At 38.9% G+C, this 51,225-nt stretch overlaps 1 protein-coding gene and 2 long non-coding RNA genes across 7 annotated transcripts; 2 read left to right on the forward strand and 1 right to left on the reverse strand.

The window, feature by feature from the left end:
- Positions 1-18,589: 18,589 nt before the first annotated feature.
- LOC117141009 lies at positions 18,590-24,614 on the reverse strand. 5 transcript variants are annotated; one of them, XR_004459447.1, is made up of 6 exons: positions 24,495-24,614; positions 24,042-24,437; positions 23,657-23,968; positions 22,253-22,437; positions 19,286-19,747; positions 18,590-19,042 (listed from the first exon to the last, which is right to left on the reverse strand). It is a non-coding gene; the product is annotated as an uncharacterized LOC117141009 (long non-coding RNA). The 5 variants fall into 5 exon arrangements; XR_004459445.1 differs by having other exon boundaries at positions 22,253-23,530; XR_004459448.1 differs by having other exon boundaries at positions 22,253-23,968; positions 24,042-24,426.
- A 9,688-nt stretch (positions 24,615-34,302) lies between these two features.
- On the forward strand, positions 34,303-35,155 carry LOC117140242. The gene is made up of 2 exons (XR_004459409.1): positions 34,303-34,936; positions 35,004-35,155. It is a non-coding gene; the product is annotated as an uncharacterized LOC117140242 (long non-coding RNA).
- An 8,312-nt stretch (positions 35,156-43,467) lies between these two features.
- LOC117140740 lies at positions 43,468-44,238 on the forward strand. The gene is made up of 2 exons (XM_033303816.1): positions 43,468-43,520; positions 43,580-44,238. Exons 1-2 carry the CDS (start codon positions 43,470-43,472, stop codon positions 44,081-44,083), a joined length of 555 nt encoding a protein of 184 aa, XP_033159707.1. The 5' UTR covers positions 43,468-43,469; the 3' UTR covers positions 44,084-44,238.
- Positions 44,239-51,225: the final 6,987 nt, after the last annotated feature.

The raw sequence follows: 51,225 nt of genomic DNA on the forward strand, positions 1-51,225 counted from the left end.
ACAATTTATTGACAGCTTCACTAATTGCGGAGGAAAATCTATCACATAATCGAAAGTATTCTGGGTTTCAAATAGTAAGTATATAACTGATCAATCAAATAATTTTGGTTTCATAAGTTAAGTGCGGTATATGAAACCAAAAGTGTACAGATGTATTTAGATTTGTTGTTGTTATTTTTCGAGAAAGAAATTCAGAAAGAAAACAAGACGAAATTAATGATGTTGCATAATTTATCTTGTGAATGATATTGTTGTGAAACTCAATTAAATTCATGATTTCAACCATCACAAGGACCGTTTTATATTGAATATTTATGCATGCCCAGACGTTACATAAACAATTTTATACTAGTATAAAATTAATAAAAGTCTACAAAAATACGAAATAGCAGCAAATTGCCTTTTGGAAGAGGTTTTGCAATATTTCCCAGCCTGCACGGGAACGCCTCTTCTTTGAATGTTGTGATTTGCATCATGGCAAACATTTCACACCTCCAATTCATTGAAAGGGAATATTCCACACGAGAGTTTTGCATAAAATGTGCTGCAGCACAAACGAACTGGAAAAATATTGCTAAAAATAAAGTATCCATCGAATGCGCAAATTTAATTTGACAGCCAGCAGATATGTTTAGAAAATGCAATAGCACCATGAATCTATCAGCATCAGTGCAATAAATAGCTAGAAATAGCAAATGAAGGTGCCTTTGAATATTATCAGCTGTTTTTGAATTTAATAACACTGAATAATTAACTTTCATAAAAATAATTGTTTAACTTAACCAAAAAAATAAATTGAGTGGGATGACTGGTAAATCAGTTAAATGTCTACTAAAAATTACCTTTCTTAGTATCTGTTTATGGGTAAACTGATTTATTTATTTACTACATCCCTATTTGCTTTATTTAACTTTTATACAAGGTGTTCAAAATGCAAAACCTCATGAAACTATAATGCAGGATACTTTAAGAGTGAGACTAGTTAAGAATCGAACTGTTTGTCTGAGGCAATTTTAGTCTCATAAAAGTGTCAAGGGTTCCGTGCTAATAATATAAACGGCTTTATAGACTTATAATTCTCGCTTCACACCAGTTTAATTAAGAAATTTAGCAACTTCTGAGCCCATTTCAGCCCTGATTGCTCTCATAATTTGTGTTTTTTCTGACTAAATCGCCTCTGCTGAGTCGCAATCGCAACAAAAGAAGCCAGCAGAAACACAAGTTTCGCATTAAACCGAAAGAAGTATCCCAGATCCCAGATCCATGGTCGTGTAAGAAAAGCCCAGAGGAGATTGTGGGATGGGATGTGTGTTTTCAACTGGTGCGATCTGCGATGAATCATACTCTGTATAGTATAGACTCTCCAGACTTCGGCACGATCCGCTAAAAAGTTGGGCTTTGTATGGATTGAGCATCTTGGGAGCTTTCGGGGACAGACTACACAGACTCGCGATCTAACTACCTGAACGTGGCCAGCGATCTTTGAGGGACTTGCTAATCATATCCAGCCACGAATTGTTGATCATTTAACTGTGGGCCAAACTGCAAGATTCGCTTGGATGACTCATCCACTGCAGGTAGTTGGCCTTTTGCTCCAGACTAGACCCAGTTGGAGCCCATCTCTTTGCGAATACCCTGACTAAGAAGAGTCTCTCAGCTTTGTAAGAGAAGAAACAATACAATTGAATACGTTTAAATATCTATTCATTTATGGATTAACATAAATTTAAATATGTATCCAGTAAATCATATCTAGTCTATAGTTATAAGATATAAATCTATCTTAGCTATTTGAGACTCAATTAATTTTCTATAATATTTAGGGTACTTTAGTTGGCGACCAATCGGTTAGAGCTTTTCTTTTTGTATTAGATGTTGCAGAGAAGAGGGCCTGTTCAGGTAGATTTACTGTATAAACAAAGCCAAATGGGCAAATAAGCGAAAAGCCAGGAAGACGGTCGAAATCGACGAGGCGGCAAGTGAAGGGGGGACTAAAAATTATTTATATTTAAGCTTATTTATGGGTTTGGGTTTCGGGTTCGGCGCGTTCTTGACTTGACCGCTCGATGAGTCACAGCCGCCGACCTGATCCACATGTGCGGAAACTGAACTCCTTTTGCAGCAGCACTTTATTGTTACCCGTTTATGTTTTTATTTTTTATTAAAAGTTGATTGATTTTATAGGCGCGATAAGTTCATTGTAGTCGATTGGCTATGTCTGTCTGCCTCTCACAGATGACTAATGTTCGGTCGTTGGGGTTCAGGCCTTTGGTAATGAATTTTCGCTCCACTCTGGCGATCTCTTTGTTGTGCAAAATGGTGGACTTGCTGTTGAAAAGATAGTTATAAACACTTTGAACTGGTCGTTGACACTTGGATTGACTTCTCAGTGTGCCTTGGAAGGGCTTAAGCTGAAGATTTTATTTCAGATTCTGATCTCGAAACCAATCAGAACAATTAACTAGGAATTTAAAAGGGAAGCAAATTAGTTTGGCTTATATGCTTAAAATTGAAGTCTTGTTAATATTTAGGCATACTGGGAATAAGGACTTTAGGCCCATATTCGTGAACCTTCTGCATCCCTTCCACAACCATCACCCACAACCGAAGCTCAACACAAGCAAAGACCTTGTGTTTGTTTCCAAAACACCGAATTGCTTTATGGATACAATGTTCGCTTATTGCTTTGTTTAATTAATTTAACAGGCGAATGGCAAATGGGGACCATAAATAAGGCCCGCAACTAATTGCTGACACAGTTAGCGAGACAAGCCAAAGACAAAGACATGGGGATCTATTGGCGTGGGTGCTGCTGACAGTCAAAGATCAGAACGTGGCCAAGAAAATTGTGTGGAACAACACCTGTGAGCCACAACATGCAACACGTGCTGGCTGTGCTCCCAAATATCCAATTTCCAGGGAAATCAAATTCAACGTTACCAATTTCCAGTAGCAGCCATCAGTGATAAATCCCAGTTTTCAGATGCTGTCGAGATACTACAGAATCGAGACTGAAGTTCAGGTTAAAGCTTCTCTAGCAGTAGACAGTTGGCACGAGCCATAAATATTCCAGACAGCCCGAATCAGCTGAATCATCATCTTCAACACAATGATCCACAATTACAATGTCTGCCCAAGAAGAAGCTGTAACTCCCATTTTCACCGTCTTCACAAGACTACGCCCACTTTATGCACCTTCGAAATCGTGGGCACGAGCCGAAGTAGCTGGGCTATTTTGTTTCTAGCTGTTTTTTAATTAAAAACGCTGCGCACAAAATCTGTCTGAAGACCCTAAATAAAATAAATGACTTTTACCCTAGAGATCCAAAAGCTTCTTCAACGCACAATCGACGAGTCATGCCCCGAGTTGTACTTTGATTCTTTGGGTTAGATGATATGTGATGGTATAGGAAAATCTAGATGCTCTATAAATTTTGGGTTTTTAAAAGCTCTTCAATTTAGAATCTTTTTTGATATTAAGCATGCATTAGTATACTCAAATCAGATTTATAATAATTGTATGATTTGACTACTGTAATGTACTTATACTTAGCAATATAAGTACAATAAATACATTTTGTGTTCATTTTTTGGTTGCAAAGTTTCCTCATTAATTAATTTCCACATCAAGTTTATTAACTTTATTGAAAGGGCAACTAGAAAATGGACTAACCAATCTGGCTCAGAAGCTCGAGTCTGGGCGTTTTCCCAACAAGACGCCTGGCCAGCGGTTACAACGAAGTACAACTGTTCCACAACTGTTTTGGGCATCGTCATCGTCGTTGTCTTGCGAGTCCGACTTTTTGTCCAACTCGGAATAGGAGTCTGCGCCTGCGCAAAAGCTGCGCCGCCTTGGCACGTGCGCAGCAGCAAAACCCCGAGACCAAAGCGCACTGCAGGCCTAATTTGGGATACCCAGTACTCGCAGAATACGAGGGTATAACTATGATCTGTTCATCCTATTATAATACTTTAATACACTTTTGTAATAAATGATTTTGCAATATATTCTATTCTTAAAAATATCCATTTCAAAAGTATGTGATTAAGTTTAATAGTAGTCGAATGGTAGCACTACTCGGGCTTTTTGGCTTACAATGGGTAATAGGCTGTCGAATAATGTAATGCGCCCACTTGCTTTAATTCGTTTCGTTTGGTTTGGTTTCTTTTCATTTCTGGTTTTGAAAAATGACATACAATGGGCTTGGGTTGAGCTTGGATTGGAGCGATGCGGAGTTTTGGTGGAGTGGGCTGGGTTTTGGGGGCATTTGGGCTGGAAAATCAACTTGTTTGTGTACGGCTGTGTTTTGGAGCTCAGGTGTTGGCCGATGGTTTGGATTGGATTGGAGTGGAGTGGAGTGGATGGAGCCACTGCCACCGTTTGATGACTCTGTTTCGACTCGGTCCCACTTCGGAGCTTGATTAATTTACGACCTAAGGTCAGACGACTGTGTACAAAGGGTTTAACTTGTCGCTAATCGGTCAAGGCTTCTATTGTCGATTTCAAAACAGAACCAACGAAACCACAGGCCATCAAATCCCAACTGCGTCTGCATTTGGCCTGTATCCAAGATTACAGTTAGCAGATGGCAGAGCCAGATTAACAATCTTAGAGCTCCCCCAGCCAGACTTCTTTTCACTCTTGTAATGCTTCTGGTCATGGCAAATTTAAAATTTACCAGCCGCACGCCAACTACTCTCGACACCTGCTCTCAGAATGGACCTGGTTAGAATTGTCTTAATCAAAACATTAAACCCTTTTGGCATGCCTGCAAATTGCAAGGAACCGTGCCCCTAATGAGGCTCCAATCCTCGGTAATGAACTGCAATTGCTTATGAAGAAACGAGACATGATCTCGACTGCATCTAATGAGTCGGAATGGGGTTTCCGTAATTGATTGGTCAGAGGATGTTGCGCCTGGTGAATCCGGTCGGCAACAAACTTCCACAATCAGCTACGAGTTTGCAAAGATATTTTGTTAAGAAATGAAACAATATTAAAAGGGCATGCAATTTGATAAAGTTTTTTTACTATCATTAATAAAATACCCTATATTCGAACTAAGATATTGTTTTGTCATATTAAAAGATTCCTTAATTGTATAAATGTATACTGGTAGGCTAATTTTATAGTAGTAAATTTTGAGAACACTTCAATGCTCTTTTTGACCGCGATCTTAAGAGATTATAGCTTAAGATACCATACAATCGTTTCCTACTTAACATAAATGCGCTCCACCTCGAGTGAGCTCTTTCCTAATAAGATCGACAAAAGCCAAGTATTAAACGAGATTATTTGACTACCAGTGTTGAATCCATTGTGGTCATGGTTGACTCAACTCCGAACAGCAAACACGGCAGGCACAATTTATGGCCCTTAGAACTGTTTTTCAGACACGACGACAGGCCAGAGGTCCAGAATCCGAGTCCGAATCGCGCAACCCGATGGACAGGAACTGGTTCCTGGATACTGGATGTTGGCTGCTCAGTTTGGGTACTGGTTGCCGGCCTAGGGAAGTGCTACCGTCTTACACAGATACACACGCACACCCGGCCCGACTGTCAACCACACCTCAGCCAACCCCAGATCACCATCGCCATCACCCCAACAGGCTGGCGTAACCCATAATTTTAACACCAACAATAAAAAGAGAAACAACAACGGCGACGAGGTGCAGGTGTGCATCAAGTCCAAGTCGCAGTAGCGAACTCGGTCCGTGTATCTTGACATCTCTCGGATACTCGGATACTCAGATACTCTGATACTCCGATACAGATACAGCTCGCACTGGATCATAAATTTACGTTTCGAATTGTTTGAAACCGAAAAACCAGTTCTCGCCCAAAGTTACAGAAAGGTTTTTCCATCGGCCCCACTGTAGTTTGAATCCCTCGTTCTATACATCCGCTAAAAATGCATTAGAAGCCATTTTTATTAATTTAATTGATAAATTTTTGTTATACAAGTGTAACTTGACTTTAATTGACTCCATGAAGGGAAGTTGGTTATTACCAAGAAAAGGTGTAAGAACGGAAGATGTCAGTTAGAAATTAGAAAAGTATACACAATGTGTATTTAAGCAAAGTATTAAAAACCAAATTAAAATCTATTGAATATGAAGGGGGTTAACTATAAATGATCAATACCACTATTATTATTATATTAATATTTACATAAGCATAACATAACGAGATAAATAAATCTGTAGAAAGTCGTTGTTTAATTTTTAAGACAGTTTAAACCTTTGACTAAGCATATATTTTTTAATTTTAAAACGACTTGTCAGTTTTGTCCCTTATAAAATTAAAGCTGACCCACTTTTGTCACCACTTCAGTTTTGTTTTTTGCTTTGACCCAATTTTTGCGAATTCCCGAAACACGCAGCAACTGTAAAATTCTGACAGTTCAGTTAGCTGATTTAAAGTCAGCTGCCCAACATCCAATAAAAGTCCGTCGAACGTCATTCCCAGTCGGACAGTCAGCAAGATTAATTATCGCATTAATTAACTGGCCCGAAAAGCGAAAGTTTTGCAACAAAAATTACTCATAAGCAGCAACAGGAATTTGAATTCGAACGAAAGTGCTGACAATCCGATAATTGCAATCCTACGAGCGTTAAAAATGACATCCCATTTTTAATGGTGATTTTAAAACATTTGCATAGGTTAATAATAAATAAAAAATATAGTGAATTTGGCCTTCAGCTTCAGCTTATAAAAATGTAATTACATTTATTATTAGATTATGGTTATCGTGGACTAAGTAATTTGGAATTTAGTTATATATTTGTAATTTTGTGGATGTGTGATTTGAAAGAAAAGCTAAAAGGCTGCGTTCTTAAATATAATATTCATTGGTTAATTATAGTAAACACTTAGTAAACAGCTTGTTTTATTTTTGGGAATAATGTTAGCACACAAAAATAGTATTTGTTAGAAATTTTATTATTACAATATACAATATAGATTTTATCTAAATAGATTACTTTACAGTAGTTCAAAGTTCTTCGGCCACAAAAGTAATGGGTTCTAAGAAACTGACTCACCATGTAGCTATGTCAGTCAATTTCCGCTGGACATTACCGATCCGTTCCAGGACATCGTAAAAATTGGAGATGCCAAATACATCAATTGACTTTATGGCTAGAAATACCTCCAGGAATAGACGCTTATGCGTTTCGGTATGAAACTCACAATTAAAAGTTAATAGCCAAACGACACGGTTAATCAGCGAGAAAATTGCACTGGGCCACGACAGAAGCCAAATGGAATTGGCCGAATACGAATGCATTGTGGAACAATGCCGCAGGCCACAAATATTAATCATGTGAGCACTTAATTTGACACTTGGCCATAATGGAAAGCACTCGTACCGTGGAGTGCCGTGGACCACGGCGGAGGGGTGAGCCGGAGAACCGTCTCTAATCACCAACGGGAACAACTTTAAAGTGGCCTGTCTGTGACCGTGTCTTATTCGCCTCATCGGCAGAAAGGCAGCAGCAACTGCCACCTGCCTTACGCAATTAAGCCGAAGACAGCGCTGGACGGAGTCACTGAAAAAAATTGGAGCCACTTCTAGCTTTCTTCGCAAGAATCTGTAATATGTAGAACAGCTTAAAAAGCAAGCTCCTTGCAAATCTTGTTTAAATATCTGTCAGATTGCATTGTAATTCTAGAAGTTCTCTAATGTGCACGTTATTAGTTGGTGTAATTTCTCAGGAAGTCTGGTTTTAACTTTAGTCACAATGGGTGGACCATCTTAGTTAATACACCTTTGTTTTCCGTGTAGACACGCACTGGCACGACAAAAGGTTCAGTCTGGGTTCTACTCGGTAATTACTCAATGCCTCGAACTGGTTCTCCTGCTCTGCGTGTGTAAGTCAAGTAGCTCGGCTCAGCCAGATTACAAAAGACAAACGGACAACGGAGACTGGACAGAAAGCCAAAGAAACGATCAAAGCTTTTGCTATGGCCACGGAAACCCTTTTCAGTAATAACTTCAACTTGGGAAGGGGGCGGACTGGCACTGGGGTTTCCGATAAATATTTATGTGTCATTAGCTGGATGCCCGGGCAGTCATCAGGTGGATGTATTGAAATGCCTTTTCGTTGTTGTTAGGGGGTAATTTATTACGAGAAAGGTGAGGAGGATAAAACTTAAGCTGATCTCGGGAGTTGTTCAGAAGGCGGACTAACTAAAGACTGTTAAAGTAGGAATACCTAAATCAACTCCAAATACCTAAATCAACTGCAGTACACAATTGTAAGGTCAGAAAGAACTAGGATTGAGCTGAGTTTTCAGTATCTAAGACATTATTCTACTCAACTTGCTAAATGGGTTGTGCCATGCCCACTATAGTTATTTAAAACTTTATTATCAGAAGTGGTCATTATATTAAAGTTAATTAAGGATTAAATCAGGAATGTTCTAATGGGATTCACATATTTGATAAATTCTACTGCCACCTGCTGTGGTGAAATGCCGAGACCAACGGATTGATCTGCGTGACATATGCCAAATCGAAAACCCCCAAACGGTCCGGAATTCGTAGCCTAAATAGCCGGCAATCCGAGGGCTATGCCTCAAGTGGGTATTTATGTGGCACGGACCAAGGAACCAGAAAAAGAAACCTGGAGACGGCGACGTCTCGTGTGTCAGAGGCCGAGAAAAGTGAAAAGTGAGAGGATGACACATGCCTGCGGATTGCTAAGTACTCTTAGGGCAGATTAACTTAACTGTGCATAAAATGCAGCACACTCAAAACAAAATAAAAAAGGGAAAAGGAAAAACTGCAGGAATGTCTCGGCGAGACCGTGAAACAAAAGTATAAACTGTCCAACTATGCTGGAGTGGCTGTCAGGGGAAATATTGCCGGAATGTGTAAAAAGTCATGCATAAAATTAGTTTCGACTTGGGTGACGATGCCCGCTGTTCCCGCCCCTCTGCCTGCCCTGATTTATTTCCACAAATGCATTTTTAACACTTGGGCAACACGTGCGTTCCCGGAATATTTAGACTCTCAAGTGCCCAACACACCCCGCCCCGAAATTCCCATTTCAGATGTTGCTGCTTGCCGCTCAAAACCCATAAAATGCGCTGGAAAATATGATGAATATGACATGTTGAAGTGCATTTATCTGAGAAATTCGATACGAATAATATGCAGATACACTTTACTTGTAGGCTTTATTACATTTTTAATCGTACACGAACAATCTTTACAACACTATGCTTACGATTCGATTGGTATAAGTATTTAGTTCATAAAACCATAAAAATAAACAGATCAGATTTATAAGAACTATCTTCAACTTCAACTATCTAAACTCCATTACAAGCGACAGAATAAAAGTATTTAAATGATTTCTTAATGAGTGTTTATAATTGCTTACTGGTTCCACATGATCGAGTTTCCTAATTAATAAGATAGTGTACTACACGAAAATTCCCACGCAGTGTTAAGCACTCATATATGTATATTCTTAGTGTGTAAAAGGTACAAGTTTTTCAAGTTACTTCGCATAAATTTGATGATCACCGAAGCTCGACCAGTGTGCAATGGTGCAGAAACTCATTGAGAACTCTTAGCTTCCAGTTAAGAAGTTATAAGATCTTACAAGAAATCATATCTTAACCGAAGCCAAAACTCTGTGGTTAAACACACCCAAAACAACTAAATGAAAGGAGCAACCTGCGCCTGCGCACTGTTCCATGGCAAAATCAAATTAATTTGTTTGATGGACTCTTCGTTACTTCTTTTTTTGTATCTCGAAAGCCCTCTTGTGCATTCGATTGTTAAATGGGAATAATGCCCACCAACTACAAGCGTTTTCACGCCATTCTGAGCACTTGTGGGGGAGTTGGGAACCCCGATTTTCGACATCTTTAAGAGGGGACGCTCCCAGGTGAGGTTTCGTCGTTTTGTTTATTTAAGAAAATGTGGAAAAATCAGCAAAGTGTGAGAATTAAATTGCTTAACAAATTATACAAATATCATTTCTTGCTACTCTCACGTATTAATCGATTTTCCAACTGGAGGGGGACAAGACATTTAGTCTATGAGAATTGATCGTTGTTTCGAATATCTTCCGGTCATTAAAATCAAGGGTTACTCTGGATTGACGTCTTCTGACCTCGTCAACCATCCCGTTCTATTACAAGCACTGTACAAAAATGATCTCGGATTGCACTATTATTATAATATATTTTAACTATTATTTATCGTATATACATTATTTCAATCAATCTGATCATTTCAACTGTTATCACTTAAAGTTATGTATGTGTTTAAATGGTTTTGTCTCCATCAATGCCTTATAATCGTCTAAGGACAATTGTTACCCAGCAAGTGCACAAAAATCAAAGCTTAGAAAAACATTGAAAAGAGTCCAATATTTCGCCAACAATGATCAGGTAAGCACGCATTTGATAAAGAGCCCTACACGTATGTGAATTCCTGCTTTGTTTTGCCTCCGGAGCAACCAAGATGAGGGAAAAATCGCTCCAGCCAGGCGTTTGACCCATTTAAGAGACTTTCCCTTTTCGGTGTTGTTAATCGCACGACCGCAGAATATGGCAGGCTGTATGCTGGATGCTTAAGTGATTAACACCCGACATCCTCGAGGGATCATTAAGCAATACATAATCCAATTAGCGCACACAGGCGGCGGAAAGGAGACGGGACGAGAGACGATCCTCCACCTGTTGGCAAGCCAAACAAAAGGATTTCATATTTTGTTAATTCAACGAACCAGAAACATTTCGATGACGCTGAGATGAACCTGCTAAGAACTTAAACAAACAAGTGATCCCGATCTGTGCAAGGGGCCTGGTTGATCCCAACTGGCAATTGCTGATATGGATCAACAACATTTACTTTTACTCTCAATTGTTGCTGCCCTTGGACCTTTTCTGATATCTGATATCTGATCTGATGTGCTCGCAGATAAAAGAAATGCCAATTCTACTTAGAAAATGACACGCAAATGGCACAAAAAAAAGAATCCAAACTCTGGAAAATGGAAACCCAAAGGGGATGGGAAAAGGTCCCGGGGATTATCCCCAGTTCGGAGCCTCATCAATATGTCTGCAATTAAGTTGGGCACGAATTCGTTATTAGGGGTCAGGCAATTGATAGCGATGCTCGGCATTATTCAGCGCACAAATTGCGTGCGGCACAAAGCAGATCCGAATGCGATCAACCACGATCATTACATGCACAGGATAACCTGTACAAATCGCTCCTTCTCCGTTTTTCCCGCCTATGCAGATCGGATCGAGGGAATTGGAGGCGGGGGAGGCTCTGTGGAAATGATCTCCCTCACAAAATGGTTGCATATGCATGAGTTCGGTTCTGATCGTTTGCAGCTCACTGAGAGAAAACAGGGTCCTGTGGTAGGGATTTAAAGGAAACTCAAATATCATAAATGATAAGGCAATGATAATGTACACTAATTAACTAAATATGAGTTTAAAGACTTAATAATAAATAAAATTAATAATTGAGGCAGTATTCCACAAACTAACGAACAATTAATGTTTTTCCACTTTTAATTATTATTTTTGGTACAGTCTTAGTATGTAATCATTAAGATTTATATTTTTCCAGTTTTTTCTCTTAATTATTAAAATTTTGACCGGTGCAAGATTAGTCTGATAAAGTATGTATCTACATATATATTGATTATATGTGCAGACATGCATACATACATACATTGCACAAAGAAAAAGGAAAAATCGCTTAGCGATCGTGGAGCTATATATGTATATATGTACAATATATAAGGTGTATATATATAAGGGCCGGGGCTTAACCCTTTGCTGTCATTGTCATTGAACGGCTGACAGTTGCACGAATGTAATTGGCAGTAGGCGCGAAAGCAGAACGCATGAAAAATAGAGGCGTGTGAAAATGATCCACTCCTATCACTTCGACATCCCTCCACTTCAGCCGCTCCCAAAATCGTGAGAATTTCCATTTAAATCTCGGGAGCAGGAGGTGAAAGGGTCAAAAAGAACGGCAACATTTGCCAATGCAAAAGGGTCTATTCCCTGGGGTGAGCAACGCTGCGTAAAATTAGATTAGATCGCGTCGCTATTTAAAACCTGCTGAATACAATCGATGAAAGGTCCAATTTCAGCTGACAGTGTCGACATATGCACGCACATATAAAATGTGTAAATATATTTATTTTTATTCGGTAGAATAAACAACTAAGTAAAGAAGAAGGGGTCATATGGATGGGAAGTAACCAGCTGAATATAACTTACAATGTAATCAGTTTTGAGGATAGTTCGATGAAGGGTGGTCTAGAATTTTGTCGATTGTGCACCTTCCGTTTCCAGAATCGTGTGCTGTAAGGTAAAATCTTAAGTTAGTTGGATTTACTAAAAAGTGAAACTAAGAATACGCCCAAACAAAATCAATCAGAAGCACTTTTTATTTTGCAAAATATATTTTTGTATTTAGTCAATGATTTAAAGCAATGCCTTACTTCAAAATGTATATAAACTAAATATTTACTGGAGTTTTAGAATTATCATACGAAACTAAAACATATAGTACACATTTTCGGATCTGTGTTATGGCAGTATTATCATTATTATTATTAAAAGTCAAGGGTGCCCTTGCATAGGTTATTATTTAAGAAACATTTACCATGTAGTGATGAATTCATCCCAATTAGGTATCAACAGTCGAGTCGATCTAGCCTTGTTCATCCGTCATCTGTTTCTGGGCAGACTAATATCTAAGCTTTAAGCTTTAAATTGAGTTTTACAAAGAATTGGAAATTAAATCCCAAAAAAATTCGGAGAAAAAGGTTTTACTGGCCTATACATATGTACATATGTCATGAATATAACCAATACATAAATACAATAAATTCGAGCTTACCTAATGTCCTTCTTTGGCCTTAAATTTGACATATAAAGACAGCTAAATATTTTGGTAAATTCGTAAATGTTGTTCTCTACACAAATGTATCGGGAAAGTAGCTGCTTTGGTAGCACTGCTCAGAAATTGGAAGAGTGATCGGGTAGAGGGGCAAGATGAGAGGCCATGGCAGACACGCCAGACAAACTGGCGACGCCTTGTGAAATTTTCCTTCGTCTTCTCTGCGCACATAATAATAAAGAAAATAAATATAAAAAATACTGCCCAGCCACACAAACTCGCGCAGAAAGGGAAGTGGAAGAACTACAACGAAATAAGACCATAAATGCATTTTAACAAAAGGCAAACCCCAAGGAGCCAATGAACCTAAAGCGAAAAAAAGAAATAAAAACGAAAAAGAATAAACGAAAGAAAACCAACAGAGAAAATAAAGAACCTAAGCCCCAAACCAAAGGCCATAAATAAGCCGACTTCGGCTTCGTTGCGCATGCGCCGCAGCATTTCGGGCTGCACTTCAACTTGAGTCTGTGCCTGCAGCCTCTTCTGGCTGAGATTCCCTATCTCTCCTCCACCATCTACCATCTGGTGAGCCATTTAGGAGGTACGGAGCCAGATACAGAGGAGTGCGGAGCAGACTCAAAACTCGGCTTTGGCTTGAATATTCGAGCACTACTGAAATTTCGAAACTATATTTAAATAACATCTTATTAGTCATTACTCACAAAGAAAAAAGTGCATACACACGCATTTTTAAAAATATGAAATAAGGCAAGAAAAAATTGCACCATTAATTTGTTCACTTTTATAACTATAGATACTGTAAACAGAGCTTAAATAATTTGTTAAGACTTTTAAAATATTTTTATTTTTCATTGTAAATTATCTGTTTCCCATAAAACATCTTTATTTTCACTGATCAATCAAAAATTAAACATTTGCGCATTTATTTATGTCTTATTAAGCGAATGGTAGTGCATTGGCCAGTCGCTGCCCAAAGACTTTAAAGTTTAAACTCATTTTTGCGACTGGAGCAGGCCGACTTATGCCAATGGAATTTCTTCACCTCGGTCACACTTTTCTAGTGTAATTTTTCACTAGTGATGACTAATTCACTTGTTGGCGGTCTCGAATGATTCACGCATCTACCGGGAGGTGCGAAATCCAAACGCAGGTGGCCGCCCAGTCAAAGATACAAAAAACAGTTGCAGCTGTCGCCGTAGGCCCATGTAAACATTATTTTCCTGTCACCATTTGTTTAACCCTATTTTCATATGAGCACCGAAGTGGAATGCGTATGCACATTTTTCCCAAGCCGACTGATAAGCTCGACTTACAATAAAAATCCAATTAAAAGTTATCAGTAAAAGTTCCAAGACCAAGTCACAGTTCAACAGACAATTAAACAGATTATTTGTATGCTGGCTTAATCACCGATTTTCTAGCATGTGGCGCAGTTTCGGCTGTTAATGTGAAAATTAGATAATTAGGCCCGCGAGAATCTTGAAAATCGAAACGCACACAAAACACTTGACCCAAAAAAAAGGCTGAAGCCCACACTGAAAATTTGGACATTTAATAGCTATACATTTGTTTTCATCGTACATATACATATAGTAGCATATATATTATAGTGCACCATCCATATCTCTAATACACTTGCTGTTCCAGTACATTCCCAAATTATATGGTTTAGACCAGCAGCGACTGGTGGAACTTTTGCATAACGATTTAATTAAAGTTTGCTCACAGAAAAACCACAAAAACTAGTCAAAAAGCTGCGAAAACTTAAAGCGCAAAATCAAATCATAGGGGCTTGGATCGAGCCGAGTAGCAGCCCACAAACGTTGGCTTATTAAATAAATAAACTATAATTAAGCATAATGCATGAGTTAGTTAGTAGTCGCTGTGGCTGTTGGTTGAAATCAAATTGCCGAGCCTACAAATACCTTAGAATATCCAATTTTTTTTAAAAATATGGTAGATGTGGAACTTAAATGAAAGGCAAGGAATATTCCATTGTGTACATTTGTTTAAGGGTTTTTTATAAACTAATCTTGACCTGCATAATGGGTACAATAAGGAGTAAGCCCCCAACAATTTATTGCCTATGTTGAAGTAGTCATCTGACTGAGTCGATTTGTCCACGAGCTTGGCCAGTCTCGAGCTGCATCCACGCATTGTCTTGGTCCAAATGGAAGCCGCCAGGCAGTCTAAGACCAGTAGTAGGCCAACACAAACCCAGTAACCAGGCAACTTGCCGATCCGAACCAAACCCAGTTGAAACCAGGCCCCAAAGCAGTTGACTTTTTGGCGTATGTTGCAAACAGATCCTCGCCATAATTGGAAGCAGTCGCGCGGAACTTGTTGAGCTGAAGTCAGCGGCAGTAAGAAATTATAAGTGCACTGGCCAAAAAATGTGGTCAGTTACCTACTGAAAATATAAATATCCCTAAAATTATAGTTTTTATTTGGGAACTTACTTTACGTTACTACTTTCACTTAGCACCAGTGGATAGTTTAAATTGTTTTAGATATTAATTCCTTTTTTTGCAAACGAACTAATTTATTTTCCCAGTGCAACCAGGTCTCCTCCTCGACGACTTCTGGTTTCTATTGACCCAGTCGATACATCCGTCAGTTACAAAGTCGAGTTGCTGGGAATGTAAATATGGCAAATGGAGTAAGTCTGGTCATCGGTAGAGACAGGATCACTTTTACTTTTGCCGGCGTTTTGCTGGCCACCTTTGGATTTCTTGTTAATGTGCCATTCTGCCAATCGTTTAGCATTTCCCCTGCCATACGGAATCTTTCAAGATGCTCTTATTGGCCCGGCCAATTGACACCTGAATGTTAATGGTCCATTGGTACTGCGACGATCGTTTGGCTTAATGCTTAAATCATGTCTGCGCAAATTATCTCCGCAGTTAAATGATAAACTACAAACAGTTGTCCAGGCAGCAGATACACAGTATCTGCAAATGAGCGGTATGATCTTTTGGATTCCCATAAAAGGTTAAATGCAATTTGTGCGACAAAATGATTTTCCTTTTACTGGGACTGAAAAAAACGAAAAGGCCTTGCTGGAAATACACTGTGTCGTTTATTTAAATTATTTCTTGTGGCCTCAGGTTTGAGATTTTTTGCTACAGCTTTATTTCGTTGCTTAAATATTCACCCTGAATCTTAAACTACGCAGCCCAATGGTTCTAATCCGTTTCATTTTCCCTCTCATTAGCCATGGGTCACATCTGAATGCTCGATGAAAGTTTCAGATGGCAGGTGTTCGGCTCGCCAATGATTCATAACTTCTTTGGTAGCAGGGACAGTTCGTAAAACTAGCTCCAGTCCAAAAAAAATCATTTTATGGAGATATTAAACACCAACGGAGACAAAGGGCGAACTGGTCTCCATAAAAGGGAGCTGCGAATCCACCGGAGCCAACCAAATAGGTGACAATCGAGGGATGAGTACAATGATGGGTCGTAAAACTGAAGACAGCGCGATAAATGCCCCGTCCACGCAAAGGGAAATTAACATGAAATTGTGAGACGAGACACGATCGCAGTCACCCATAATTGCCGAAGAAATTGCCCTCGGTCCCTGGCCCCTGAACCTTCCCCGCCCCATGCCATCCACTCGGGGTCCCTAGGCTCTCTGCACTTGTGCTCAGCACACTCTGCAAGTGTGTCCCGGGTTCACTGAGCCCAATCCAAAACCATCTCTGCTGAACTAAACCGATCCGAACTGAACTCAACTGATCTGAGCTCAGCTATATGATCCCTTTTACAGTGCCTTTGTTTTCACTGTGCGATAAGACGTTGAGTTCCCAAAAAGATGGGCTTCCAAAATGTGACCCATGCGCAAATAGAGGATACCCTGGACAATGTTGGGGGATAATATAATAAATGTTAATATATTTGTGATTTTGGTTGTACTACAGATATATAATCTTATATCCAATATCGTGTAACCATTAATTACTGAAAATTTTCTACATAACCACAGTATCTTAATGTTGTGATGTATAAGATCATATCATATCTTTGCTTAAGTTCCCATTTCTTATATTAATATTTAGTATAACCAAGCCCCTACTTTGAAAATAAGTTACATTGAATATAATTTAAACTTGGAATAATGCTATCAAATAGAAGAAACAATATAAGCGCAGTTTTAGCACTTTTTTGAAATAAAAGTAAAATACCAAAACCTCAATTAGTTTTGTAGGATATTTCGAATTCGATCCCTACTGTTTTCATTACTTCCCTGTTTTTCACCCAGGCTCTAGTCTCTGTCCCTCCATTCAGTTTGTTTATTTGTTTGTTTGTTTGTTGGCGTAGGACTTGCGACGCCGACCCTTTTTGCTGGCCTATACATGAACTCCTACCCCTGGGCCGATTTCACCATCCCAACCTATTCCACTCCGACTCCTACTCCTGCTCCGATTCCGATCCCGACCCGCACTGACTGACAAGTTTCACCTGTCTGCATTTGTCCATGGGGTGATCTATCATGGACTGGCCAGACAGACCTGTCCAGTGGCTGTTTTTATATTTTTCCATTCTGGCATAGCCATTGGGTTCCTGCGCCTCAGCTGGGACTCTTCCTTTTGCAGAGGGTTGACGTTTCTATTGCTCGCCAGATTTGCTGGGGAACATTTGTTTGACTAGATAATGGGGCAAACGCAAACACTCGGATGCATGTGTGCATTTAGAACGTTGTGATGTAGTAATCTAATAGGGTTCCCCAAACATTTCTTTTCCGAGGGCCAGCCCCCGACTGACCCCTGGCTATGCCTAGATTACGGATCGATTACACCGTAACCATAAAGATCTTAAAAGGGATTTAAGCCTTTGCTTTCTTTCGAACTTTATAACACCAGTAATTCACATTCTTCTAAACTATTTCAAAGTAAATATCTAAGCCGTAATATGCAATAAGGCTCTATTAATTTGTAAAGTGAAATGATTTGTACTTCAGAATTGTGTAAGATTTCATAAGATATTCCATATTCTATAAAGTTCTACAGTCCATGTTATTTCTCGCCGTGCAGATGGTAAACTGATATCCCGAGGGGCACCAAAGCCGGCCTCATAACCCCAATCTCTTTTCGCTGCGCAACCCAGGCATTGAAAGTGAAATCATCTGGGGTCTCCGATCGGTTTGGTTTTGGCTGGGTTTCACGTTCATGACCGCACACACCGGTCGCAGCTTAGAGGGACATACAAAACTTGGAGGAACGTGCAAACTGCGTGCGCGGCAACTTGACATGGCGATAATGATTGACCCAAAAAGCGAGTTCTCCCCGAAAAGTGAATGTCATTAGAAACATTTCGAGGCGGGCTAACAACAGATAAAAAGCCCCACAGAAATGACGAAAATAAAGAGTAAAGCACACTGCAACAGCTGTCAATCAAAGTGCAGCAGCAGCCATCAGAAAACAAAACCAGAAACTATCAGATGAATACACTTTTTTCTAAAAAATTGGGCAAGGAAATTAAGTAAGTTTCTCTAGGAACTAAAGAAGTCATTTTAGTTTAATAAATAAAATATGGCTGCACTATCTTAAGCATAAGTTATATTCAATGAAGTTGTTACATTTTATAATGATAATAATAATAAATATCTAATATAAAATAATATAATAGAATTTACTAAATTATGTAAATATTATTTTCCCAATATTATATATTGATATTGATATACATTATAACAGAAATATTGCAATATATTAATGATAAAGCTTAGCCACCAGACTATCTGAACATTGCGCTATCACTTAATGATTGATGAGGGCATTGCTAGTTCGTTCTGCTTAGTTGACTTTTCCCAATACTTTTCCTTTTTTGCCCACAGAGTAATTTTCCTAGCTGCCTCTTTGTGGTGCGTCGTTGCTCGATCGTTTGCTCCACAGCCTGCTTATGCAAGCACACAGATTCTAACGCACACTCGGACATCCAGAAGCCGAATCCAAAAGGGCCCCCAGCTTGGTTGCCCCAGATTCAGTGCCTCTTTTTCAGCTGCTTTTGGGATCCGAAGCTTGGCAGCAAATGCTTTCGATCGCCGTTCGAGATGATAGAACAAAAGTTTTGTTTACATTTTGTTTTGTAAACAAAGGGAACTCAACATACATAAAAAATATGGGCACTGAAAGGAAAAATCAATCACTTAATTATTTGAATAAAAGGTTCTTACTTCTTGGGATAAGCCAAAAAATATATATAATATTAAATGTATTTTTAATTTAAATAGTTTGTTTTATATTTAGTTTTTAAATATTTTAAGATATTGTATCTTTTCTAATACGTACTTTCTGTTATAATTGTAAGTAAAATAATATTTTAAGATATTGTATCTTTTCTAAATACGTATTCAGCAGTTTAAACTTACTATAATACGTGTAGAGACCAGCTAAAATGTGTACGTCTATATAGATGGTTGGATATATGGCTGCGATGCATATCTGTGTTTTGAGCAATCGAACACGACCACGACGACATGTTGCATTCTAATGGCCCAGCCACAACTCATCTGCTTCTGGATCCACTTCTGCCTCCTTTTTCCGCCTCCGTTCATGTTCATTAATTAATGATCAGTCGTCGTCTGTTGTTGCATTCGGATCTTTATTGTGGTCCATGTATATGTATGTATTCATTTTATGATGACCAAGCGTTGTGCTCTGTTTTGAGCGTATAATTTATGACATTTTATTGTGTGGCAAAAGCGAATGTGCATCCCCTTCCACCAGGATGATCGCATGGCTATTGGTTCTTTTTGGCCCAGAACAAGGGTCATTGAATTACCCTATTGAAGGATACACGCCGCTACACTTGGTAATCTTTTTGTTGGACGCTGTTTAATAAAGATAAAGATTTTTCAATACCAATGTTTATGTCTTTTATATAGATGTAACTGTTGATAAGGTGTTTCTTTACTTGCAAATATGGTGTTTACCTATCAAAACATTTATAGCATCGAATTTTTATGAGCTAAAATTTAAATACTTACAGGAGTAATCCTTGATTAATGTGTACTAAATTCGATGTCATTATAACTCTAAACCTCTTTAATATCGTTGTTATGCTATGACATCTTCTTTATATTAGTGTTGCTAATTGCTTACTAAACATATAGCTCATCTTAAGTTTAAGGCATAAGTTTCAAAAGTTTCAGAAACTTAAGAATATAATAATATATTCTTAAGCTTTTATCCCAGGTCGCCCCCGCTCCCCGTAGCCACCTGGCGCAAAACCCATAGATCACAATAAAGATCTCGGTAACTGTCATGGATTACCATACAGTAGTAGATGTTGAATCTTCGTCGCTGTTCGCCACATTCAACCTCAAAAGTAGACAACAAATATAATAAAAAAACGAAATTGATTGTTGTTGTTGCTTGTGGTGGTAGTGGTGCACTCAAAAGATAGATTGCTCATAGATTTTCGAGGTAGAAAAGGGAAAATAAAAGCGTGTTTCAGCCACACCAGCGATGCGGGTTACCAAATGGGCAACGAAACCGAAGAAAACGAAGTTGGGTAAAGAAAGAGGAGGAAAACTGTTGTAAAACGCATTTTGACTGACAGGTACCCATAGGTCTTGAGCGGACGGATCCGGACCACGGACGGACCATCGGGCCCAGCTGAAACTCCTCCATTTGATTGCACGAGTCGGAAAAGACGAGGATAGAGATAACCGGACGGAGATGGCTAGAGCTGTCTTTTTATCTATTTTTTTTTTACAAATATATAGGAAAGATAAGAAACGTAGTTGTAGTAATATGTTTAATTAGTTGGGGACGAGAGTTAAAGACTTTTTTCAGAAAATTTGGTTTAGCCCTTGCGATAACTAGAAATTCGTTTTAATGTATCTTTAATTCCGTAAATATAATAAGAATATTATAACAATAATATAAGAAAACAATTTTTTTTTCCAATTCAATAAAATCTTCTTTTAGTTCTGGAAATTACAATGCTTAGTTCCACTTCAAAATTTTCAAAAATTATATTTAATTTGCACGAATTCTGCTTTTAAAGAGTATCATAATTTCTTGAGAAATAGCCAAGTTGGCAGCTCCAAGAGAAACCGAAAGAGCCGTAGTGCTGAGAAGTTGCCTCAATTTGAAAATCGACAAAACGTGCAACTCACATGTCATACACGCTTACGACGTCCGACTGAGCGACAGCGATCCCCCCACCATTTCCCAGTCCCCGCCCGATTTCCCTTCTTCATCCTCGGATTTTCACTCCCTTCCAAAGGGGACAACAGCTGGACGACTGTGCTGCTACAAGGTGTGTGTGCCTGCAGTATCTGTGTGTTTTGGAAACCTCAGCTGTGGGACTCTACTTCTACCCTCCCCCCTCCGGCATTCTGTATCGGAATAGGGTCTAAACAGCTCTTTTTCATCCACACACTCTGGCTGACACCCCAGCAAAGATACATTTAGAGGGAGCAGGAATTGTGTTGCCAAAAGTGGAAAATCTTATGAAACAGAGATAAAAAAGGAGTCTAAATGCATGCAAACAAAAATTGCATTGTATATCTTTTTAACTGGAAATATAGCAATTCTAAGCATTAAAAAAAGCAAGTTAATTAACACGTTTTTTAACTAACTAAAAAAAAAATGATTAAAATAGGGTTTTTCTTTAGCAAAATAATGAGCTTACTTTAGCTTAAATTAATTGAGCTTACACGGCATTAAAAATTTGTGCATAAACTTGATTGTATGTATACCTAAATATAAAATAAATTAAATACATAATATATATAAACAAACGCACTACAACGAATTTTTAGACAATATTTAAAGTTAAAGAGAATATACAATTTAAGGTCGCAATTCCACTTTGAGCTTGAGCGTGCCACTTTTTTTTGCATTTTTCCAGAGCAAAGATTTGTTAACAAAATTGTGTTGGTTTCGTTTGTTATTTTTTATAGTCTTTTTTTGCCTTTGTGGGTTTCCGTTAATATTGAACACCTGTACCATTATAATTTTTCACAGATAGTGACAATACCAATAAACATAATGTATGTAAATAGTTTAGACCTCTTGGTTTTTTTTTTTGTAAAAGAATAGACTACAGATTTTTCGAAGCTAATTGAGACAATGCAATAATAAATCAATCCTAAATAGCTTAGTGAATTGTTAAACTCACTAAATACATAATAAATTAGTTTATCTATAGTATTCTATTTGATATATTTAAAGTGTATAAAAAAACCTGCCAACCCTGGTGGAAATACATTAATTAGGCCTCAATATCGATTTGAGCTGTCATTTTAAGACTCCAGTTAGTTTGCTTTTAGCTTCAGTATTGTTAAAGAAAATTGGCTTGAGCATTTAAAAAGAAAATTATTTACCGTGATCTAAGTTTTCCATTCAAATTGCCATCGCGAAACCAGCTTGTGATCATTTTGGGCTAGCAAATAATTTCCTTTCGGTCTAGACTCTGCCGCTATTAAGCTTGATTTAAAGAAAATCCTGGCTGTGCACCAGAGGCTGAGCATCCGATGGATTGGAACAGTGGGGACTACCTTTGGACGGACTAAAAGAGAATAAAATAAAGACGGCACGAGCGCATCAAATTAAGCAGGAAGGAGAAGACAACTGGGGTTGGGGACAGAAGACACAGGACGGCAGCGACGACAAGAGCAAACAGCAAGTAAAATACATACTAAAAACCCCTAACCAATGTAATTTGATACCGAAAATCATTATGCACCAACATAGTGCCTACCTCGATATGTATATATGTATAAATGAACAAGCTGAGTTCCCTCGCCGAGCCACAGAGTCAGATAAAGAACGAACCAAAAGACGACGACTAATTGCCATCAATTTTTTGCATAAATCTTGGCAATATTATGCATGCAGGCCCACAGGAGTGGGGGGATTTTGGGGCTTTTCAGGAGAGGATCTACATGGCTACATGTGGCACAGTTAAATGCCCCCGACTGCACCGCACCCCACTTCAGGATTGCCCACAGAACTGCTCCACGTAGAGTCGTGTATGGTTAACCAATCAAAAGGTTCTTCAACCCATCCCAGGGGTCTGGCTTTCGGCCCGATCTACGTAGCTTAGCCATTGCTAAAGTGGCACGATCACCAACATCATTATCATATGTATATATATATATATATATGCACCCATACCCGTGCCTTTTTGGATATATCCCCATGCAAACGACAATGGGCCGTAAAGGCAGCGTGTTGCCAAATCAAATAGAAAACCAGAAAGAACGGGTGCCTTTTCTAAGCGAATCTCCGAATGCACTGGGAAATTAAATCATGGTGTTTCACCTTTTGAATTCGTTTTTAATATTTACGTTATCTGAACATTTTATATCCATCGAAAATGTTAGAAAGTGGGACAACCTGCTAATCGACAGGTCTTTTTGCACTAACATCTTAGGAGGTTTTGATAAAGTTCTAGTTCTACCATTTGATAATATATTAGAAATCTTTAATGAATATGTTAATAATAGGTTAATATACCCTCTTCAAGAGTAGTTTTAACTCATCCAGCTAGATCCCAGCTCAGTGGCAAGAGATGGGCTCCACGATCTCAGGAGGCGCAAACACGATTTGAGAATTGCGTACGCAGTACGTACGAGCCCCAAAACCCAAGTTCATTATGTCTACGAAGGAGTCGGATTAGAAGTTGGAGAAGTGGGATTCAGAGTGCGGTTCTGTGTGGTACTGGTACAGCTGGGGACAAAGCCACTGCTCTGTGTGTGCCACGAACCACGCTCATCATGACGTACCATACTAGTGGCCGAAGACAATCATGACAATCCCAGTGCTGATATCGTGGTAGAGCCGCAGTCGCAGCCAGAGTCACTCCAGTCCCCAGGACAAGTTCAATGACTCTGGGCTAGAAGTTCACTGCAATCGTAGTTGGAACCACAACCACATGGGTCTGGCCGCCTCCCCTCCGGGCGATGGTGATCCTCCCGCCCGGTCGTCCACAGTCGTTTGCTTGGCTTCAAGAGCGTGTGTTGCACACTTTCTGTTTTATGCCAGGGACAGAAACAGAGACACGTCCCAGGTCGAGTCCCCAAGCCACTGACAGTCGCCTGCACAGAGAGAAAAACTTAGTGAGGCATCTAGTAAGTTGTGAACTGGAGGAAGACAATAGACCTTACTTACCATTGGATATATTAAATATATTGTAGCACAGTTTTTTACGCATTGATATGGTCCTTCAAACCCACATAATAAATATGGTAGGTACATAATAAATATATAAAAATAGGTACATTTAAAAATCGTTTAAAGTGTATTCTTTAGTGTAGTGTTGTTGAATTTTGAAAAGTTCTGGATTTCTAGCGGTGTATATTATGTTCTCCCCACTTTTCAGCCTTTTCGTATTCCTCCATACACTTGTCCTAGAGTTCTCTCCTTTGTGTTATTTGCTAGGATTAAAGGCATTAAAAGGCACGAAGTGGAGGATCATGAGGAAAGACTGTGGCAGGGTAAACAGAAGATTGCTCGCTCCTCGGATTGCTCCATCCCTCCTGTACTCCTTTTGTGCCTGTGTGTGTGCTGTGGCAAATAAAACATCTGTGCCGTAAAATCAAAACACAGAGGAACAAGGCTTACCTACTACAAACCCGGTCCGCAAAATGTTGCGCACTTTGCGAGGGTCCATTGAACTCTTCATGGCGATTGGAAGGATTGATTTCCATAACGGTATTTATAACGATTCAAACTAGTTCAGATAACTATTAAAGACATAGCGATTCTACACTTTAACCTTCTTTGTTTGAAAAAAGATTAAATTATATATTTTTTTTCTTGCTACGCACTACGTAGTTTCTAAAGTTTTGTGAAATCCTAAAAGAAGTACATATCTTTGTTGCTTTGTCGACTGTCCCCATGTACTATAATATTTCAAAAATATTTCATAATATTTCAAAAGGGCATTAAGGACCTTCAAACTATTCCCATCACCGAGTACCTTTCGATCGACCCTCTCTGCTGCGAATCAGAGGGTTCCTCGCAGTTGCAGCCTGAGTTTCTGTGGCTCCAAGAAGAACTTGCAAATTGACGTCGTGGGGCGATCGTGTGGACCCTTCAAGAAACAAGTAACGTTGCCTGGTTTTCTTCTCGTTCTCCTCCTTTCGGCTATTCCCTTCTTCGTCGGCCTTCTCCTTTCCGCTTCTGCTGTGAAATTAATTCAGCCAGAAAGAGACACGGAGCGAAAGAGAAAGGGAGACGGATCGAGGGTCCGTTTGGGGTTATTACACTCTCCCAGTGGAAACGCAGCCTTTTCTTTATTCCACCTTGTCCGCACGCCGCTCAGTCCTTTTTCAGGTTTTATGGCACCCAGCATAGGAAGGACTATAAATCCCCAGTAGGAGCATCATTTTGGCGCGCTTTTTTCTCGTTGACAAAAAAAAAGGGGAGAAACGACAAAATGAAAAAACCGGTAGGGAGACTCTGATCGCCTCAATTGCGGAAAATTGTGGCCGTGCTAAAGGTTCCTCCACCAAAGTTCCTTATCAACTGACACATGTGTTGAAGGTACTTAATTGACCATTAATTAAGGGTTCCTTAATTGCCCGAACGCGGATAGTTGTTGAAGGTTCGTGAAATCGATCAGGCAATATTTTTATTATCCAACACTTGCATTCAAATAACGGATATTTGTATAAATTGCTTGTTATACCTTACCTAAAGATTATGCTTATATTTTTAATTTTTAAATGTCTTCTAATATGTATCTAGTCTTAGTTCTTGATAAACCTAAGTTAAGATCTTCCTAGGTATATTTATGTATTTAAATATTTCCAAGATAAATAATTCTAAAGCCAAGTTCCTCGTGATAGCACTATTTCGTGGCAGCTTGAAATTTGTTTTGATATCTGGCTCTCTGATTATCCACATGCTGCACGGCAACACTGGTCGCCCAGTCTCTTTGCTGCTCTTTGCGTCTCTTCGTCGATGTAAAACTGCATTTCGGTGAAAATGCCGCGCTCTTTGGAGATCTGTGAGCAGCAAATCTTCTGGATTCTCCGCTCTTTGATTAAGTTGACCAGTTTTCTTTTTGATTTTGTTGTTCTTCTCGATCTTCTACACACGCCACACCACCACCAGCACAGTGACTACGCCTACTACAGGCTCCTCCTCCGGTTTTATCGGTTTGTTTTGTTCAACTGATTCTCGCCGATCCAGCGGTACAGTAGTCTCCCGCCAAAATTCAGTGGCGCGCTCTTTTTGTGCGTTGATCTTTTACGTTTTTGTTTTGATTTCAAAATTCTTGTAGTAAGTTGTGGGGCCCGTCTGGTGGGTTTCCACCGATTTCGGATTTCCACTGACCGAACGAACCGCTCCAACCGAACCGGACCGACCGAGGAACCAAGCAGGCGATCATGACTGCGGATCGGATCATATCGCATCGGAGATCGCATGAAGGTGCTCTCTTTGGGTTCTTTCGATTCTCTGGCTCTCTGCATTTTCGTTTTCAATTAGGCTTAATCAAGCAAACGATCGATCATATTGACTTGTTTTGGGGGACTTGAGGTGTGCGTTTTGGCTTTTCTTCATCTTTTTTTTTGCCTGCCTGGGTTATTGCTCGCTTTTCATTTCCCTGTTCTGGTTTCTGATCTTTTTTTGTGGTGTGTGCTTTAGTAGTTTTGCATAAAAACTGTTGATTAACTGCCGCCTGAGGGACTCAGCTGCTGGTTTTGCTTACCACTTCGCTTCGCGACTTTTTTCGCTGGTTTCATTTCAGTTCCGATCCACTTCGAGTGCCCCAAGGGTTAAATCAAGGTTTTCGTAGGGCCTGCTTCGTTGGGCGTTGCTTATATCGGTTTAATTTGTGCCCCGGTTTTGGCAATATTTCTTGAAAATCGTTGGGTATTATGATTTGATTTATCCAGCGGAATGGATATACTAGAGTTTATGGGATTGCGCAATAATATAATAAGAAGTACAGTACGGACTGCAAGAAGTATTGGACAACAAAAAAGTAAAATAATATTATTACTGCTCGGTAAATGCATATCATTCATTTTGAACTTGATTTAAGTTTTCAATTTAAATAAAGATGTTTTTTTTTTCTTCCGATTTAAAAGGCAGTACATTAAAGTTTAGAGTCAGCTTCAACGTCTTCGCAATAGTAGTCTTAAATATAGGTTTTCACCAATTAGAGTGCCTACTGTATTAAGCCGCTCCCATTATTCGTAGTCCAGAACATTAGACCCACTTCCTACCCTTTTTACAAACGCCAGATGGCTTTTACTTTTAAGCGAACTTCGGCTGATGACCGCCAGAGGGCTTTCCATTCGATCACGTTCGCTTATGGTTTTACCCACAACCCAGGAAAAACAAACGGAATCAGTTAGCAGTTATTGGATGTGGGTTCTACCAAAGTGTGTCATTTCTTCGGCTCTAAGACCGAAGTGCCAGCCCCTTTGGCCCCCTCCCAAAAAAAAAAAAACCGTTGAGCCGCAGTGTAAGTGTAAATTACATCCACGGTAGCTGCAGAAGGCAGCCAAACCACTCGGACAGCGGCGGGCATTATCATTATGTTTATTACACACGCAGACAGGCACCAACTCCTCGGCAGCAGGCCTACACTTCAAAAAACTACCCATGATTATGATTAAAAATTAAATCTTTTCTGTCATGTTGAAGTGCTTTTTCGAGGAAATATCATGGTAAAAAATAAGAAAGTGTCAAAAAGTGCATTGTTGCTAGTTGTAGTTTAGTGTTGACCTAATGTGCGTCATATTTGTAGGGAATCAGGATAGAAGGTGACTTCTCTCAGTGCATTAGCACCGGGAGCAGCTCATATAGCGCACCACTCCGATCCGATCATAATCAGGCAGTCAGGCACTTGAGTCCGTCCAAGGGTATGGGGGCGAGTCTCGACAAGTTGCTGCCTGCACGGCTTGATCGCGACTTGGGTTTGGCTTTACTATATCCCCACCACACACCCCTGCCCCCATGAGTTCCCCCTCACCATTCCTTCGATCGCATCACGTTTGGATGCTGCTCGGCCCGCATTTAAAGGTTGCTTGCCATCTCGCTCCTGCCACACCTGCGGTCAAGATGATAGAGCAAGGTGAATTAAATGAATTAACTGTGCAATTTGCTTAACATATAATGTGTAGCAGTAATAGTTCAATATATTTTTATAATATAATAACAAATAATTTCAATTTGAAATTAAAAACTAGAATAGAAAATACCCTGGAAAGCTACAATGCTGATTTGTAGAGACTTGAAAACTCTCTTTATAAATATATATAAAATTGATAAAATGGAACAGCTTTTTTGTGCGTTTTGGGATGAGTTACTGCGACAGGAGGACTTGCCTGCATTCCCTAATATCTTGACCGCAATCGTATATATTTTCAGCCGTTGGGGCTGCTCAAGTGCCGTCGACGTCGTTGAATCTTTGAAACTTGATTTTAAGTTTGTTGTGTGTTTTTTTCTGCTGGTTTTTTATGTGCATGGCTGCTGCAGCGGCAACTGAACACCTGTGCTGGGTTCTATAGACAATATTATTATTTTTTCTCCTCTTCGGCTGCTTCTTCTTCTCCGCTGCTTAACCTCATGCAATTTAATGTCATGTTTTTCGTCTTAGTTGCTGTTGTTGGTTTTTTTTTATGACTTAAGTGCGTGTTTAGGTTTAAAGGTTTATGTTGGCTATATGTGTGCGAGCTGCTCGGCTCCTCAGCTTTTTATGTCCAGTAAATTTAGCATCTTAACCTATTTATAATGAAATGCATGCTGAGGTGTGGACTGCAGATGGAATCGGGATTATTGCTCGTGTCATAATGTCCCACAATTTATGGGGCACATTAAAGCACAGTTAGTGGGTTTGGGGCCTGGATAATTGCGCCCACCATAAAAAGGGGGCCTCAAATCAGAGCCTATATCAAAGCAAAAGTCAACGCGGCCAATAAACTAACGCCTCGAGATGATTTACCGATCCACACACAAATTAACACAAAAGCCAAATTGATACAATATTATGGTAAATTTATGCCCAAAGCGATCACCTGAAAATAAAGCAATACACACTAGCTACAATACTCTGAGCTGAAATTAAGTGTAGATCGAAGATTTCGAAATAATGAATGGGTTCCCATGGCACACAGAGTTCTTATCTCTCATTTAAAAATGATATTGTTGCAAATGCTGACGGGTTTTCAACAACATAATTATAACAATCAAAGATATTGTATTCAAATTATAGTCAACGCAATAATCTTTTAATCTGAAATATACGTACATATATCAAACTTCTTGCCAAATTCATTAAACCGATATTGACATTTGATCATATCCCATTCAACAAGGTGTAATAATCATTTTTTGTGTATAATAATGCAAGCTTGAGATAAAGTTAATAGGTAAAAAGTTAAGTTAGTTATCAATTTAAAAATTTATAAAATTAGCATAATAATATTATTCCTTTCTGTCGTGTAAGTTTGGAGCTTGACTATTTATTTATTTTTTTATTTGTTTCTTTAAGAGTTACTCCTAAGCTAATGGACCGCGTTCCCTTTAGAGTATCAACATAATTTATCAAAAACACACACGAGTCACGAAACAAACATGAGTTGGCATGGCCTGTAAGACAAGTTGTAACCAGAGACAAGTCAAAATTTATGCGTAATGGCTGTGACTATGGTTAACATGCGGCTACCGATTCGACTCTGGGTCGATGAATTCGATAGCTGATCAGCATAGCTAATTTGTTTAACTGGAAATACAGAAGACGAAAATCGGGCAAATGGCCAAATGACAAAGGAATCGCTGAAACGGTAATTAATAAATATGAAGACGGCTCTGCGGTTGCCAACAAACTGAATATTGTGGGTTAATGCAGCTGAAATAAAATTTAATAGCTTCCATATCTGGTGGCAACTTTGTGTGGTTAACAGTACACTGAGCAAAGAAAGTGTTAGGATCAGCGTAAACATTAACTGAATAAGTTAGTAAGGAAATTAGTACTCGTCGCTTGTTTAACAATTTCATGCAGCCTAGAACGCATTCGAGTGAAAAGCCACTAATTTGGCTAAAACCCATCTCACAAAATGGTATTAAGTTATTCAATATTTTCATAAGCCCGCTAACTAATCACAGTAAATGAACAAAAACCAACAAAAGGGTCCCCAAACTAACAAAGCGCATTCAATCAACATAGCGCAAACAAAACATAAAAAACTGAGGAAAGGCAGCGCACAGTTGCAAGTCATAACAAAAACTACAACAGAACCCACAACCCAAAACAAATACAATGGGATGGGTAGGTACACTACTAAAAAATCAATTAATTAGGCACTATATAATAATGGTGAAATAGCTTAAAATCCTAAGGCACAACATATCGTTTTAAGATATTAAGTTTGAAGATTTCAACTGACAGAGTATCTAGATTCGGCAATATATCTTTAAGCAAACTTAACAACATTCTACTACTTATCTTTTTTTCTTATGTATATTTAGGCAAACTTAAAAACATTATACTACTTATAGTAAGAGAACTTATATGGAATTTGCATATTTTTGCACATCTTAAAAAGAACACAATGCTAATCATATAATTTCTTTCGTATCTAATATCTTTTCCCCCAGTGTAGCTGCAAAAACACTTCTCAGCCCAGCAGCAGCTACTGGGCATACGCCAAAAAGGAGGCGACCAACGACCACGCCCCTAAGCAAATAGACCGCAGAGAGTCCCAATATGACAAAGCTTTTCCGTCTTCGTCTCGAGATCTTTAGCTGGCTGATCTTCAACTCCTGCCCAGCATCATCATGATCATGATCGTTATGATCTTCAAGTCAACTTCACGCCGCAAGTCAAAATGCAATTAAGCGCGGCTACTGGACGAACTGCGATAGGTTGATATATGGGGAGGGGGTCTATGAGGCGGGCGGGAGGCTGACGATGACTACGTTGTAACTATCAAACCAGCAGATTGTCAGAGACACATAAAGAAAGAGATGGCGGCGGAGGGAGGGAGTGGAATGGAGAATGGGAAATGGGAAATGGCAGGCCGGGGCCCAATGCACTTGGGGCGTTGATGGTTCGGGCGGAGTTGCGCACACACAGATGGATAGAAAAATATATGGACAAAAGATACATTTGTATGTACGAGCACAAGTATCTCGTACTACGTGCACAACAAAACTCGATTTCAGTTTAAGACGCAGTAAAAAGTTGTAATGCAGCTTAAGACGGCAGCGCAGTCGCCTTAAACATAGAGGAAGGAAAAGAACCGAACGAAACGGAAAATACAACAACAACAACAACTGATACACCAACACTACGGAACTCGAAATACACAAACAACAAGAACCAGCAAAGATACAACAGGAACAACAACAATCTCAACAACAACATACACCACAACAAAATATACAACGAGCATACAAAATAAAAGCTTTTGTACTGGAAGTGGCAATTACACGCAACAAAATTAGGGGCTCTTGGTCCGAGGCCATAATTTGATATATGAAATTTAACGATTAACAAAGGGGAGTGAGTCGGTGGGTCAGGCCAACTAGTGGCTAGTTGGTTATTATAAAGGCCAAAAGAGAAATTGGTGTAGATCAATCCCCAGGTAAACAAATGGAAATTGGGCTGGGCAAAAAAATTATTTGCAGTCTGCGAAGGATGGCCAAAAACTATTTGTTAGCATAGGGGGAAATCAGGGGTCTAGTCAACCTTCCGGTTTGAACATACGCTAAAAATTATATTTTCGGATTTAAGGATTAAAATTAAGATTAAGATTATCTGCAAATGATTAAAAGCTTGCCAAATTAGATGAACATTTAGATTACTAAGATAATATTCCTTACAAAATATATATTTTATAGTAGAAGAATTTCCTTAATCTTTAAAGAATGATTTGTATTTAGCATAAAAACATTAGTTCTGAAAAATATTTAAAGTAAGTAAAAGTAAATTTAACGTAATTGTACAGGCTTAACTGATTTCATTCGCGTTGAAAATAATTAATTTCCTAATAAAAACGAATTGTTTGTTTCAAATAGTTTTTTGGTAAAAAATGCCCATTCATAAGCTGTAAATCAAACCGAAAGATAAATTGAATAGCTCATTAGAAGCAGTATGCATTTCTCTCAGTGCACTGCGCTGCCAGCCGCAACAAAGAAGGTTCTAAAAAAGCTTTATGCCTCGTCGTCGACGATGTCTCCTCCGTCCCGATCGGTCCGATCCGTCCCATCCGTCCGAACTGTCCGAAGAGCAAACCGGTTAACCAGGGGCCTACGCTCCGATATCGGAGGAGTCCAGTGTGTGCCGTTGATTTGTGGCGCGTCGATGTTGCGCTGCACGGTGCGCTGCAGTGTACACCCTGCAGCGTTGCAGCTGCACTCCACAGTCTGCACTCCGCGGACGGACAGTGGGACAGTGGGACGGACGGGCGGCACAGTGGGACCTGCAGTAGGCGGTGCGCTCGATGCAGGGTGAAGGGGAGCCCTGGTCCGGGGGAGGGGGACTCGAACATCTTGTTGCTGCTGTTATTATGACGCTCGAGCAGCTACTGTGCACTGCTTAACGATCTTTTGCCCGATCATGCTGCAACAAACAAACCAAATCCAAAAGCTCTGGCAAACGGGCACGTTTTCTTTAGATACCCTGTAATGGACGGCAAATATATGATGTCTTCTAAGGTCGAAAGTCTAAAACGATGGATGTACATAGACTTTGTTTGGTACATAACCAAAATATATAATATAATATATAATATATTTCAGAATCCTAAATCTTAAGCTATATCTGAGATAGCCAAATCTGAATTGCAGTCCCAAAACCTTAAAATATGATAGATGATCTTAGGTTTCTAACTAAAAATCTAGTATGTATACTAATTATCCTTTAAGGATAGTGAATTTATAGTACAAAATTAGTTTTATAATAGATAAAGCCAGGTAAATGGTATCGAAAAGTCTTTATGGTTCAGACTACACGTTTCCCTGCTTTTGTTTGGTGCATTGTTTTTTGTTATTGCTGGCTGGCTACCGTTTGTGGATCGCTTTGGAAACGCTTTTTGGCTCATTGTCAATGTCGCTGCCTCTGGGGCACACGAGTTGGAGTTAAGCTCCGATCGGGCAGATCGGAGATTGGGGGCCGGGTGTGGGGGATCTATATAAAGAAGAGATCGCAGCATGATTCATTTGTCGTGCTTTTGACGTTCATAACATTGATTCGAGCAATTGCGAATGCAAATCACCACTTGGCCGTGATTATGGTTTAGTATGGTCTGATCCAAAAGGTTTTCAGTTCTGAGTTCTCGCTTGCACATGAAGAAATAAAGGCAATGTGTTGCTAGTTAAAATATTTGATAAAAAATGCATTTTTAAATTTATTAAAATATGGTTATTAGTAGAAGCGATAAGTTACAACTTAATGCTACAGTTTTCAAAAATAAAAATCGATTAATTGAAAGTCATGTGCTGATTACATTTTTTGCCTTGTGTGGCATTAATAGAACCCATAGTTATTTGTCTTGTATCAAGAGTTTCCACCCACTTGGAGGTTAATCTATGTAAAATGAGGGGTGATTATAAGCTTAAGCCATATACATTTGCACGCGGTCAATCTTTGCTTAAACTTTGACTTGACGGGTGCAATTCTTATTGGCCCCCCAGGGGTGTGCCCCATTACGATTCCACTCCGATTTCAAGGATGCCGCCGCTAATGAACAATTGCGGGAAAAAACTGAAAAACCAATTGACCCTGGAACGCTGTAGCATCGCCAGATAATCGCAATTATGTGGATTGGTCAAGGTTGGGCCGCGACATCTGGGCTTCGCAGCCAGCACACTCGATTCCATTTATTGACTCTGGGAAATTTAAGTAGCCAAACAGAGGCAAATGTTCTGGGCAAATAGTGCAGGCAGATATCAGTTTTTCGTTCGGTTCTGGGCAAATAGAAAGGCACTTTACACTGAAAGTGCTTATCTTGAGTAAACTCTGGGAAAAGAAAGAAGACTTCATGGATGGCCCCTCTTTACACATGGCTTAAAGGTGATGGATGGGAGTGATCGACAATGGAAATGAGGCAGGTGTGATAACCTACGAAAATTATGATTTTAAGTGAAGAAAAGTACTTTATTAATTATGTTTACATACTTCAATAACGTACAACAACCTTTATGTATTTCAAATTAAACGATTGCCTTCTGCTCTATAAATCTCATATTTGCAAAAGTATTTCATAAATATATTTTATGCTTGAGCTGCGTTCTATCGTATTTATAAATGTAAATTAAGTACATATATATTTCCTCTTAGGTTTTGAATGTCATTGTTTAGAGACATGCTTTAAAACATGCTATAAATGCTATAAACTAAAACCCTCAATTCAGCTTAGTCTTAGTCTAGCTGTTTAATGTCAATACTAATTCCCTGTATTAAGAAACAATAACTAACCATTATGAACATTTTATGGTATCTATACCCTGCTCACTTATGATTACGTGCCCCATAAAAGCCGTGTCCCCTTTGTCACGCCTCCAGTTTGATTGATCATATCCACGCGATCCCTATAAATAGACGCTGGTCCTCTAGACCTAGGCTCGTACTGTACCGAATAATAAAGCGTATGTACATAGGTACTCTACAATCGCCAGCCGGGCAGAGGAGCAGCGCAACCAGAACCAGATTAAACCGCAGATGCGCTGTCAAAGTGACAGGGCCACGAGGAACGACTTGATTGCCCATGTGACCATGCCCAGGATCGGATCCGAGCCAAGGAACCCCCCGAACCTGGCAACCCCGGACAAACCAGAGGAGGGACCGGAAGGTGGAACCGACAACGACAACCACGTTCAACGTTCTAATGAACCCAAAAAGATTTTACGCGCCAAAGACTTTTCACGTTGCCCAAGCATCCACGAGATGCTCGTAGGCTCATGGTACAATTGCAAAAACGACAATAAGATAGGGGAATATTTTTCAAGATCGAAGTTGGAAATACCCATGGCCAATGAGCATAGTTACTTGAATCCCAAATTAAAAAAAAAGATTTATAAAATATATATTTAAAATAAAAGACGTAAAGTATTAGTACATTGAGTTACGATTTTTTAAAAATAATAATAAAATCTTTTTCCCTTTCCTAGGGTATCAAATAAGCTCGACTTATCATGTAATGCCCCTAGAGCCGCGCGTGTGCCTGCCTTTTCTCTGTTTTGATACGTTATAAAATTAAAGACCTAATGAAGTGGAGGCAGCGACAACGCAGAGATAAATATGCACACAAAAAAAAAAAAAACGGAAAAAATCAACAACAACAGAACTTGTTTGACCAGTAACCGCCAGTTGTTTGGGGCAAGAATCATCATAATTTTTACTATCAACTTGTAACATTGGGACACATGCGAACGTCCGTCGATTCCTCCGATTGCGTGTGCCCCGCTCTACCGCGCCCCCTCTCCACCCACGCCCCCCTTGGCGAGAACGAGACAAAACAACAACAAAGCCCGGACAGCACACAAACATATAGAAATGATATGAAAACAGGTCATTGCCTTAATGGATCTCGACTCGCCTCCGCCACACTTCCAGATACAGATACAAATGTATCTGGGCGTACGCCTGTGTGGATATGGCTGTGGATGCAAACGAAGACTGCGAAAGGAACGAAACGAATCGAAACGAACCGAGAAACGCTGCCTGCATACAAAACTAAAGAAGAAAAAAACTGAAAACTAAAAACGGAGAAGGCACACACAGATACTCGCACACCGGGAAATCAACGATAAAGATTTAAGCAAATAATCAAATGCATAAACAAGAAAGGGGTAAAGCTACCACATTTACTAAGGCGACTTTAATATACTCTTTTCTTTTTGCAAAATATAAAAATATAATTTAATTTGTAATCAAAGGCGATAGAGCTTATTTAAATGAACCACATTAGTAATTGGCTTAGTAATTATTTTCTTAAAATTAATATATGAATATACACATCTAAAGTTTAATATTATATTTATTATCTTTACTCTATAATTACTTACATATTCTTGTAAGGAAAACTGATAAAATGTCAATTTATCAAGAAATACGTAGATGTGCGAAGATCCATACAATAGCTAAAAACTATTTATGTTAATTGTTATCCGAAACGTATTCCACCTAACAAGACTAAATTCCCCAGTATACCCTATCGTTTATGAAAACCGATGCACTCCATGGGCTTCTGCGACACTTGAGCAAAGATTGAAGTGCGATCGACCAGGAGGAGAATAGAAAGAGACTGAAAAGAAGGGCTCCATATGTACCCCAAATATCGCTCACAATTCAGATTTATAGTTAAGGCTGTGGACAACAACTGGCGGGAATCTGCGAGGAGCCAAGAGTAAATTGGGTTAAAAGTACAATTGTCATTTACACTCTAATTGGAGGCGTGTGCGGACCAGTCCGCTGATTGGATTTAAGTCCCCTAGCTCTGTCGCTTGGCCACAGGCCACAAACAAATCAATTCCAATCCACAAACTAACGTATATATAACTCCTGCTCGATGGGCTACTGTTTTCATTTTGGCCAGCTTCTCTAATTGCACGCGAAAAAATGCAATAAAAAAGTGCAATTTTTAGATCAATGAGCATTAAGATCAATGGTAGTTGAAATCCCAAATTTAAATATTTTCAATTGGCAGAGACAGTTTATGTATAAATCAACAAATTTATATTTCTCTGAGCAGACAATTTAAAGTAAGTTTACTCATTAATAAAGTTATTGAACATCGTTTAAACAAAATTGTAAATGATTAAATTACATTACATTTTCGTAAATATATTTTTTATTAAACTTTGTAATGAAAAACATTTATAATAATTTAATATGTGCTCTAATTCCCTGATTTTTCTAATTTCATAATTTAATTTTAATGTTGTTCCTAATGATTTTTATACTTTGACTAGTGTTTCAAGTTGTTTTTTATTTGTGTACTTCTGACCAACTCTCAGCTTGACGCGTGCCCGCCTGGAGCTTCTCCTCCTGACGAAGCAGGATCTGTGGATCTAGCATTCGCCATCCAGTACAGTGCCGCAGTCTTTTGCCAGCTGTCGAGGCTTCTGCCCCGCCGCGCTCCCCTTTTTTTTTGGTTTTGTAGCTGGTGATCTTGTGCCACTTGATCTGCTCCTTGCTTCGCCAGCAGCCAATACTCGTGGATAGATAAGCTCCCAACTGCTTTTTTTCGCATCCCAGCTCGCTTATGTAATACTAGACGAAGACGACTCCTCCTCGGCAGCGAATCTTGCTTTTCGCCGGAGGGCCTTTCGACTGGTTGGGGCAGCTTGTTGCTTTCTTAGTTTCCATGGCGTGCTGCCTTTTGATAAATTGTATTCGGCCAGGAGCGGACTACCATATGCAAGGGGATTGGGATCGCGGAGCCGAATATTCAGATTTGGGCAAAGTCACAAATCTTAGTATCGAATAAATAACTTTTGTCTATGCAAATAATCAATTAAGGTGCAGATTATTAAATGTAATATAATTTTAAACAAGGAATTAAAATTGTTTGAAATGAATTATGATAGAATTGGTATCATAAAATGTTACTTTATAAACAATTATATACATATTTTAATTATGATCTACAAACAGAGATTCGTAGTTTAAAGCAATGCTTTCATTTAAGTTATAACAATAACTAACATTAGATTTTATACGTTCTTGGCAATATATGTTTTACATAAGGCTATGATATGGATTCCAAAAAAACGCCCCCCTTTTTCGTTTTTCAAACGCTCCACGGCTTACGCAACAGCTGTCAGCAATAGGTTCAATTGTATTTTTAGCATTGCGCCTCGGTTAAGTATGCATTTTGCCTGATAGAGGGGCAGTGGCGTAGGGGAGGGGCAATGTGCAAAGGGGGCTGGCACAAGTGCACGGGGCAATAATTTATTTGCAGAACAGCCTTTTGATGGAGCAGCAGCGGCACAAGAGCCACAACTAGAAAAGCAGCAAGTGGCGGACACTGGGGGCAAGAATAAAAAAGTTGTGCTAGGAAATAATAAATTATGGATATTAGGCAAAGGAGTCGACTATTTGATATCTGCTAGGCAATGTTCAAACAAAATGTTAAAAGCCAGGGAAGCAGGTACGAAGTAAATATAACGATTTAATTAGAAATAGTAATCATGTCTGAGTGCAGATTCAGTAATTTAATCTAAGTGAAATATACAAATAATAATGTATTTGATTTGTTTAAAAACAAAAAATATAATTTAAATCCTTGTACTTAAGTTTGGATAAACAAATCTAAAAACATATTGAGAACACTTATGAATTTTTCAATTTATGTATTTCTTAAATCCAAAAGGTTTAAGTAAATAAAATAAATGTTTAAGCCGTTAAATGTGAAAGCTTAATAGGTTTATATAACATAGAACATAACATAGAACCCATTCCATATTTCCATATTAAAAATCCCTAATAAATCTATTAGCTAAAACTGTATATGATATGTACAACTAACACACTATTATATACCCAAAGCCACCCAGCAGGGTGTCCATACATTGTCACTAAAGTTGGGGCGTTTCTGGGGCTGCCTTGGGGTTGTGGAAAATGGAGGAGCGACAAGTGCAGCGATGCAAGATTACACACATTTGAGTGGCGTGCTGGAAAATCTTCTGCAGCCCAACTCCCTCTTTCAGGAAAAGAATTACATTTAATGTGGCCCCAGGGCAGCTGGCCAAGCGTTCTCTGGACTCTGGGACGACTTCCATTCATATTCGGGGGCAATTTGCCTGTACAACGGACAATCCCGGCCCATCCTTAGTGTCCGTCCGTATCTGAGTCCCTTGTCCGTTGTCCGTGAGTGCGTGCGGCGCGTGAACCGAAATTATCTAATTTGCAAAAGTTATTGCGATTAATTGGGCGTAATTATTGCGTGTCGTTAGCCGAGGCTAAATGGCGCCTTTTATGCAGCCATCGTAATTATTTTTCTCCTTTCTGTGTTCTCCGGGTTTTCCCCTGTACTCTGCTGACCACTTGTCAATTTTAATTGATTGTTAATCTGGGAGGAAGCCTGATCTTGACTCCTTGGCAATTCCCCCTTTTCAATGGGGTTAATCTTATAACGTAGCCAGTTAATTGTATTAAATACGCTCCACGGCATTGTTGTCTTTTTTTGCAGACTTCTGGCGGAGTTAATGAACCACTGATGATCAAGGATAAGCACCAGTATTGTGGACATGACAATTAGTTTGAGTTGGCTTCGCTTTTTGTTATTCCGATCTCTTTATTGTGGCGGTATCTAAATATAGAGACGACGAGGGCCCATAAAAATCTGTATGGGTTTATACAGATACATATGGCAAGTCGAAGCTGCCGACATAAACCAATTTATTGCTAATAATTGCGAAAGCTACAAGGGAATTAATGATTTCCTAAGAACGTTTATTTTGCCAATGGGTTGGATTAATAATTTTAAATATTAGAAAAGGATTCATACGCATCGTTTTGAGTCTTTAAGTAATCAATATTTATAAGTTAAAGGGTTTTGCAACACTACGTAACTACTGTTATTAATTTTGATAAAGCATTCACTATTCCGAAGACTCTAACTCAATTCAATTCAATTCAAGCTTTCCGCATCCACCTGCTCAAAAAAAGATAATCCAACATTCAGGAAACGGCTACAACTGTGTATCTAGGATACCAGTTTGGTAACAACAATCCAGTGTGGGAGTAGCCCAAGGTTCAACCTCCTTGTCACTCAGCTGGCTTGCCTTACATTTGCCTCGGACCTCTCTTGTGATTGTTATTAATGATGGACATAAATCAATTGGCTGGCAGGGGAACTTCGACGAGGTGGAGCAGCGCAATATGGCAGCCGAAAAGTTCTCCCACCTCACGTATCTGACCAGACAGTCAGTTGGGGCCAGTCAATTATGCCAATTGCTGGCCCCAAAAACATATCTACGCGCACATGTGCATTTGAGTCCGTATGTTCATGTGCAACGGTTATTCGGTGCTGCGCATGCGCACCACATGAGGTCTAATAAAAATTAAGCGCGTGTTGCATTTGTTATTGTCAATGTTGTTGTTGCAGCTCACTTGACCAACAAACAACACGTACAAACTGTGACGCGTGACGTGGTGGAAAAACAACACTGTTAAACAACAACAAATTATGCATTAAATAGGGGACTTTGATTTTCAGATTCTAGGAGTCATGCAAATTATGACTGTGCTGACTTATTTGAAAAATTGCGAAAATTTAATTAATGTTTCAAAAATATGTGAAATAGGATCTAAGAGGGAAAACTTTTATGATATCATCACAAGACTTCCATTAATTAATGATGTACGTTAGTTATTCGTTCGCAAAATATCCAGAAATAATTGAAATTTAAACACAACATTTGTAAGCCAGTGTGGTTTGGCACTGCCACTTGTGGCACGATCACAGTTACAGCACACTAACACAAGGGCAACAACTTTCGCATTAGGCCAAATCAACAACATCAGCAACAAAAACGTTGTTACCTGCCACGGAAGCCTTCTCAACTTGGCCTGCAACGTAGGAAGCCAAGCCATGAGGGAGTCGTACACTGAGACAAAAGTAGTCCACACATTAAACTTATACGTAACAACCTCACGCGCAACTGAAAAGTATTTTCCTCCCTGTAGTCAAAATAGGCAAAAAGATAAAAGCCGATGCAGGCCTTGTGGCGAGCCTTTAACATTTGTTAAAGCCACGAGTGCCATTCGGCCTCTTTGGGCTCTGTGCATACTGCAGGTAATTTTCGCAACGACGCAATTGAGTTTTCCATCGCCCACGCCACGCCCTCCGCCCCCTTCGATCCAGCCGCAGCTGGTTTATGACGACTTTAGTTGCGGTTTAAGTTGCCACTGCCGCCTTATCACCTGCTGCTCCGACTGGGTCAGCTGTTTGGAATACGGCGACTTTTAACCAAAATCATTTCAATTTGATTTCGATTGGATTTTCCTCAGAAGATTCGCATCACGGCTTCCCATTTGTTTCGTTTCATTTGATGTATTTCATTTTAGCACCTATTAACTTAATCAATAATGGCTTTAATTATCGTAAACTGCTTTTTACTTTTCTGGGAATTTTACTAGCTAAGCCTTGTTTAAAACATAATTAAATGCAAATTTCCTAAAGAGTATGCCTAATTCTGCGTTTAAAGAGTAAAACTTTTATTGCTGGCTTGGTTTAATATTGTATTTTACTCGCCGATTTTTGGCGCGCAAAACTTCAGGTTTCGTAATGTTTTTGTTTTTCAGTTTTCAGGCGCTTTTCTCGATTTTAGTTTTGGTTTGTGCCTAGGCGTTGTTCGCTAGTTGGTTTCTTCTGGGCTGTTCTGCGTCTGGGCAACGACGCCAATCAAGCTGCATTAAATTAATTGAAATACGTTACATTAATTACACTGTAATTAAATGTATGATTTATACTGCTAAAAAACGTTGCCAGCTCCACATCCCATCGTCGTCGTGTAGGTGTTCATTAATGGTTGACCGACCTGTCCGCTCTGCTCGCTTCGATCTCAGCGATTTCTGCGATTTCTGCGATTCATGCTAATGCCTGTCACCTGCTTGACCACTTGGCTATCGCGGAGCCAGCGGACTGTCCATTAATCTGGGTTAGGAAAGCCGGCGAATAGGCTAACTTCGTGGACGGACGGCTTAATGGTTTCTTAACTCGTTGTCTTTGATATTTCGTCATATCTTTGGCTAAAGGTACGCAGACAATGTACATGGTGTGTATGACTGCGTTCTTAAATCTGGTATATATATAATATAATATAATATATAATAATCTGGTATATAAGAAATATAAATAGAAGAATACAAAAAAATTACATAAAATATAAATTGTAAGAATATTCACTATAAAAAATATTGTCTCATACAGTTTGTGAGCCTCGACTAGGTATATTTTTGTTTCCCAAGTTCATTCCAAACTAATATTTTTGATTGACAGTGCTGCTGGAGCTCGGAATCTTTGGCCCCCTTGTTCTGTTGGGGTTTTGGGGCGCTGATCCGAGTCCAGGCATCATCTAATGTCATGCCTCGCCGAGGACAGCGAACTGTCACTTGACGTTACGGCCGTGTGCTGCTCCATTTGACAATAGGAAAAACTAAGAACTGTCGACTCCTTGGCAGTTTCCCGTTTCCATTTTGGCACGGGGCGCAGGCGCAGAAGCACACTTTTCCCCATTTTCTAGTTGGGCCGTAGAACATGTGTTGCATATTACTTGGAAAATGCCTCGAATTGTTTGCGGCTTGCAGATGGCTGTCTGTTTCGATGGCACTTACACGTGGGGTATATGCGTTTGTTTGATAATTGGAAAAGAAGAATCTCACTTCATGGAACCAAATTCTTAAAATGAATATAAATTATCAGAGATAATATAAATTATAGAGCGTCGAGGAAAATGTATTAAAATCATACCAGGTATCTGACATTCTTTACCTTTCTTCTCCATTTATTTGGGGAGCAATGGGTGGATAGAGCCATGGCGGACCCCTTGTGCAGCAATGCCAAGTTGAAGTGACGTTTCATTTTTCGGAAAATCCCCTCTCATTTGACTTTTCCTATTTATAGGCTGTGTGGCAGGCGCGGGCGCGTGGTGTCCCCCATTTCAGTGTCTCCTGCCCCCAAAAAAATGGAGCCGCTTTCCCCCTTGTTGGATCTTGAATGAATTTGTTATAAATATAAACTATCTCGCCCTCTGCTCTGGCACACACTTTCTGGGGAAATCCATCCGTGAAAATGTAAAATATCTCCTGCTGAGTTTAGTTTTTCAGGCATTGCGCACTTTTTGTGTTAGTTGTTTTGTATTTCGTGTCTTTTGTCTACACATTCTCGAGTCGCTGCTGTCTTTTGTTTATAACTTTTCAATTAATGCTTTATTATCGCTCTTTTTTGGGGGATTTTCCCCCAAATTTCGATTATGTGTTGATGGGACTTCGGTGGAATTTTCGGGGCCAGCATCTGGCGGGGGAAGGTGAACTTAAGGCGATTCCAAAAAATTAAATTGTTTTACTTGGTCTTTCAACGCGTCATATGAATAGGGAACTAGGACTAGGAAACTGATTGATTACCGCTTTACTAATAAAATAATTAAGCATCGATATATACTTAAAGGCGTTAAAAACATGATGCCATTTCTGGTTGAATAGCATATATGTATTTGTTCATACTAAAAATATATAATAAAATTTCACGATTTTGCAATCCCGTATTTTTCGCATAGCGTGCTATTAAATAACCCTCAATTTATATAGAACAACAATGTCTATTAACGTAATATATGTTATTAAGTTTAAAAAATGATTTCCGTCATTACAAACTTTAATGCTCTAGAATATAGCCATATATTATCTATTTATAGCTGTAAATAAGGCCGCCTTGCATTAAATCAATTAAATCTTAACAAGTATATTGTTCGAATATAGAGATCAGGATCAGCGAATACATTGTAACCTTCGGACCAACAAGGTCGTTAATGAATTCGTGCCTATGTAAAACATGAATTTCGCGTGCCAAAAAGCAAGTTCCAATCTAATAAATTAGATGACTAGCTGGAGGCATCCAACAGTTCAAAATGAAATGGCTAGTGATAATAGTACTCCTCCAATTGTTCGAAAAAATAAAGGTAAATTTCGAATATTAAATATGCTTTTATTTCAAATTCACGTATAATAAATTCAACAGTGCGAGCAGTCCTATGAGGTTACCAATGAAAGGTTGGAGCCTTTCGAGGGCGATTCACAAACTTTAGTGCTCTTTGATGGACTGAAAACTATTGGCCGGGAGAGAGCTCTGAACGGATCCTTCAAATTCCTCGGTGAGATGAACAATGATGACTTTAAGGTATCCGTGGAGCTCTATTCAAGCCCCAATGGCGATGGGGAGTTCAAGAGAATGGTCATGGATGTGCCGCAAACTAGCATTTGCGAGTGCTTCAAAAAGTTCTATGTCCAGTTTGTGCAACCCTCTCTGAAGACTGGAGAAACCACAAATTTCCCCGTTGTCGACGATGACTTTTGCCCAGTTCCCGAGGGTGACTTCTACGTTAAGAACGTCCTTTTGAACACGCAAGATTGGCCATCGCAGGTGCCTCGAGGGATTGTCAAGGCCATCATAACATTCTTCAGTGGTGGCAAAAATGTTGGTGGCCTAATAGTGGAAGTCAAAATTGAAGATCGACAAAGTTAGAGTGACTTGAAAATCATTGCAGTAATGCAAACTTTGTGAAAATCGTCACAACGAACAGTTTTTAGTATTAATGAAAGTAATAGAATGTAGTTTAAGTGTTTTACACAAGTTTAAATATCCCATAACAAAATAAATGTCTTTGAACGCTGAATGGATTTTTGTCGCTTTGTTTTTGCATTTTAATATGGAACCAACCCATTCTCCGTTCGATTATTTGATTAAAACATCTCACAAGTGACAATGAATGCGTAAAATCATAGATAGATTTTCTGCCTCCAAAGTGCAATGGTATTCAATTGTCCATGGCTCATTTGCACCACCTGCACGACCTTAAGAACTATGACCCAATTGTGTCAGAAAATCAACCACAAAAGATCAAAAATTTTCAATTGTTGAATCAATAAAGTTGCAGTCCGCTGTGGTCACCTGGCAGTCGCAGTTGCGGTAAGGTGTCCATTCGGACCCCTGCAGATCGTAAACAATACGGCTCGATGCGGAGACACGATCGGAGCCAACTGACAACCGACTTCATATGACACCTAGATCACGCACCCACTCCCAGAACGCTTTTTCCAAAGCCAATTTATGCAAAGCACATCGAGATCGATCGGAGTTACTCAATTAAGTGCCAACAATTTGCTGCGAAGTTTTCAATTTCAATTGCCCGGCCAAGGAAACGTGCCACATGTTGCGAGTGTTTGTGTTTTTGAGGGGGACGCCAGCAGGTTTTTTGGCTCACCATGCGCTAATTTGAGCAAATCAAACAAGACTTCAGAAAAAGATCCAAAGCGGTTTTCGAAGTTGCAGCCAACCAGTTTTGATCTCTTGGCTGCGTGCAATTTTTTGTGGCAGCAGCATGAATAAAAAAAATTAAAGCACCTGCCACATTTGATTAAATCGCAGCAATTCATTGTTATGAACGAAGAATACATACAGCAGATCGCAGCTTAGTTAGAGATTTCAAAAATACATATTTTCTTAATATTTCTTAATTTCTTATTTATATTTCTTAAAGTTTTTTGAAATCAAATGTGAACTAAATTGTGAGAGAGGTTTAAACTGCACATTCAAAAATATTAAGACATTTAATCTAGTTTCGTATCAGAATCCCATTTCTGTAATTCTAGAACTTTATGACCTCCTCAATGGTGATATATCTTTTTGATCTTTGGAACCTCATATCTTTTTATATTGATTGGTGTGTTCATTTATTTATAATTTATATTTTTTCTTAAAGCAAGTGTCTGAGGTTTTTTTACTCTGTTCTTGAGACACGTAGGTGTTCTTTTCGGTTTTCCATTTGGTAAACTTAACTCGCTTAGACACTGTGGCTACCAATCGATTTTCCCAACTCCCCTTGGTTTCGCATAATTTAAGTTTTGCGCAATAAAGTTTTTGGCACGTTCTAAAAGTGTTAATTGGATTTTTTTGCTTAGACCCACACAGCGATTTGCATACGGCGAATCGGAAAACTGTGTGGGCTGATGTCGATCAATGATTTGATCAATGTTGAATGTGCTCCTATTTATTTCGCCAAAGAGGTGTGTATTCAACGAATGCAAATGACTCTCATTAGTCAGTTGATACTGAATTTAAAAAGTTGTGTGGCCATTAGCGTTTAGTACATTTAAAGTTAAGCAAGGAACAAAATTAATATGATATCTTGCAATTAAGTAAGATCACAAGTTTATAATGTACCGATAAAATTAGAATAATTTTGAAAAAAACTTGGAAGAATTCTATAGTTTCAATGAAGTCGTTTCGCCGTAAATAAATTTAATTATTTTTCGTAGCTCGATCGCTTACAAGGAAGTGATAAATGAAATAATTTATATCTCCCAGAGTGTTTTATTATTTGAGCATAAGAAGCTCAGTAACTTTAATGTTTTCTAGAAGAATTTCGAGTGTGATCTCTATGTTTTTTATAGGGGATTTGATTATTTCCAGAATTTACACAATCGTTTTAATGACAGCCAAAGCAGGGTCATAAAACTGTTCGAATCTTCGGATCCAGTACACACAGCTGCCTTTCAGAAATGAAATCAGCTTGTACAAATTGTTTTCAGCAGAATTATGGCATCTATTTCAAGGCCCAAGAATGATGGCCCCTCGACAATGATTAAATATTTGAGACTTTTGTATAAGACCCCCCTATGAAATTGTGGGGCGACGAGACTGGAACAATTTTATTAATGGGTCGCGTGATTTAATGTGCCCCCCGTTCGATATGGATATAGCTATAAAACTGTTTGGAAATGCTTGTGTTTTGGGTCGTTGCTTAATTGCGTAATGATTGAGTTAGTTTCTCGTTTGTGCTTCTGATCCTAACCGCTAATTGGCGCAAAAGACCGACGCCCCGCGGTGGAAATGATAACCGAAATCGAGCCAAGAAATCAACTTATGAACTATTGGGAGCTTTAATAAGGTATATTACAATGGATTTAATTGGCTGTAGTGTTGTAGAAAGTTTCTCACGATCTGGATTTTTTGAAACGAACTAGCTAATTATTTTTTAAAACTCTCAACCAAAAAGCACTTCCGTTTTTTTCTTATTGTGCCATTAAAGTTGTCATCACAATATTTCATGTACATTTTCTTGCCAGCAAAGCAATTAAATTTTGCTATTTAAACAAGAGCAGTTGGCGACCCAAATCTGGACAGAGTTTCGCCAGAATATATGCCCAATTAACCAGAAACAATAAAAAATTGAAAGATTTTTAATGGGGAGTCGGAGGAATTGCAACAGATTTTCCACTTGAAATTTTTCGCACAAAAAAAAATATTGGAAAAGCCATGGCTGGCAATATTAAAATGAAAATCCCTTACAAATGCCTGAGTACTTCAGATTGAAGAGGCATGTCCTCTGTCTAAAAAAAGATAAATGTTTTTGCGACTTTTGAGCTTTCAGCAGGCTCAATAATGAACGACATGTGAATTCAGAAGTTTTCCAAGCACAGAGAAAACCTTTTAAAGCCGTAAAAGAAAAGCAAGGAATTTTAACAAGCCTCAAAGTATGCAAAGGTAATGGAAACGACCGGAAAAAGGTCCACCATCATCGTTTTAAGGGGACAAAACCAATTTATAGATAATAAAATAATTAATCATGCACTTGTCCAACTGAAAGTCCGAGGACACGAAAACACCCAGCGCATTATGGCCAGGATCCCTTGGCCATTAACTCGGCTGTCTGAGGGACTCTGACTATGATTGATGTGTATGGAGTGACTAAACACAATTTTCCAGTCAGTCTGTGTGCAAAAATCAGAGAATTTCCTCCATGGAATGATTATGATAAGACAATTTCACTCGGCTTCTCCCTCTAATTAAACTTGTCTCGCAGAATATTTCTCAATTCTGTTTCGGATTTTTTTTTTGCGGCATCATGGTAAATAAGAAGCGTTACTCATTAATGCAGGCACAGCTACTCAGTTGACTCAATGAATTATTCATGTGGGAGTGGTCATTTGGGGTTATCCCCATCCACATTTCTACCAACCTTATAATTTTCTGTCCCTTCTCTTCACAAGTGGCACACTTATACCTAGGATTGGTCTCCTTTCCTTCAGTTTCATAAGTGATCTGAAGGGGATTATAATTGAAGTTTCCTACCAAATGAAGTGATTCCGAATGGTCAAATGACTTGCTAACTTGTTACGGGGTGTTTAAAAGTATAACAGGTGTCAGGATGTGGGTAATGGTTGTGCACAAAGTAGTTTTTAAGACAACAACTTAAACATATAATTCCTAGCGCAAAATTTTGGGATTTCCTTTTTTTAGGCTATTAACTTTACCTATTCTGCTTCGTTTTTAAATGTAGTTTGGAGCAAGTTTCAATTAAAATCAAGTTAAATAATAATCGAAGATTTTACGTCTGGATGCAGACCGAATCTACAAATTGTAACCTATAGCCGAACCAATAATCAAATATTACCGTAGATTACCGACCCAACCTCTGAGCCCTCGAATCGGAGAGCAAAGTGAGCATTTGGCGCGAAATTGCATTGCAGAGTTGAACAATGATTTATGTGGCAGCCGGCCGCACCTACATTTATGCCACCGAGTGGCCATAAATCACACCAAAAACGCAAAGCTGCGATTCTACTGTGGACCCGGCTGAAAGAGCCAGTCGAGCGGGCCAAAGTGTCTGTCAGGAACGGACAAAGTCAGAAGTCTGGGCAGACAACAAATTGATATTTTTAACATGCGAGTTCAAATAGATAAAGTCAATTGATGGACGGGCCGAGTGCAGAGCCGCAAATAAGAAGAAAAATCAGTAGCGGTCCCCAAGACAAACGCTCCAGAGAAGTCTCGCATGGCATGACAATTAGCCGACCCACAGGGGCCCAGCCTGCCCACTGAGACGCCTCCTTCTGGGACAAAGGCACTGCACGGTGGGCGGAAATGAGATTGGGGTCTGTGGAGTTGAGGGTTATGCCAAAGGAAATCCGAAATGAACACTAATATACTAAAAAAAAAAGATAATTACATTAAAAATAAAGTTCCGTTACTTGCTTTTAATATAATAAAATTCATAGAGCTACCTAGAAACGTATTACAAAATCTTCTTTATCCTAAATATTACAAAATACTATAGGTAACTCAAAAGAGGCTGTCAACTCTATTATTTATTTGAAATCGATATTACTTTATTAATCAATTACTATGCAGCAGTTTGAATTATTTAAATATTTAACTTAACTACCAGCTTAGTGCTGCTGGAATTTCTTAACCATTTTAACCACCGTGCATTTGCATTGTCAATTTGCTTCCCCCTCCTCCCCCTTTGGCGCAGCCCCCCATTTTCTAGTTTTGTCGCACTCTTGTCACAAATTGTGCAAATTTATTTTACGCGCTAAGTGCAAAACGTGCCCGGCCAGCTAAATGGCTAAAAATTACAACTCAAAGAGAATCTTTGCTTAGCCTTCCATCTATTGTCAATAAAGAAGCTGTGCCTTCCCATTCCCACTTTTAAACCACTGGTCTTTACTTCCTTGAAATGTGGGCCCACCCACAAATCTCTCACACTCAGTGTTGTCGGTTGTGGATCCAAAAGCAAGCTGAACTTTAATTTAGTCAACAAATCTGGATCAATAAAAGTGAATTTATTAATAAAGCTAAAATTGTTAAGTAAGCTTTTTAAGCTTATTAATGTTTATAATATAATAATAACATTATTTTATCATATTTTAACTATTTATATAACATAAGATTTAATAAAATAAATAGGTTATGATATTAATACTCTATGGAATTAGCCAGTTTGGCATCACTGTAAGCACACTTTTAGCCCGCGCGAAACTTTGGCCAGGCTTTTAATTTGCGAGAGCCCCTTCTTAACTTGAGCTGCCTAACAATGCGTGAAGTTTGTCGCCGCTTTTGATGGATTACAACAGGGAGTTGGTAACTTTTGCGGAGAATGGGTTCTATTTTGCTTTAACACTTTTGCTTTTGTGTGCATCTAATTATTAATGTATGGCAGGAAAATTCTTTTATTTTAAGGTTTCGCATTATGCAATTTATTTCAGGTCTACTGCTTGGAAAGCTTTCTGCACATTTTATGCCCTGATGGACAAGCCTTTTTTGATTAATTACGAGCTTAAAATGTGACATGATAGAGGAGGGGCTCAAAAGGCGTCTTTAATTATTAATTGCCTTTAGAAGGGAAACGATTAAAGTTTAATATGTCTCGGTAAACTTGTAAATATAAGCTTCAACAAAATGATAATACTTATTTCACAATTTTACTTAACTATGGTTCCGTGCACTTTAAGTTCCTTCTGTCCACGTTTTTAGTAAATTATCGAGCTACCATATTTGGGTGCACACACATATGATCCTGGTTAAATGGCTTAAAAAGCTTATCTCACCTTTCCCACAACCCTCGTCATTTAATATTTTTTCGTCTGAGCTTACGAATGACTGTTGCTTCTGTTTGTTGTTTGCCTTGTTTTGGCTGTAGTTTTTATATTAAAATCGCAGCAGACTGGACGCTGGCCATTAAAAGCGATGCTGCAGACAGGACGAGAAGGGAAAAGGACACCTTTTACGCAAATCCCTGTAGGAAATTAAAAGCCAAAATGAAGTTGGCAGTGAGAAGCGGAGAAAAGTAGACAGTGGCTACGAAAATGTTTCGTCATATTTTTAAAAGATTCTTTTTTAGGGATGTAGCGAAGAGGGATTCTGAAATCAAAAATGTTAATACCCTAACTCCAAATACTGTCGAATCGATTTATAAATATTTTTCCATTTTTATTCCCGAAGATATACATATAAGGAAAAACAATCTTATTAGTTGAAAAGTATTTGCATTTGTATTTGCTACTTAGAATGGCCACTTAATAGAAAAATTAAACAATATTTACAATTATTCAATTGACTTAAATACCCCAAAATTAAAGGGTATTAAATAATGTAGACAGATGGGTGCCAAAACGAAATAAAGCAAATGACAACTGAGTGACGCAGCCGCGGGTGTCATGTCCTCAGTATTTGCTTTTGTTTTGTTATTACTTTTTCCGTTTATTTAACCAAAAAGTCCAACAAAGCACACAATTAAATTGGATCTGGCGGCAAAAGTCGCGAAAAACTTAGTTGTGTGCTTTTCTGGCGATTAATGAGTCCCTAGCCCTGTGGCAGACTTATGATAATTAATTTTCCACGTCTGTCGATGCTAATTTCCACTAGACTATACTGAATAATTTATATTTTATTTATTTTTAAGTTAACTTATATATTCTAAGTAATTACGAATTTTTTGATTCTCAGAAATGTCGTGACATAATATTTGCAAATAGAAGTAACTTTTTAGTTGCGTGTGTCCCTTGACTTATCCTGGTCATAATTTTTTCCCATTTTTCACTTTTTTTCCTGGAATTTTTGTCGACACTTTGTCGTAAGCTAATCATAAAAAATATTAAGCGCTGATTTTGACGCGACATTTTTAACGTTCGAGCGTGCTAATGAGTTTTTGTCAAGTTATTCTGTCTGGGTCCGAGTCCCCATCCTCGTTAATTAGTTCTTCCGCTCGAAAAGTGTTTAATGCTTACGTGCTAGTATAATATTTTTCCTCCTTTTCGGGGCTTGTCCCCCGACATGCGATTAATAAATAAATGCTTTGGACTTTGCGTGCTGGAGCTACCCAG

This window comes from Drosophila mauritiana, chromosome 3L, assembly GCF_004382145.1.
Source record: "Drosophila mauritiana strain mau12 chromosome 3L, ASM438214v1, whole genome shotgun sequence".
Taxonomy (NCBI): Eukaryota; Metazoa; Arthropoda; class Insecta; order Diptera; family Drosophilidae; genus Drosophila; species Drosophila mauritiana.

Excerpts from the sequence above, each read along its gene's own strand:
- LOC117140740 (XM_033303816.1), top strand. The coding sequence starts at position 43,470 with ATGAAATGGCTAGTGATAATAGTACTCCTCCAATTGTTCGAAAAAATA. Across the intron at positions 43,521-43,579 it reads AATTGTTCGAAAAAATAAAG|TGCGAGCAGTCCTATGAGGT; the intron begins GTAAATTTCGAA and ends TAAATTCAACAG.